This window comes from Microtus oregoni, unplaced genomic scaffold (assembly GCF_018167655.1).
Source record: "Microtus oregoni isolate MIOR12 unplaced genomic scaffold, Mior012 000067F_002, whole genome shotgun sequence".
NCBI lineage: Eukaryota > Metazoa > Chordata > Mammalia > Rodentia > Cricetidae > Microtus > Microtus oregoni.
Genome location: NW_024543955.1, coordinates 947,461 through 1,019,549, shown reverse-complemented (window position 1 = coordinate 1,019,549; position 72,089 = coordinate 947,461).

Below are 72,089 nucleotides of genomic sequence, written 5' to 3'. Positions count from 1 at the left end.
ACTTAGAACTCAAGAACAATGGCAGTGGGTTTTTGATCCTACTGCATGTACTGGCTTTGTGGGAGCCTAGGCAGTTTGGATGCTCACCTTACTAGACCTGGATAGAGGTGGTTGGTCCTTGGGCTTCCCACAGGTCAGGGAACCCTGATTGCTCTTCAAGCTGATGAGGGAGGGGGACTTGATCGGGGGAGGGGGAGGGAAATGGGAGGCAGTGGCGGGGAGGAGGCAGAAATCCTTAAATAAATTAATTAATTAAAAAAAACTGTATGCCACAAAATTGGAAAATGAAAAAGAAATTGACATTATTAGATAGATACCATGTACCAAATTAAATCAATACCAGGTGAACAATTTAAATAGACCTATAAGTCACGAGGAAATAGAAGTTGTCATCAAAAACCTCCCATTAAAAAAAAGCCCAGGACCAGTTGGTTTTTGTGCAGAATTCTATCAGAAATTCCAAGAATAGCTAACACCTCCTCAAAGTGTTCCACATAATAGAAACAGGGAAGTCATTGCCAAACTCTTTTTATATAGCTACAGTCACCCTGATACCAAAACCACACAAAGACTCAACCAAGAAAAAGAATTACAGACCAATCTCACTCATGAACATTGATGCAAAAATTCTCAATAAGATACTGGCAAATTGAAGCCAAGAACACATAAAAAAATATCATCCATTATGATCAAGTAGGCTTCATCCCAGAGATTCAGCATTGGTTCAACAGATGGAAAGCTATTTATGTAATCTATCATATGAATAAACTGAAAGAAAAAAATATTATCATTTCATTAGATGCTGGAAAAACATTTGACAAAATTCAACACCTCTTTATATTGAAGGTCTTGGAGAGATTAGGGATACAAGGATCATATCTATAATAAAAGCAATATACAGCAAGCCGACAGCCAACATCAAATTAAATGAAGAGAAACCCAAATCGATAAAACCAAAAGCAGGAACAGGACAAGGCTGTCCACTCCCTCCATATCTCTTCAATATAGTGCTTGAAGGTCTAGCAATAAGACAACATTAGGGATCAAGGGGATTTGAATTGGAAAGGAAGAAGTCATACTTTCACTATTTGCAAATGATATGATATTGTACATTAGTGACCCCAAAAACTCTGCCAGAGAACTCCTATAACTGATAAATACCTTCAGTGATGTGGCAGGATACAAGATCAATTCAAGAAATTCAGTTGCCCTCCTATATAAAAAGGATAAAGAAGCTGAGAGGGAAATCAGAAAAACATCACATTTCATGATTGTCACAAATAGCATAAAGTATCTTGGGGTAAAACTAACCAAGGAAGTGAAAGATCTTTTTGACAAGAACTTTAAAGCTTTGAAGAACGAAATTGAAGAGGATACCAGAAAATGGAAAGATCTCCCTGCTTTTGGATTGGTAGGATCAACATAGTAAAAAATGGCAATTCTACCAAAGGCAATCTATAGATTCAGTGCAATCCCCATCAAAATCCCAACACAATTCTTCACAGATCTTGAGAAAACAGTCATCAACTTTACATGGAAAAATCAAAAACAAAAACAGGATATCCAAAACAATCCTATACAATAAATGAACTTCTGGAGGCATTACCATCCCTCACTTCAAACTCTCTTACAGAGCCACAGTAATGAAAACAGCTTGATATTGGCATAAAAACAGGGACATTGACAAATGAAATAGAATTGAAGACCTGGATATCAATCTACAAACCTATAAACCTAAATTTTATTTATCTAAAAATTTTCAATTTCTTTTACAGTTTTTAATTTTGTGGAGTATAGGTTTTTGGAATAAGACCTAATGGTTCTCTAAATTTTCTCAGTGTCCATTGTTATGTCCTCCTTTTAATTTCTGATTTTGTTAAGTTGGATGTTCTCTCTCTGTATTTTGATTAGTTTGAATAAGACTTTGTCAGTCTTGTTGATTTTCTCAAAGAACCAGCTCTTTGTTTCATTGATTCTTTTATTGTTTTCTGTGTTTTTAATTTGTTGATTTCAGCACTCATTTTAATTATTTCCTGCCTTCCAATCCTCCTTGGTAAGTCTGCTTCTTTTTTTTCTAGAGCTTTCAGGTGTGCTGTTAGGTTGCTAATGTAACATTTTATGTGAACACTTAGTGCTATGAACTCTCCTCTTAGCACTGCTTTCATAGTGTCCCATAGGTTTGAATATGTTGTGCCTTCATTTTCATTGAATTCAATGAAGATTTTAATTACTCTTTTTATTTCATCCTTGATTTAGATGTGGTTCAGTATTTGGCTGTTCATTTTCCATGAGTTTGTAGGCTTTCTAGGAATAGTATTGCCGTGGAATTTTTACTTTACTCCGTGGTGATCTGATAAGATGTAGTGGGTTACTCCAATTTTTTTTTATCTGTGGATTTTTTTTTACCAAGTATGTGATCAATTTTAGAGTAGTTTTCATGAGGTGCTGAGTAGAAGGTATATTCTTTGTTTGGGTGGAATGTTCCCTAGATGGATATTAAGTCCATTTGATTCATTCCATATGTTATTTCTCTTATTTCACTGTTATGTCTCTGTCTGGTTGAACTGTCCATTGGTGAGAGAGGATTGTTGAAATCTCTACTATTAGTGTGTGGGTTTTGATGTGTGATTTAAGTTTTAGTAACATTTCTTGTACATATGTGGGTACTCTTGTATTAGGGGCATAGATATTCAGGATTGAGACTTCATCTTGATGAATTGTTCCTGTTAGGAGAATAGAGTGTTTTTCTCCATCTCTTTTGATTGATTTTAGTTTGAAATCAATTTGGTGGGATATTAGGATAGTCATACCCACTTGTTTCTTAGGTCTATTTGATTGGAAAACCTTTTCCAAACCCTTTACTCTGAGTTAGTGTCAGTCTTTGTGGTTGAGGTATGTTTCTTGTAAACAGAAGGATGCTGGATCCTGTTTTCTATCCATTCTCTTAGCTTGTGTGTGTGTGTGTGTTTTTTTTTTAGGTGAATTGAGTACATTGATATTAAATGATATTAATGACCAGTGTTTGTTAACTCTGGTGATTTTTCAGTAGTAGTATTTCTGTGTTTCCCTTCTTTGTGTTAGGCTGGTGGGGGGTTATTAGATGTGTGTTTTATTGTGGGTGTTGTTAGCTTCCTTGGGTTGAGGTTTTCTTTCTAGTATTTTCTGTAAGGCTGGGTTTGTGGATACGTATTGTTTAAATCTGTTTTTGTCATTGTATATCTTGTTTTCTCCATCAATGGTGAATAAAAGCTTTGCTGGGTATAGTAGTCTGGGCTTACATCCATGGTCTCTGATTGTCTGCAGCACATATATGTAGGACCTTTTGCTTTCATACTTTCCATTGAGAACTCAGGTGTAATTCTGTTAGGTTTACCTTTATATGTTATTTGACCTTCTCCTTTGTAGCTCTTAATATTCTTTTTTTTATTCTGTATGTTTTGTGTTCTGATTACTATATAGCACAAGAATGTTTTTATATAATCGAGTCTATTTGGTGTTCTGTAAGCTTCTTGTACCTCCATCGGGATATCCTTTTTTAGGTTGGGAATTGTTTTTCTATAATTTTGTTGACTATATTTTCTGTGCCTTTGAGCTGGAGTTTTTCTCCTTCTACCCCTATTATTATTATGTTTGGTCTTTTCATGGTATCCCAGCTTTCCTGAATGTTTTGGGTTAAGAATTTGTTGGATTTAATGTTTTCTTTGATCAATAAGTCTATTTTCTCTATAGTATCTTTAGCACCTGAGATTTTTCTTCTATCTTTTGTATTCTGTTGGTTATACTTGTCTCTGTAGATCCTGTTCTTTTACCCCATTTTTCTATTTCTAGAAATCCCTTGTTTTGTGTTTTCTTTATTGTTTCTATTTTAGTCTTCAATTCTTGAACTGTTTCCTTCACCTCTTTGATTACTTTTTCTTGGTTTTCTTTGAGAGATTTATTACTTTCTCCCAGCTGTTTTTGTTGTTGCCTTCTCTACCATTTCTTTAAGGGAGTTTTTCACTTACTCTTACAGGTCTCCACTATTTTCATAAAGAAATGTTTAAAGTCATTTTCTTCTACTTCTTCTGGGTTAAGATGATCAAGTCTTCTTGTGTGTCTGCTGGGTTTTGGCATTTACATGTTGTATTTTAGGATGTTGGAGGAATTCTTGCATTGGTGCCTACCCATCTCTTTCTTCAAATGAGGCCAGCAGTGTCTTGGTATGTTGCAAGGAAAGCCAGGTTGTTTGTTCATCCTGACTGTCCAGCTAACTTACCTCAGAAATAACCACACAGAAACTGTATTAATTAGATCACTTCTTGGCCCATTAGCTCTAGCTTCTTTTTGGCCAACTCTTATTAATTCAACCAATTTCTATTAATCTGTATATCACCATGTGGCAGTGGTTTACCAAGTAAAATTACCAACATTTGTCTCTGGCAGTTCCATAGCATCTCTTTGACTCTTTCCTTCTCCCAGCATTCAATTATGACTTCCCTGCCTAGCTACATTCTGTTCTATCAACAGGCCAAGGTTATTTCTTTATTCATTAACTAAGAAAAGCAACACACAGAGAGGACTCCCACATCATTTGCATCTTGGTCCAATCCTTGCTGTGGCTGTCTCTTAAGTCCCCTCACTATTGGAGCATGCTGTGTTGCCAGGTTCTATGGAGCTCACAGGGAACGGTGGGTTTGGGAGTGGGGTGAGGTGGGGGATAGCAGGGAAACTCTCTGCTGGCTGGCTATAAAAGACAAAGGAGTTGGGGGGGGTTTGTCCACACCCCCAGGAGTGGTCCTAGAGACTGGGACATCTGGCAGTCTGTGGCCACTTATCTCCGAGATCCCCTCAGTATTGGAGCAGGCTGTATTGCAGGGTTCCATGGAGCTTGCAGGGAACAGATGGGTATGCTGGTGGGGTGGGTTGAGGGATAGTAAGAAAACTCTCTCTTGGCAACTAAAAATTCCTAGGGAGCCATTGAGGGACCCCTTGGTTTTGTCCCAGGGGGAGGTTGTAGAGAGTGGGTTTTCGGCTGTCTGGCCCTGTGGCAACTGCTGACTCTCCTCTTAAATCCACTCAGTATTGGAGCAGGCTATCTTGCAGGGTTACACAGAACTTTCAGGGGTAGTTTTTGTCACATTTAAATGAATGTTTAGATTATTTTTCTATTTTCTTTTAGAATTATACTGTAATTTTTATAAGGATTTTATTGAATTTGTGGATTACTTTAGATAGTTTGGCTATTTTCATAATGTAACTCCTACTAATCATTAAAAATAGACATTCTTTCCATTTAATCAGTTCTTCGGTTAATTTCTTCAGTGTCTTAAAGTTTTCATTGCACAAGTCTTCCACATTTTGTTACACTTTTTCTAAAGTAAATATTTTTGAAGCAGTTGTTATTGATGCTTTTTTCATGATTTCATTCTCTGTGCTTCATTTTCTATAGGAAAACTATCGATGTTTCCATGCTAATTCTGTGCTCAGCATTTAATAAAGATTGGGGAATTAACTCACAATTTTAGAATATGAAAATCCAAAATTGAACATCCTTATCAAGTTAGCTCATGGTGAGAGCCTCATGTCATGGCTGATGCCTTATTATAGCAGTGCATTTAATATAAGATATCACAGTGAGGGAAGAAATTAATTCTGGTGTGTAGAAGGACCTGTGGGCCTGCTCTTTGTCCTGCCCGGCTCCCACAGGGCTAGCTTGACACCTGAAATAACAACACACAAATTGTATTCATTTAAACACTGCTTGGCCCATTAGCTCTAGTCTCTTACTGGCTAACCTTCACATCTTGATTAACCCATTTCTATTAATGTGTGTAACACCACAAGGTGGGCTTACCGGGAAGATTCTAGCCTACATCCATCTTTGGTCGGAGTTCCATCTCATCTGGCTCAGAGAGGAGAGCTATGGCATCTGGCTCACTTCCCTTCTTCCCAGCATTCTGTTCTGTCTACTCCACCCACCTAAGGGGTGGACTATCAAATGGGCCAAGGCAGTTTCTTTATTAACCAATGACCTTCCTCCATTACTGGTGTTTTTTCATTTTTAATATTATAACAGTTATAACAATTCTCCCTCTCTTTCCCTTTCAATCAAATATGTTTGAATATATTTTTCCATCTTGTTCTCAAATTCATGGCTTCTTTTGTAATTATGTGATATTATTAATTCCTAAAGATAAAAGTTACTAAACATATCCAGAAAACCCTATACAATGTCACTTGTACATATTATTCAGAACAAACTCTTCTGAGGAATAACATTCGTTTCTTTCTTAAGAGTTCTCGTTTTCTCTAAATTCTTTGTGTGTGTTTAAGCCTGGGGATTTTTTGAGGTCAACTCACTATTATAGGAAATAACTCTATTCTCTAAAAAACTATCAAAATTTCTTTCCATTTTAGCATCCTTAAAGACATATAACTTCTAATACCACCTAAACACCTTCAAATTTCTTCTTTGCCTTAATGCCAACACAATATTAAACTGGGGAACAAGATTGCAAATTTGTAAATATCAGAGGACAAATTTATCCAAACTATATTGAAATGCAAGTTGGCTGTGTTACAAAGTTATCTGAAGCTTTATTATACTTACTTGTTAAAATTTAACATATGTGAACCAGGTATTAAATGAAGTTCTTACAAAAGTCTAAGTAACTACGGAACATCTTGGTTCGAGTATATGTAGATGAAGTCAGTGATAATTTATATGAACTCTGCATATGTGCCATGGAGTGTTTGTAATATAGTAGTTTCTAAAACACATCACCATGCAAATTTTGCTGGTTTGTTTCGTATCACAGTTTTCAAAGTAAACAGAGACAAATAGAAGCCATGACCTTAATACTTGCTATGGTAATGAATAAAAATAATAGTTTGCCACAGGTATGGGTAAGAGATAGTTGTAGTCCTCAGAAATCTGTAGAATTTACAGTTGTGGGTAGCCCTCATACCTGACTCCAATCATGAAAGGAGCTAAAACTCATTTGCTATCACATGGAGGAAGTAAAATATATATTTAGAGCTTCATCTACATCACTTTATTTTTCACACTTGTCTTTCTTTTCTCTAAAGAGATCGGGAAGTTCTTGATATCCTGAACAGAGTAAACTTATTTCTATAATAGTGACATAATACTGATTGGGAAAAAGGAAGAATCCTTTGTAATCCAGATATAACCCACTGTCTTGAACTTTAGTGGAGATGATAATGACATTATAGATGTCTCTATTGGTTTATGGAACTCCTTAACCAGTAATTTTTTTTCCTTTGTATAGCCTCTATTGCTTGGACAAGGGCTAGAGATATCATGAATCTTAGAAAATGATATAATACTTTCACTTTACTAGAAGAACACAATTCCTTTGTACATTTTATATTTTTTCTATACTCACAAATAACTGAAGTTGCTACACATCATCAAAGATATTTCTCATTACAGTATGGATTCTATCACAGATAATCACAACTGAACACAATTCAAAGATCATCACATTCTGGGTAATCAGACATAATAGATATACCACCAACTCAGTTCTCACATAGATTGCTCCTGGAAGATCATTAAAGAGGGATTGAAAAGACTGATGAGGCAGAAAACCAGAAAGTTTGCTATGAACTGATGTTTCCAAGAAATGTTTGCATGACCTGGAAGATAACAGTGATAATTACAACAGGCATGTTAATGGAAAAGGAAAATTTTATATGTGGTCACCTCCCTAGATAAAGAAATGTGGGCAACTAATTACTTTCATGAAAGGCAGAAAGAGCCTCTGCCATGTTTGAGGCCTGTTATTAGTTGTCCAATGTAAATTTGTACAACCTAAAACCATATACAATCAAACACTGAAAAACAGTCTCAGCAATTTGCAGATATATATGCATATATATATATATAATTTTATGCAAAATTAGTGTGTAACAATAATAGTGAAAGAAAAAGAAGGTAAATCATGAGAATGGTTATCCATCTGAAAGGTTCAAAAGAGAATAGCTGGAACGAGATACAAAAATAAAAGCAATAAGGAAAAGAAACACAATTCTTTTAATATTTTGCTTCAATTTCTCCTTAATTTCTTTTTTATTGGATTTTTTGTAAAAAAAAAATACCAATCCAAATTCCCCTACCCTCCCCTAATTCCATTCCCTACACACAACCTCCTACCATACCCCTCTCTAATACTAAGAGAATGTAAGGCATTTTGCTTTGTGGAAGCCCAAGGCCTTCCCTACTACATCTAGGCTGAGCAGGGTATACATTCAAAGAGAATAGGATCCCTCCCCCAAAAAACAGTACATGCAATAGTGATAAATCCCAGTGCCACTGCCAATGGCCACTCAGTATGCCACAGCCATACAATTGTCATCCATAACATGAAGAACTAGTTTGGTCCTATGCATGTTCCTCCCCAGTCCAGGTGGAGTTGGTGAGCTCCAATTAGCTCAGGTAAACTGTTTCAGTGGATAAAACCTTCATGATCTTTAACTCTTTGCTCTTATTCTCATTCCTTCTACTCTTCAACTGGACCTTGGGAGCTCAGTCCCATGCTCCAATGTGGGACTCTGCCTCTGTTTCCATCTGTTGTTAGATGAAGTTTCTATGGTATTATTTAAGATAAACATCAATCTGAATACAGGGCAAAGTCAATTCAGGCACCCTCTCCTCTTATGCTTAGGGTCTTAACTGGGATCATCCTTGAAGATTCCTGGGAATCTTTCTAGAGTCAGGTTTCTTGCTAAACCCATAATGGCTCCCTCATCAAGGTATCTGTTTCTTTGCCCGCATATCTGTCCTTCCTCCATCTCGACTAACCCATTCCTTCAAGTTCTCTTCAATTCTCCCCTTCTACACTCCTCTTCCACTTCTCCCCTTCCATCTACCCCCCCCATCCCCATGCTCCATTTTTGCCAGGAGATCTTGTCTCTTTCCAATTTCTAGGTGAGTCTATATAAGTTTTTCTTTCACTTCACCTTATTATTTAGCTTCTCTGGGATCAATGTCCTTTGTTTATGGCTAGTATCCAATTATGAGTGAGTACATACCACATTCATTTCTGGGGGTCTGAGTTATCTCACGCAGCATAGTGTTTTCTAATTCCATCCATTTGCATGCAAAATTCATGATTTCATTTTTTTTCTATCACCGAGTAGTATTCTAATTTGAAATGTGCCACACTTTCTGTATCCATTATTCATTTGAAGGGCATCTAGGTTGTTTCCAGGATCTGGCTATTACAAATAATGTTGCTATGAACATAGTTGAACAAATGCCTTTGTAGTATTAATGAGCATCTTTTGGGTATTGCTGAATCCTGAGGTAGGTTGATTCCCAATTTTCTGAGAAACTGCCATACTGCTTTCCAAAGTCATTGAAGAAGTTTGCATTCCCACCAGGAATGGATGAATATCCCCCTTAGTCCACATCTTTTCCAGCATAAGCTATCATAAGTGTTTCTGATCTGAGCCATTCTGACAAGTATAAGATGGTATCTCAGAGTCATTTTGATTTGCATTTTTCCGATAACTAAGGAACTTGAACATGTTCTTAAATATCTTTTAGCCATTTGACATTTAGTTCAGTACACCATTTTTAATTGGATTATTTAGAATTTTAGTGTCTAATTTCTTGAATTCTTTATATATTTTGAAGGTCAGTCTTTTGTTTGATTTGGGGATGGTGAAGACCTTTTCCCATTTAGTAGGCTGCCATTTTGTCTTATTGATTGTGCCCTTTGCTTTGCAGAAGCTTCTCAGTTTCAGGAGGTCCTATTTATTTTTTGTTGCTTGTAGTGTCTGTGCTATTGGGGATATATTTAGAAAGTGGTCTTCTGTGCCCATGCATTGAAGGCTACTTCCCACTTTCTCTTATATCAGGTTCAGTGTGGTCAGATTTATATTGAAGTTTTTAATCCATTTGGACTTGAGTTTTGTGCATGACTAGAGATATGTATCTATTTCCATTCTTCTGCAGGTTGACATCCAGTTATGCGAGCACCATCTCTTAAAGATGCTTTCCTGTTTTCGTTGTATAATTTTAGCTTCTTTGTCAAAAATCAGGTGTTCATAGGTGTGTGGATTAATATCCAGGTCTTTAATTAGATTCCCTTGCTCAATGTTTCTGTTTTCATCCCAATATGAAGCTGTTTTCATTACTGTAGTTATGTAATAGAGCTTGATGCCAGGAATGGTAATGCCTCCAGCAATTCCGTTATTGTACAGTGTTGCGGGAGGTCCTTCTGCTCCTCCAGCCTATAGCTGCTGAGATACCAGCCCATTGGGGCGTGGTCTCTCTCCCTTTAAAAAAGCGGCCACTTCCCTCTCCTCTCTCTCTTCACTTCCTGCTCCGCCGGTGACTAGACTCCTTTCCTGATTGCATAGAGGGCTGTTGCCTGGGAATTGTTTGTGACTTACGCTTTCAGTTGGCGCCCAATGTTTGGTTTTAGAACCTCTCCTTTCCCCACTCGGCTGCTGGCCGTGAGTTCGGATTGGCGGGAGCCCTCCCTTCCTCAGCCGCCGCCTGTGCCTTGCAGTGGAAGCCTTGGCCTCCCCAGGTGGATTTAAACTCCACAGGCCCGCGTAGTCTCTGCCCGCGTGGTTTGCTCTTTTCTGAGTCATTTTTAAATCTCCCTTGCAAGCACAGCTCTTAAGTGGCACGAACCAGAGCACGTGGTTGCTGAAAGCGGCAACCCCTCAGGGTGATTCTGTCACATGGAGACATAAGCGGCTCCCAGTTTGCTCTTCTCTACCCCTGGATTCTGGGTTTCTGGTTCCGTCTCTGGAATTGATTTAATTACATTTACTTTGTTGAGAAACTTACATTTTCCAGTTTTTAATATCTACTAAGGCACTGAAACAGGACCCCGTTTTCATCGCGACTCGGCAACAGCGCCACCTGCTGGATAATAGGTAATATGGCAGTTTTAGTTTCTAATGCAAATTTTACTGCATTGTTTTCACTAATACAATGGATTAATAAATTTATATTTACTAATACAATGGATTACGTCATACAAGGTTTATATGATTATGGGGATACCTTAATTTGCTTGTTACTAGGTTTCAGTTTTCTTTTCCATTTTCTATCATTAAGGAAGAATATGGCACTCCTAAGAACGATAGAATCTTTACGAACTAATAATGAAAAACTAATTGACAGGATTAAAATTATTGAAAATCAGAGGTTATCTGAACAAGTGGATACTATGACAGACAAAATTGACTCCATATCCAAGGGTATTAGAAAGTTACCTGAAAGGGTTCAGGCTGTTGAATTTGACCTTCAGACTTTATCACAAAGTTTTGATAAGGTAACAGACAGAATGTACCTCCAAGATGGGAATCTACATGATATACAAGAAAAGTTTAAGGAGGACATGGTATCTTTGAAGGAAAAAATTAAACTTTGGAATCACGGGTGCAGAATGGGGACCAAAAAATTGATGCCTCAGTGAAATCACTAGAAATATATATAGGACAGGAGATTCAGGATTTAAGAGAGACAATGATAAAAAGATTTGAAAAGATTGGAGAAATTATTGCAGCTGGTGAACAGAGAAAGGAGGCACAAGGACAGGATACAATGCCCCCACCAGCTATTAGAACTGGCTTACCGAGGGTTCTAGCAACATACCCTATACTTAATTCTGACAAAGCATCAACTTAAAGGCTCAATGGGAGTCAGAGAAGCTAGATGGACACCAATAGCAATGATTGATCTGAAAGAAATTAAGCAAGCTATTGTAAATTTTGGCTTGCACAATGCATATGTAAAGGAAATGATAAGGACTTGGGCTTCTTATGCTAGAGCTACCTCCCATGATTTCCATCAGTTAGTGTCTGGAGTTTTAGATAATGGACCTTCCTTGATGTTTGGAATTTATTTCAGAGAAGAATCTAAACATATGGAACAGCAAGGAAGAGCAAAAGGTGTTGAGGTTTCCCAAGATCAAATTCTTGGTGTAGGAGAATATGCTGATCCACAGGTCCAAGTTCTTTATGACGATGAAGTACTGTGTCTATGTCACCAAGCAGCTTTAAATGCTTGGAATAGGATACAAGATCCAGAAAAAATGGTTGAATCATATATCAGAATTAGGCAGGGACAGAGAGAACCATTTATTGACTTTTTGCAAATATTAATTAAGGCTCTGGACATAGGGGTAACAGACCCAGAAGCTAGACGAATACTTCTTGAATCTCTAGCTTTTGAGAATGCAAACATAGAATGCAAAAAGATAATTGGGCCTATTAAGTCTAGATCAGCACCTATGGATGAATGGATTCAGCATATGATGAATGTTGAGACGTTTAGGTATAATGATGAATCTTGGGTAGGAGAAGCGATTTCCAAAGCAATGAGGAGACATCAAACTGCCAGGTGTTTTAATTGTGGTAAATTAGGACATTTGCAAAGGGATTGCAGGCAAAGAATTTCTAGGAATAAAATCTCTTCTGGGAATGACAAAAATAGGAGATCTCGGCCTTCAGGTATATGTAGGAGATGCGGGAAAGGCCGGCATTGGTCCAAGGAATGCAGGTAAACAACAGACAGACGGGGCAATCCGATATTATCGGGAAACTCCTTGGGGGGCCTCTCCCAGGCCACAAAGCCAACAGTGGTCCAGTCATTCCCAGTCACAGTGGAGAACATGCCTCACCAAGAAAATTAAAAGCTCCAATTTCTGCTGTAAAAAGTAATAATGGTCTAAATGATGAATTGCGTGTGGAGGATGAGTCAAAAAACCCAGTAGGACAGAGTAAACATATATTATGGCAGACTTCTATTAATGATCAAAGACCAAAGCTAAGAGTCTGTATAAATGGCATTTTATTGAAGGCTTGTTAGACACAGGTGCGGATGAAAGTATCATTACTCCAGAATCTTGGCATCCGAATTGGCCTCTTCAAGAGGTAGATGTTCAGTTCCTGGGAATTGGAACCCTATCTCATGTAAAACAAAACACAAGATGGGTTGAATGCATAGGGCCCGAAGGGCAAATAGGAAGACTAAGGCCATATATAGTCAATATTGCCATAAAATAATGTGGCCATGACCTGCTACAGCAATGGAATACCCAGATTAACATTCCTGTAGTTCCAGGAACTCATAATTCTGGGAAGGATATGATGAGGTATTATGGAAAAAGGTCACAAGCCATTCAGGCTGTACAAGAACATACAGCAAATACCAAACATTTGGAGGTACCAACAGCCTAACCTTTAAAATGGCTAACTGAGAAGCCAATATGGATCAAACAGTGGCCTCTAGCTGAAGATAAACTACAGGCATTGGAACAGCTGGTGCAAGAGCAACTAGATGCTCACCACATTGAAGAATCAACCAGCCCTTGGAATTCTCCTCTGTTTGTTGTAAAAAAAGAAATCTGGTAAATGGAGAATGGTGACAGATCTAAGAGCTGTCAACAAAGTAGTTCAACCTATGGGCCAACTACAATCTGGAATTCCTTTGCCTTCTCTATTACCAAAAGAATGGCCTCTTATAATTATTGATTTGAAAGATTGTTTTTTCACTATACTGTTACAAGAAAAGGATAGAGAAAAAATTGCCTACACAGTGCCTACATATAATAATTCTCAGCCTAATAGGAGATATCAATGGACTGTCCTCCCACAGGGTATGCTCAATAGTTCCACATTGTGCCAATATTTTGTAAGTAAGCCATTGGAAATAATTCGTAAACAATTCCCCAAGTCCATAATTTATCATTACATGGATGACATCTTGTTATCTGATTCAAATAAAGATACTTTAGAAAGGAGGTTTGAAGAAGGAAAGAGAGTCTTGCCTATTTAGGGATTACAAATTGCCGCTGAAAAGATTCAAACAGGAAATTCTATTAATTACCTAGGTTACTGAATACGGTTAGAGAAAATTAAAACGCAAAAGGCACAAATTAGGAGAGACTGGTCAAAGACTCTTAGTGACTTTCAAAGATTGTTAGGAGACATTTCCAGTCTACGACCAGCTGTTGGGATAACACCTGATCTAATAGTTCATTTAAACAAAACCTTAGATGGTGATAAAGATTTGAACAGTCCAAGAAAATTGACAGCTGATGCAGAAAAGGAACTGACAACGATTGAGGAATAATTACAGGAGGCACATGTGGATAGGGTGAATCCAAATCTTAGCTGTATCCTAGTAATATTGCCTTCCAGAATTTCTCCTACAGGGATTCTAATGCAGAGGGTAGATATTATTTTAGAGTGGATATTTATACCTAATAAATCAAGTAAAAAATTAAAAACTTATGTGGAAAAAGTCTCTGAATTAATTATAAAATGTAAGCTGAGACTTCATCATCTAGCAGTTATAGACCCAGCAGAAATTATAGTGCCTTTTACTACTGAAGAAATAAAAAAGTTATGAGAAGACAATGAACCGTGGCAAAGAGCTTGTGCTAATTTTTTGGAAGAAATTAATAGCAACTATCCCGAAAGTGGTAGACTTAACATCATAAAAAGAACTTCTTAGATTCTTCCTAGAATTGTATGTGATGTTCCAATAACTGGAGTTTGTTCATTCTATACTGATGCAAATAAATCAGGGAAAGCAGGTTACAAGTCAGATGAATTGAGTAAGGTGGAACAAAGCCCTTATTATTCTGTCCAGAAGGCAGAATTATATGCCATTCTTGTGGTGCTAAGGGATTTTAAAGAACATCTTAATATAGTTACAGATTCATAATATGCAGAAAGAGTTATCTTGCATATTGAAACCACTGAATTTATACCAGATGACACAGAGTTAACTTCACTGTTTATCCAGGTACAAGACATAATCAGGAACAGGCTTTGTCCGATGTACAAAACACACATCCAGTCCCATATAGGTCTGCCTGGCCGTCTAGCCCAAGGCAACGCTGAGATTGATCAATTATTGATTGGAAGTGTGTTGCAGCTCTCAGAATTTCATAAGAAGCGTCATGTCAATAGTAAAGGCCTAAAGAAAGAATTTTCCATTACTTGGCAACAAGCTAAGGACATTATATAGAGATGTCCTACTTGTTCTTTCTATAACCAAACACTGTTGCCTGCAGGGAGTAACCCAAAGCGTACTAAGAGAAATGAAATCTGGCAGATGGATGTGTTCCACTTTATGGAATTTGGTAAATTAAAATATGTACACCACACCATAGACAAGTATTCAGGTTTTAATGGGCTACTGCCCTGAGCTCAGAAAAGGCTGATTCAATAATCACACATTTATTGGAAGTCATGGCCATCATGGGTATTCCTGCACAAATAAAGACAGATAATGGTCCAGCATATGTATCTAAGAAAATGAAATGCTTTTTTGATTATTACAATATAAAACACATTACAGGTATACCAAATAATCCTACAGGTCAGGCAGTTATAGAAAGATCAAATTGTACTATAAAGGATATGCTGAACAAACAGAAAGGAACCGAAAATACCTCCAGAAATAGATTACATAATTCTTTATTAACCTTGAATTTTCTTAACGCTAATGAGAAAGAAATGACAGCAGCAGAAAGACATTGGATAATGGAAAAGTCTGCTGGACTAAATCAGCCAATTTATTTCAAAGATGTGCTGACCTCTCAATGGAAGCCAGTAGATGTGCTACGTTGGGGAAGGGGTTTTGCTCTTGTTTCCACAGGAGATGAAAAATTGTGGCTACCATCAATATTAATAAAGTTTCGATTTGAAGAGGAGAAACCTCTTGGAAAGGAGAAATGACAACTCATCCACAATGATGATATTCATACAGGTGGTAAGAAAAACATATAGAATGGAGGGGGCAGGGTTCTGTTCTTATCTCCACAGGAAAACACTCATCTTTGAGAAATAAAGGGGCCCTGGATGTTTGGATGAAGTAATAAGGGCGGCAGGGCTGCGTTCTCAGCACCCCCCGGCAGCCTGCCCGGCTAGCTTATGCCCAAAATAATTACACAGACACTGTATTCTTTTAAGCATTGCTTGGCCCATTCTCTTCTAGGCTAATTCTCACATATTAATTTAGCCCATTTCTAATCATCTGTGTGTAGCACCCCAAGGTGCGCTTACCGGGGAGATTCTAGCCTATGTCCATCCTGGGTCGGAGCTTCATAGTGTGCGTCTGCCTGGGAGCTGGGGCATGGCGTCTCTCTCAGGCGTCTGCTCCCGAGAGGAAAGCGGTCGAGTCTCTGAGCTCACTTCCTCTTCCTCCCAGTATCCTGTTCTGTTTTCTCCTCCCGCCTATCCTCTAACCAATAAAATGGGCCAAGGCAGTGCCTTTATTAGCCAATGACCTTCCTCCATCATTTGGATACTGACAGTTGGGAAAATACCTGCCCAATACGAAATATCAAGAAAACTGAATGGGTTGTGTAAGTAATATTAAACCATATTTCTAAATTTATAAAGCTGGTTTTGAAGTTGGACTCTGGCTCAGTCCCTCCCCAATTCCAATTCCAAGCCTGTTAGTAAGAGAAAAACTCAGAGTTTCTGGAGTTTCTGTCTCATGTCAAGAGCCATGATATGGGACAGAAAGAAATATGAGTTTAGAAAACATCTTTGCTTTTCTTCATATCAATCATACATTTCATTGAATATACCTATCATGCCTTTCATTGAATATATATATATATATATATATATATATATATGTGTGTGTGTGTGTGTGTGTGTGTGTGTGTGTTTGTGTGTGTGTGTGTGTGTATGTCTATATGATTAATGTTTAAGTTTTTCACAATGAACAATGAGTTTTTCCTGAAGTGGCATTTGAAGTTTCCAGGAAGAAGATGGGGCCCCATGACAACAACTCCACCTGGTTGATATGACGTCATGATACTGATAGCGCTACTACAAGACCTGTTTTGGGTACCAGATGCACAAGACAGTTCCAACTTGATTAGCTGAAATGTTGCACATCTTATACAACATTTTGGCCAGAACTGCACAAAATCCTCAGAGACTATTTGCAATTTTAAAAGACATTGATCTTGAAATTTAACCATCATTTTACTTTCACAGGATCCCCCAGAAAGAACGTCGCCCCCATGAGAGCTTTAAGTAATTCTAGAGAACGACGTTCCCTCTCCCAGTAAAGTTTGCCCTTGGGTTTAGGGACATCATTTAGGGGTTGATTATAATTAGTATATGATTGAGGGTTGGGGGAGGAATTTTATAAGCTCAGGGATCATTTTGAAAAAAAAAAGCTGGATGATGAGATAATAGATTTATAATTGTGAGTTACTGTTTTTAGACAAATCTATTGGTATTGATACTTGTATATTGATACAAAGTTTAATTATGTTGACTATTGTATGCATGCATGTTTCTACCTCTGTTTAAAACATTTTTTTATGTATTGACATATATTGTATTGATATATATTGTATATATTTACCATATTGCAGTGTACATTTCTACCTCTGATTAAGATATGTATATAATGTATGTGTATCGATATTTATATATTTACATATTGCAAGGTATATTTGTACATTGTTTATATTTGGAGGTAATTGTCCTCATTTGTTTCACAGTCGTTTATTTTCTTAGTCTTTAAGTTAGGTAGATATTGAGAATTATATAGATTAATATTCATATAAGTTTGTCATTTATAATTAGACTAATCTGGTTCTTTAGATATATAGAAAATATACTCAGTATACATAGATAATCTTCAACTTCTTCAAAGAGCTGTAGAAAATGGCCTTTAATCTAACTCAGAGTTTTGTGGTAGTGAGATCCAATTGCTCCTGGCAACACCACTCTATTCCCGAGAGAATGTTGAGCACCAAAGACACTCCACCTGGAGCCTTTCTTTTTGGCAGAACTGGCCTTTGGGCAAAGAAATGCCCATACCTCAACCACTGACAGAGATACAGAGCATGCATCGATGGATAAAACAGGACTGTCCTATCCTGCCAGGGCAGGGTAAGATAGTTTTGAAAAGTTGCTTGCCTTAGAAAATGGTATGTCAGTTATGTTAGGCCTTAGCCAAAGTTGGTTGCTTCAACACTGCTAACGTGACTTTGGGTGATTGCCCAGGTAGCTAGTTGTCTCTGTGATTTGTTGCATGTTTTGGAAGTTGTTTTACTGAACTTCCTAATTACCCAGGTAACATTATTTCCCTCCTAAGATCTTTGATGGGGTTGAAGACTATATAAATGTAGTTCCTTTCTCTCATGACTTGGCCAAGTTATTTATTATACAAGACCTAAGCTAGTTAGAATAGTATATTTGTACTTATTGTATATAATTTCATAGTAGATTTAGAACTCTCTTATTTAAACAAAAGGGGGAGGTGTTGCAGGAGGTCCTCCAGCTCCTCCAGCCTATAGCTGCTGAGATACCAGCTCATTGGGGCGTGGTCTCTCTCCCTTTAAAAAAGCGGCCACTTCCCTCTCCTCTCTCTCTTCACTTCCTGCTCCGCTGGTGACTAGACTCTCTTCCTGGTTGCGTAGAGGGCTGTGTCCTGGGACAGTGATCTGTAAGTTTTTCCCCATTAAATAAATACCAACCTATTAATCATAATTCCAAACTGGTGTGGCATTGTTCGTGACTTACGCCTTCAGTACAGTATTCTTTTGGATATCCTGGATTTTTTTGTTTTTCCATATGAAGTTGATTATTGTTCTTTCAAGGTCTGTGAAGAATTTTGTTGGGATTTTGATGGGGAATGCATTAAATCTATAGATTGCTTTTGATTGGATTGACATTTTTACTATGTTGATCTTTCCTACCTAAGAGCATGAGAGATCTGTCCATTTTCTGGTATCTTTTTCAATTTAATTTTGGAAAGACGTAAAGTTCTTGTCAAATAGTTCTTTTACTTCCTTGGTTAGTGTTACCTCAGGATATTTTATGTTATTTTTTGTCTATTGTAAATGGTGATTTTTTTTCTGATTCCCCTCTTAGCTACTTTATCATTTGTGCATAGAAGGGGTGCTTTTTTGAGATTATCTTGTATCCTGCCTCATCATTGAAGGGATTTATCAGTTCTATGAGTGCATTGGTAGAGTTTTCTAGGTAACTTATGTATACTATCATATCATGTACAAATAACGAAAGTTTGACTTCCTTTCCAATTTGAATCCCCTTGTCTCCTTTTTTTGTCTTATTTTATTTCTAAAGCTTGAAGAGCTTTTTTTGAAGGGGTATGGAGTGAGTGGACAGCCTTGCCTTGTTCCTGATTTTAGTGGAATTACTTTGAATTTCTCTCCATTTAATTTGAACCACCCCTTGGTTCATGGAAGAAACAAAGAAAGTAATTAAAGTAATCCTTGAATTCAATTAAAATGAAGGCAAAACATATCCAAACCTATGTGATACTATGAAAACAGTGCAAAGAGGAAAGTTCATAGCACTAAGTGGCCACATAAAGAAAATGGAGAAATGTCACATTAGTGACTTAACAGCACAACTTAAAACTCTAGAACAAAATGAAGCTCACCCAGGAGTAGTAGAAGACAGGAAATAATCAGAATGAGAGCTGAAAACAACAAAATAGAAATAAAGAAAACAATATAAAGAATCAATGAAACAAAGAGCTGCTTCATTGAGAAAATCAACAGGATGGACAAGCCCTTATCCAAAGCAATCAAAAGGCAGAGAAAGAACATCCAAATTAACAAAATCAGAAATTAAAAGGAACACATGACAACAAACACTAAGAAAATTCAAAAAATCATTAGGCCTTACTACAAAAACCTGTATTCTACAAAATTGGAATATGTAAAAGAAATGGACAAATTTTTAGATATATACCATATACCAAAATTAATTCAATACCAGGGAAGCAATTTAAATAGACCTGCAAGGAAATAGAAGCTGTCATCAAAAACCTCCCAACCAAAAAAAGCTCTGTACCAGATAGTTTTAGGGCAGAATTATATCAGAACTTCCAAGAAAAGCTAATACCTACACTACTCAAAGTGTTACACATAATAGAAACAGAAGGGTCAGTTGCCAAACTCTTTCTTATGTGGCTACAATTACGTTGATACCAAAACCACACAAAGACTCAACCAAGAAAGAGAATTACAGACCAAACTCTCTCATGAACATGAATACAAAAATTCTCAATAAAATACTGACAAACCAAGTCCAAGAATACATAAAAAATCATTGATCATGATCAAGTGGGCTTCATTCCAGAGATGCAGGGTAGTTCAACATATGAAAATGTATCAATGTAATCCATCATATAAATAAACTTAAAGAAAAAAAAGCATATGAACATTTTTTTTAGATGCTGGAAAAGGATTTGACAAAATCCAACACCCCTTCATGATAAAGGTCTTGGAGAGATCAGGGATCCAATTACCATATAAATATAATAAAAGCAACATACAGGAAGCTGACAGCTAACATCACATTAAATGGAAAAAAAACTTTTAAATTTAAAAGACATAAGTATATAAACATTAGTGTGCTGGCTAGTTTTAAGTCAGTTTGATAAAAGCTAGAGTCATCAGAGAAATGGAAAATATAATAAATATAGACTTCAGGTAAGCCTGTAGAGCATAATATTAATTTGTTAATGCTGTGGAAGGCCCAATCCACTGTAGCTGGGTCCACACTTGGGATAAGAATCCTGGGTTCTATAATAAAGAGAGTCATGAACATATATCATAGACATGCAGGAAAGAGTCAAAAAGATGTCGATATAACTAATGAACAGCATAACCATCATATTCTCCTTTATTTTACCCTACCAGTTCCTGATCATTTAGGCTATCCCACAGATTCTTGACATTATCATCCCCTGATTATTAACACTTAACCATATCACTGTTCAGAGTTATCAATTTTAGGAAAATGAGAGGAATGTTCCACATAATCATGCATAATTTTAATAATGTTTTAATTTACAAAATTAATATCTGTTCCAGAAAATAGTATAAGTAAATGGGTCTGGAGGAGTTATTTCTGCCTCTTCCTGCTTAGGTCTGCAGAGTTCTAAGTGGTTCTCTTTGGTTGCGCCATGCACCCAGACCATGATGATGATGGAATGCTGACTGAGGAAATGGAAGAGAATGAGGTAAAAAGTTTCATGTGCTGGGGATAGAGGTATAACTGAAGAGGTGAGAAAGGTGAGGAACTTAATGATAAATATAACTTACTTGTCACCTGGTCCAATTAGTGGGGACATCTGCCATGGGCTACTGCCAATGGTCTTGTCTTTGTCTGTAGCACTGATGTCCCTGGGGGGGAGTCTGTTTTGATGTCTATGGCTCCTCCTTCCAACAAGATCCCTACCATAATCTGTGCCACTGCCTGTGACTATGTTTATTTATGAGGAATATATCCCAATATTTGCCATTTTGATCTAAGAGGACTGTGATGACTGTCCTGTCACCTGGAACTATGGGTTCATGCTGATTCAGGAGGTCTGCACTGCTACCCAGGACTGCTTCCCAAGGCCATGTCTTTTTCTGTGGTTCTCCTGTGGCCAGACTATGAATGGATGTCTGTAGCTCTTTTGGCATTAAGGGCCAAGCAGAGAAATATGATCTGGGCTGTTACCTGAGGCCCTGTATTTCTCTGAGAGTCAAGTTGCCACTTGGGAAGCTTGACCTTCCACCAAATGTCATGGTTTCTTTAGGACCAAAATTGTGGTCGATGGTCATATCTGGGTCCATGGCCCTACTGTAGGTCAGTGACAGTGCTGTCTTCTGTGAATCAGGTTACCATCAAATACTGAGCAGATTCCCAGGGTCTGGGGTGCCTGCTGTGGTAATGTTGACATTTGAGGGGCATGCCACAACCAGACTTTTGCTGGTCTGGGCAGTCTGCAATGACCACTACAGCCAAGATGACATCATTGACTGTGTTGCCATCAAGGACCTTATCTGGTTCCATGTTCTTACTGTGACCTGAGTTTATGTTTATGTCCTTTATCTGTATTGGCACCAAAGATCACACAGAGGATGTGACATGCAGTCATTGTCTTGTTAGAAGGCTGAACCACTACTGAGCCCATACAGACCCTGAGTGACTTCTGCTGGCACCTGGGCTCTTGGCAGCTTAATGACTGAGCTGCAGCCAAAGCCATGTCTGTTTCTGTGGTCTTTCTATAGCAAGAATCTATATTGATAGCTGAGATTCCTGTTGCCATTGAAGGTTGTGTGGATGCCCTGTGTTGAACTGCCATTTGGGCCAGCTGGATTTTTGATAGCTACACTGCCACTGCATCCATGCTAGTCTGAGTGATTGATATGCATTGCCAAGCAGGGCCATGGTGATATCTGGGCTCAGGCTTCTGCAAATTAACATATATGGGTCTATGGTCTAACTGTAGTTGGTATCTCTGTGGATATTCATGTCCCTTATTGCCATCAAAGGTAATGCAGATTTCAAGAGTCTTCATTGCCATCTAAAGCCATATTAGTGCCCAAGGGCTGTGACTCTTTAGGACCATACAGATATGAATAGTGAGTGCTGCAACCCAGAACAATATTGCTAGACAGGCATAGGTTACTGTAAGAGACCATGTTTTGGTTTGCAACCCTGCCATAGACAAGGTCTATGGTAAGGTCCTTGGCTCCTGTTTTTATGTAAAAATGTGAGAAGAGGGTTGCACAGAGTTGGTCCCACCCCTCACTGGCAGCAGCAGTAGAGAGAACTGGCATTACCCATCACCAATTGTAGCATTTGGGAAAGTTGGCACTGCAACTTGCCTGAGCAACACAGTAGAGTTGAATCTCATTTCTTGTATACAAGTGAGCTCGTCATGAAGGTATGAGGGTGAGAAAGCTAGCCCCATTTTATGCCATGTGATAACATGAGTGAGGGAAAGATACCTTTTCCTCCCTCATCCCTCATTCCTTTCTGTCTATGTAAGGCAGGAAAACCTGGCCCTGGGGTTATGAGCTTGAGAGAGTTTACCCTGCTGCTCACTGACTGCAATACGCAGGAAAGTGGGCCCTGCACATAAACCATGCAGCACAGTAGATTTGGCACTGTTGAATGGAGTCTTTTGTTCCAAAGAAAGTACTATGAATATATTGCTCCACCCCTCATTGTCATATGGTTGTATGAGGTATAGAAAACATCCTCTGTCACCTGCCTCTTGCTACCTGGGGAGTGTTGTAGAGCTGGTCCTGGGTTCATGAGTGTGAGAAAATTGAGACTGCACCTCTCCTGTGCAGTACAGTTGTCTGACCCACTTGACAGAGCCACAAGTGAGACTGCGCAGAGGAGTGAGAGCAGAATTGGGCCTTCTCCTTGCTGACTTCATTATTGGGTGAGAATACTAGGGCAGTACTGGAGAACTCATCCTGGTGATGATGGTGAGGGAGGAATCCACAGGTTCTTCTGTGGAAACAAAAGCAGAACCTCTTATATAAAGCAACATGTACTTAGACCCAAATTTTGAAATCATAGTATCTTTATGTAGATTTAACTTAGCATCCCCCCAAAATCAAATGTCCCTCTGCAGTCAAAAATTCAAAGAATACATGATAATATACATAATAAAGACTCTTTTTATATTTTATCTTTTTATGGCTTATTTTTCTTTATTCCTTTAATCTATAACTGTCTGTAAAACTATTTATCTCTTCGTTATAATTGTCTGTGTTATTTTTGTTTTGTCTCCCAAGCCTAAATACTTTTTTAAACATTCTGTGACTCATTCAGAGGTTTATTTTGGTCTTTATTGCATACCTGTAATCATTTTCTGATGAGGAAAACCTTTTTTAATAACTGCTGGATAGGACCATCTCCACAGTCCTACCTGTTGGCTTTGCCCCATCCAACAGGGGGAGGTATGTTACACATCTGCAATTCATTCTCACCATCCCAACTGAAAGGTAAAAGCTGGTTTATGTCACCATTAAGCAACTAGTAGTGTACTGCTCCAAAACCTCATTTAAGTGCCCCATAACAAAACCTCCCAAAAGATCCAGAGCCACTTGTGCCACTAACACAAACCACAAACCTGTGTCTTCACAGAGACACACAGTTTTGCTGTTAAGACAGAGTCAGGAAGCCTTGTCTTAAAAGAATCATGCCTCTGCTTGCCTCTAGCAAGAATTCCTACCCGAGAAAATGCTGCTACCAAGAAGCTATGCTTAACTCTGTTCTTTTGTGTCTAGAATTCCTTCCCAAATTCTCAGGTTTTATGTGAATCTAGTTGGCCCCATGTGGTGCACCATTATGTAAATGGAGACTGCTCATTTGTTCCCTGGCCATACAAACCCAAATAATCACTCAGAATGAAAATAATGACAACACAGTTTAAACCAAAGCTTAGGCTTATTCCTAGTTATCTCTTACATATTAAATTAACCCATGTCCATTAATCTGTGTATCATCATGAGTCTCTGACCTACCAGTAAGGTTCTGGCATCAGTCTCCTTTGGCAGGAAAGGACATCTCCTTGATTCCACTTACTTTCTCTTTATTTCTCTATTCAGATTTTCTGCCTGGCTTTATCCTGTCCTGCAATAGATAAAAGCAGTTTCTTTAGAAACCAATAGTAATGAAACATATTCACAGCATACAGAGGATAATCTCACATTATGAATTCTTGAAATTTGCAGTGAACTAAATAGAACTAGAAAATTGACTGAGGATCCTCAGACCCAGAAAGAGATATGATATATATTCACCTGTATGTGAATATTAGCTGTTAAGTAAATGATAGGCAAGCAACAATCCATAGAAACAATGAGATTGTATATAGGTTTTGATACATATCTATAACTATCAAAGTAGGTATATCTCACTAGGAAGATATAGAGATATATTCCCCCAATGAAGGGGAAATAGAAAATATAGCTACACCCTGATGAGGTAAGTATGGAAAAATCAAGCTGGAATTGAGAAAGAAGAAGGGAATAATAAGGACCATTTGAGTGGTAATATGGAAACCTAGGACAGTGGAAGTTTATATACGTGTACACACACACACACACACACACACACACACACACACACATATATATATGGTGGTGGTCTGAATGAAATCACCAAATGCATTGGAGACAGACAGAAATCCGTCTGAACATTTCTATTCACCAAATATAATTCCCAGTACTGAGAATATATTATTCTAATTATTGTCCATTAAAGCCTCTTGCAAATACCAAACAACCCAGGTTATTTTTAAGGCTATTTGTTGCTTTCTACAAACAGAGCCCAAGTTCCTATTGTTTACTGTAACATGCACACCTTTCTTTGAACGCAGGGAAATTGAACTGCTGTCTGCCTTATATTTTTACCCCATGTGCTAGTGTTCTTGTTGTTGTAAGGTATTTCACATGACACCAAAAGAGGAAGACAATCATCAACCCAGCTAAAAATCCTTCAATAATTGAATAAGTCTTCAGTTATTTAAATATGGCCATATCCAGAGATGAGTACCTTGCTCAGACATTCTCAGATGAACTTCTTCCTATAGTATATGGGAACAAACTCAGAGACCCACAGCCAGATAATTAATATATTGAGACTTTGAAACCTTTGAAAACTCAATTCTAAATGTGATCTCTCCATGAAATCCCACCCTCAGGGATCAGAGAACCCTGAGGAAAAGGAGGTAGATCTTATCTAAGGGTCAGTATTTTGAAGAAATCCAACAAAAAAAGGCTTTCTAAACACATCAGAACTCACATAACTCACATAACTCACAAAGACTAAGAGAATATCCACAGAGCATGCACAAGTCTCTACCAGAAGGAATTTAAGATTTGAAAGAAGAGGATGCATGCCCAAATCACTAATGCAGAAGCAATCTCCAACTAATAATCATTTGTAATTGAAAATTTAGTAATTTGTTTCTCTTCAAGATAGTCTCATTGGGTACAAAAATTACAAATCACTGATATTAGATGGCCAAAAGGGAACAAACCCATAGGTATCTTTAGAGGTTTTTTCTCCTTATATTCTGACAAGACATTTTTTTTAAAATTGATTTAATTAATATTTTTACCTAATGGGTCCTTTTTATATATAGTATGATTTCTCATATACTGGTTTATGGGATCCTTAAGTATGGAATGAAATCTGTCTCTCCATATTTACTTGATTACTTCTTAGGCTCTTTTCCTTTTCGTGTGTTTTGCTTTGTCATATTCTGATCATTTTTTATTACTATGTTTTGCTTTTTCTTTATTATTATCCCTTAGAAGTCTGATTATTTTTAATCAGAGGTAGAAAGTGGGTGAATCCCAATTAGAGAGAAGGTGGAGAGAAACTTAGAGGAGTAGGGAAATAAACAAATATAATCACAATAAATTGCATGAAAAAAAATCTATTTACAGAAAAAGAAACAAAAAGAATTTTAACATCAAAATTTACAGTATATAAAATTAAAATTTAGTAGAATACAATGTATTTGTTGAATCCTTTGAAACTTCCATTATAGGAAAGACTTTATTTTAACAGCATTCAACTTATATCAATGTCTTTTGTGTTCTATTCTATTTGCAATTTAATAGTTCATTTTGGTTCTAAGGATGAATTTAAGTTCTTGTAGTCAACCAAGTACTTGTGATAAACTAATTTTTCTCATCATCATTTTTATAAAAACATGATAGTTTTATTAGTACTTTTGAGTGAAAAATAAGAGATTATAAGAGAACAAAGTAGTTTATAGAAACAAAAGTTGACTCATTCTCAGTTTAATGGTTAAGAAATACAAAATCAGTATGTCATCAGGCATAACTCCTTGTGAAACATCCGAGAAAGAATTAATCATTTGCTTTTCTATAGATCAAGATATTTTCAGTGATGCTAGAATGTAGGAGGAGGGTCTGCTTGTTCGTCCTGGATGCCTGGCTAGCTTAGCCCCGAAATAACCACACAGAAACTATTAAATCACTACTTGGCACATTAGCTCTAACTTCTTATTCACTAACTCTCACATCTTAATTTAACCCATTTCTATTAATCTTTATATTACCATGAGGTTGGGTTCCACGAGCAAAGTTCCAGCATATCTACCTCTGTTGGCAGATCCGTGGTCACTCTCTGCCTCTTCTTCTCAACATTCCATTTTGTTTTATCAGTTTTGTAAGGAGAGGGCCTGCTTGTTCTTCCCAGGTACACAGCTAGCTTATCCCCAAAATAACCACATAGAAATTGTATTAGTTAAATCACTTCTTGGCCCATTAGTTCTAGCCTCTTATTGGCTAACTCTCACATCTTGATTTAACCCATTTCTATTCATCTGTATAGTGCCACATGGCTGTGGCTTACCGGGAAAAATTCAGCATGTCTGACTCTGGTGGCTCCATGGCAGCTCTCTCACTTTGCTTTTTTCTTCCCAGCATTTAGTATTGTTTTCCCCACTTACCAAAGTTCTGCCCTATCAAAAAGACAAAGCAGTTTCTTTATTCATTAACCGATGAAAGAAACACATAAATAGAAGGATCTCCAACACCATTTCCCCTTTTCTGTTTAAACAAAAATGAAGGGTTTAACATAGTAAAATTGTATATAACAAAACAGTTATCAAGCAAGAATTACAGGTACAATATTTATATATATTTTATCTTTTATCATAACTAAGGAAAATAATATCTATAAAGACTTCAACTCCATCAAAGACTTCAAAGGATATAATATTACCTTTGTAAACTTTAAGTAAATTATGAACAACTTCTAAAACTCTAGAATTGACAGACATCTCGCTACTTGGGCAGTCACCCAAAATTATTTTGTACCTTTGGGGCATCCATCTACAGCCTACAGGCTCATAGTATCCAGCAGACTTCCATGAAGCAGGAAATTGCAAAGACAGTTCTATCTATATTGACACTTTTCCATTATGTTATTTTGTTTCCTGCTGAATATCTGGCATACTCTTTCATGAAGCAAGAACTCTGAGGATGATCTTACCTTTAGGCAAGTTCAGCAGTCATTGCTCTGTGGGTCCTGCATGCCCAGTTTATGCAACAATCCAGACAAGAGCAATTTCTTGCCCAAATGACTAACCAACTCCATAAGGAGTATCTTCAATGCTCATCTTCCACTTGAAGTAGATTGGTGCTGCCAGAAGCACATGTGTCTCATTGTCATGAAAAGTCCTGAATTCTTAAACATTTTAAATGCCATATTCTGAAAGTCTCTAAATTGTTTTTAAGAATCCCTATACATCAGAAATATATCTCTGTACATCTAGAAAATCTAACTAACATGACTATAAACTTGACTATTATAGATTACTATCTATTAACCTATATTTCTTAATTATACATTACATTTTTAAATGAACTATACAAGCACAATACCTTTATCAAGAGCAGAAACATAAATACATAACAAATTTTACTATAAATTTGTATCAATAAATCAAGATCCATACTAATTCAAATTATTGATATTTATATCATATATGCCTTTAAATATAAATAAACATTTATAGACAATATTTGGGAATGTGGGCACATTTCTTTCCATAATGCTTTCTGCTGACTTAGGGCACTGTTAATCAGGTTTTTTATGGTGTATCCTGTGTGCTAGGTTCATCTCAGTCAGCAGTTGGGCAAAGTAATTTTTTGAGGGTATTTATGGCGATATTTCAGGAGGCCTTGGTCCATAAAACCATATTTGCCTGGAGGCAATACACAGGTTCTCATCTTTTATGAAAACAAAAGAAGAACCTCTTTTCCAAAGCAACTTATCCTTAGACTCAAATTTGGAAATCATTATACCTTTATAATATACATGCTCATTTAGCTTAGCAGCCCATACAATGAAATGTCTCTCTGTCCTTAGCTCTTTCACAATCAAAAAATTCAAAGAAAACACAATATTCATAATCCAGATTCTCTGTGAATTTTCCATTTTTTCATGGCTTATTGTTTTTACTCCTTTTAATCTATGAATATCTGTACTTTGTCTCTTTAAAGACTTTACCCATTTTTATTTAAAGCATTAACTTTTCTTTATGACTCTCCTATTCCTCTCTCTTCCAAGCCTACATACATTAATCCAACACTGTGAGCCATTTAGAGGTCTTTTATGTCTGAATCTGTCGTATTGTGAATCCATAATTCTTTATTGTCCAGGAAGACTTTTGCTTTGTACTTTTAAAATACTAAGTGTTTAAGAATCTAAGCTGCAACCTTACTAAATGTCAAATGCAATACTGCCTATTTGCTTGCATAGTCTAAAACTTAAGCTGTGCTATTATGATAAATACTGTAGTTTCTGCTTGCACTCTACACAGTTCAGCATGGCAGAGCCACTTGTGCCTCTGTGCATTGCCCCAATTCCAGGTACACAGAAAGTCGATGTTTTCATTAAGCAAGCCGTAGCTCTTTACTCACAAACCCCATTGAAATGCTCTGTCTCCTGCAAGAGCCAGAGGTATGTGTGTGTGTGTGTGTGTGTGTGTGTGTGTGTGTGTGTGTGTGTGTGTATATATATACATATATATATGTATATATATATATATATATATATATATATATATATATATATTCTAGAATTTCTTTTTAAGTCCTTTCAGGTCTTACATGGAGTTAGTTGACCATGTCGGAGTGCCAATTGTAAGGAGAGAGGAGAGGTTCCACATGTTCTTCTTGGATGCATGGCTAGCTTATCTCTGAAATAACCACACAAAAAATGTATTAATTAAATCACTGCTTGACCCATTAGTTCTAACTTCTTATTGGCTAACTCTCACATCTTGATTTAATCCATTTCTATTAATCTGTATAGTACCATGTGACAGTGGCTTACCTGGAAAGATTCAGCATGTCTGATTCTGGGTGCTCCATGGTGGCTCTCTCTCAGTCTGCTTTCTTCTGCTCCCTCCTACTTAAGTTCTGCCCTATCAGCTAGGCCAAGACAGTTTCTTTATTCCTTAACCAATGAAAGCAACACATAAACAGAAGGACCTCCTATACCTTCCCTGCCTAGCGCTGTTCCCCTATAGCTCTTCTATAGACCTAAAGGAGTTCCTCTATTAACCAATGAAAGCAAAAGATAAAGAAAAGGACATCACTAGTATATAGTTATTGGCTTACAGATTCATAGTTCTGCATGCCAGACATTTTCCTGAGATTATACTTCATTTCTTTAATTCTTTTCTGCTTCAAATGCTCTAATCATATACAAGACACAGAAAGGTAAGAAATGCTGAAAACAGAAGAAATAGTGTTTTTCAGGAAAAATCACAAAGATTGGTTTTCCAAAATCAAGTAATAAGACTTGTTATCACTTAGTCTTAATTATTATAATCTTACTCATCAAATTTTCATTTTAATAATTTATTATATGATATATAACACTGAATAAATTCTCCCTTCTTATCCATTACCTTGAAAACTATGTATATGTTATTTAAAGGCAGTGTCCTCTTGTTTTGCATCATTTTCTTTTTGGTATTATTTGATAGCATATGTTTTTATGCTAGATAGGTATTTTGAAAAATTTATATTGTAAATGTATTATTTCTTCTCACCAAAGTTTTATTTTAAGTCATATGCATGTCAGGTAGTATGAGGATATATTCCTTTATTCAACATAAAATTTTACTAAAGCCAGTGATTGAATCCTTCTCATAAAAAGTGGAAATAAATTTGAATTCCTGTTATTTTTCCATAAGAACACCTTTCTTCTGATGTTTAAAATGCATTTATCTCTGAAAAATAAATTCATTCACCACTTTTTAAAATTTGTTCATGAATGGAAAACAAAATCAAGAGTTTTTTTCCACAAATAAATGTTATTTTTTAAGTATTCTTTTATATGAAATATTTTTCAAACTTTATTTTCATATTAACTGACATCATTGAACTCCAGTTTTGTTTCATTAACCCTGTGAATATGCAATAATCTATGGAGTGCAGCATTTTATCATATCTTATGCCTTAATTGGGAAAATATAAATATGTCAAGGAGAAAAAAAAGAACATGAGTGTGTTTCTATGCATCCCTAGAGCTCTGGCTGCCCTCTACTATTTGAAGAATTTATTTTTTTAAGTCTCTCCAATTTGGTCCATTATATTTAGTACAAAATTTTAAATATTGCTGATTCTAATGACTCTATCAAGTTTACAAAAGAAAAATCTCCAGTATTAGCTAAAATATTTGCAAAATGTGTGTTTATCAAAGGACATCCAAAAACATAAAAAAGAACTCTTTTTAATCTGTAATGAAGTGAACCAACCAATAGCTAATTAAGAATTGCTCAAAATTTAATGATGAGTTGGGTCAGAGAAGAAAAGTGCTTGCTGATAAGTATCAGCATCAAAGTCAATTTCCAGGTTAGCAAAGTGAAAAGAGTAAATTGATTCCTACAAGTTGTCTTCTGGTTTCTGCATGAGCCCTGTGGTACACAGTATACTTGTATATTTGCCTGTGCACTTGAACATCCACAAATAAAAAATAAACACATAATGCACTTTTGCAGAAAATGTGAATAAGAGAAGGCTTGATTTTTCAAAGAATATATACAAATAGCTAACATGCTTGTCTTAGATAGGGTTTTATTGCTGTGAAGAGACACCATAATCAGAAACTTTTTCTACAGAAAAATGTTTAATTAGGACTGTTTGAAATGTTTAGAGTTTTAATCTATTATCTTCATAGTAAGAAGCATGAAGCACTCAGGGAGATATGGAGTTGGAGGAGGAGCTGAGAGTTCTCCCTCTGAATCATCAGGCAGAAGAAATAGAGAGCAACAATGGGCCTGTCTTAAGAACTTGAAACCTCAAAGTCTACCCACAATTACATACTTCATCCAAAAAGTTCACACCTACTCTAACAATGCCACACCTCCTAATAGTGCCATACCCTATGAGACTGTGGTATCACTTTCATTCAAACCACCTCATTCTACTTCCTGGCCCAAACATACTTGTAGCTCTATTTAAAAGGAAAAAGGTAGAATTAAAATGGAGATTACTGAATCACCTTTAAACTAAAAAGCAATTATTATCTCAAATATTTTGCACTGCTTACACTGTTATACTGTATATTTGTTCCTACTCTTGGATAAGGTTTTATACTTTTGTAGCTTATTTAACCATAAAATATCTATTTCATTTCTTGAAAGTTATTATTTAAAATATTTACGACAATCAAGAAATACAGGCCAATAGGCATCTAACTATCTCATTTATGTCCAAGTTAGGTATGTGTTCAAGGTTAAATAAAGATATATTTTAAATGGATAGATAGTCTTCAAATACTTCACAAACCTACATAACATGTCATTTAAGATGTCTTAAAAACCTAAGGCTTTCCAAGACATTGGGACACAACTACACATGACACCAACAATCTAATTCAACAAAAGAGGATAAGCATCAAATTACCTCCATATGGGGTTTGCTCTTTTGTAGCAAATTTAGCCACTGGGGAAAATGCAACCATGCCAAAAGCCATTCATTTTTTTTTTTTGGCATTTTATTTTATTTTATTTTCCTTTCTTTTTTTAAATTTATTTATTTATTAAAGATTTCTGTCTCTTCCCAGCCACCGCCTCCCATTTCCCTCCCCCTCCCCCAATTAAGTCCCCCCCCCAGCCCGAAAAGCAATCAGGTGTAAGTTCGAGACCAGCCTGGTCTACAGAGCTAGTTCCAGGACAGGCTCCAAAGCCACAGAGAAACCCTATCTCGAAAAACCAAAAAAAAAAAAAAAAAAAAAAAAAAAAAAGCCATTCTTAGAATGTTTTGCTACATTGGAACTACTACAACTGGTCAAGACCAACAAGGGCCCCTGGTCTATAAATAAATCATTAAAAGAATTCTTCCAGAGATGGAATATACCCCATACCACTGGGATTCCATATGATGCCCAGGGTCAAGTGATTGTCAAAATACATCACCAATATCTCAAAGAGGTCCTTATAAAACAAAAATGGGTAGAAGTATCCCCCTATCTACAACTTCAAAAGGCGTTCTTAACAAACAATATTTTAAATTTTAAAAAATCAGATGAACAAAATAGAGTCCAGAACCATTGGGGATCCCTACCCATGAGACCCTGCCTAAAGTTTAGGTGGAAAGATCTTTTCATTAATCAATTGAGGGTCCAAGATCCCTTGTTGTAAGGATATGGATGTGCCTACACAAACAGAGAGGAAACATATATAAGGCTACCTTCTCATAATTTAAAATTTCTCCCGTCCCCTCAGGACAATGAGAAAGCCCAGATGACCAATAAAGAAAGAAAGAGATTATGGTGGACAACCCTTTAATTCAAACACAAAAAAAGAAAAATAGCCACTGCACAAGGTAAATTAACCCTTGAGGAAAGTGTTGCCTGTTTATCTATTTAAGATGGCCTTTACAGCAACAATCATGCTAATTCTTCTCATGGGGACCAAGGTGCAGGCATCCAACCCCTTCCAACAAGAGAAGGTGTCATGGATCCTGTTGAGCACTGGCACTGGAGGGATCCTAAAGCAGAATTCTCAGACAATGATATCCTAGACATGGTGGCATATCCTGATGTTTGATCTCTGCCATCTGGTGTACAGGAACTGGGATGTGGGACACTTGATTCTGGGGATCAACGGGAGACCTGAATGTGGAGGCTCTCAGGGGTGCACCCTATCCAAGGCATCTTGTCCTAATGAGCCTGTGTGTTCTCATGTCTTTAGGAGTCATGCCCTCCTGAAGACATCCATGTATGTATGTCTAGGAAGCAACCAGACTGCCTCCACTATTAGAAACTGTGGGGGCAAGGGATCATGATTACTATTGTTCTTCCTGGGGATATGTGCTAGACACAATTAGAAAAGACAGAGACTACATTACATTATTTACAAAGGTCTTTGGATTCCTTAGCAAGGGTAACCTTACAAAATAGGAAAGCCTTGGACTTGCTCTTTATGGAACAGGGAGAAATCTGCAGGGTAACTGGGGAAGAATGTTGCTTCTGTACAGACCATTCCAAGATAGTTACAAGAAGCCTAGCCAAGTTAAGAAAAATATTGCTTCATTTAAATCAAGGATCCCCTAGGAGACCTGGTTTAATTGGTCTCTGTGGTTTACCATGCCATTTCTTCCCTAATAAAACTGATTGCTATTTGTTTATTGATCTGTCTTTTTGGCCCATGCATTTTCCAAAGGTTAAAACAAGCATTCCAAAAACAGATACTATAGTTACATGACCCTTTGACTGCATTATGATAGGCTTGATACATCTCGCCCCACAGATGAACTATTAATTTGAGGGTGATCCAGGCCAAAACTTCGGATAGTGGTAGCCTTGACCTGTACTCTCTCCCCAGTGAGCTATTCTGGCCTGGTGACTGGGTTACAGGGTGGAATATAAAACAAAGGGGAGATGTTGGACCAAAATTAATTTAGAGCCTGTACCTTGAGATCTATAGGAGAGGGAAAAGCCTGGCTTGATTTCAGTGTCTATACTTCAAGGCCTGTAGGACAGAGAAAAGCCTGGCTCAAATTTGAGTAAGGATGAGAGAGAAGAAACTAGGCAGATGCCCTCCCAGCCAGAGAGAGGTTTTGGCTGTCTCTCATTGGCTAGAGGTACCCCCACATCACAGTATTTCACTTAACATTTATAAGCTGACGCTCACAGTAATAAACTGAGTTCTTAAAGTTCTAGCAATAGCAATAGGACAACATAAGGAGATCAAGGGGATTAGAATTGGAAAGGAAGAAGTCAAACTTTCATTATCTGCAGATGATATGATAGTGTACATTAGTGACCCCAAAAACTCTACCAAAGATCTCCTAAAGCTGATAAATACCTTCAGTGATATCTCAGGTTACAAGATAAACTAAAAAAAAAAAAATCAGTAGCCCTCCTATATACAAAGGATAAAGAAGCAGAGACGGAAATCAGAGAAACTTCACCTTTTAAGAAAGCCACAAATAGCATAAAGTATCTTGGGGTAATGCTAACCAAGGAAGTGAAAGATCTATTTGACAAGAACTTTAAGGCATTGAAGAAAAAAATTGAAGAAGACACTAGAAAATGGAAGGATCTCCCATGCTCTTGGATGGGTAGGATCAACATAGTAAAAATGGCAATTCTACGAAAGGCAACCTATAAATTCAATGCAATCCCAATTAAAATCCCAACAAAATTCTTCACAGAACTTGAGAAAACAATAATCAACTTTATATGGCAAAACAAAAAAAACCCACAATAGCCAAAACAATCTTATAAAATAAAGGCTTCTGGAGGCTACCATCCCTGACTTCACACTCTATTACAGAGCTCCAGTAATGAAAACAGTTTGGTATTGGCAAAAAAATAAAGAAGTCTACCAATGGAATCAAAGACCCAAATATTAACCCACAAACCTATGAACACCTGATTTTCGACAAAGGAGATAAAAGTATACAATGGAAGAAAAAAAGCATCTTCAATAAATGATTCTGGCATAACTGGATGTCAACCTGTAGAAGAATGAAAATAAATCCATATCTATCAGCATGCACAAAACTCAAGTCCAAATGGATTAAAGACCTCAATATTAATCTGAACACACTGAACCTGATAGAAGAGAAAGTGGTAAGTAGTTTACAACACATGGGCACAGGAGACCACTTCCTATGTATAACCCCAGTAGCACTGACAAGAAGGGTAACATTGAATAAATGGGACCTCCTGAAACTGAGAAGCTTATGAAAAGCAAAGGACACTGTCATTAAGACAAAATGGCAGCCTACTGATTGGGAGAAGATCTTCACCAACCCCGCATCAGACAAAGGTCTGATCTCCAAAATATGTAAAGGACTAAGAAACTAGACTTTAAAATGCTATTTAACCCCATTAAAAAATGGGGTACTGAAATGAACAGAGAATTCTCAACAGAAGAAGTTCAGATGGCCAAAAGACACTTAAGGTCATGCTCAACCTCCTTAGCAATCAGGGAAATGCAAATCCAAACAACTTTGAGATACCATCTTACACTTGTTAGAATGGCTAAAATCAAAAGCACAAATGATAGCTTTTGCTGGAGAGGATGTGGAGTAAGGGGAACAAGCATCCATTGATGGTGGGAATGAAAACTTGTGCGACCACTTTGGAAATCAGTGTGGTTGTTTATCAGGAAATTCAGGATCAACCTACCCCAGGATCCAGCAATACCATTCTTGGGAATATACCCAAGAGATGCCCTATCATACTACAAAAACATTTGTTCAACTATGTTCATAGCAGAATTATTTGTAGTAGCCAGAACCTGGAAACAACCTAGATGCCACTCAAGGGAAGAATGGATGAAGAAAATGTAGAATATATACTCATTAGTGTACTACTCAGCCATAAAAAAAATGACATCTTGAATTTTGCATGTAAATGGATGGAAATAGAAACACCATCCTGATTGAGGTAACCCAGATCCAAAAAGATGAATATGGTATATACTTACTCATTATTGTATTCTAGCCATAAATAAAGGACATTGAGCACATAGTTCAGGATCCTAGAGAAGGTGAATCCAAAGCAAAACATATAGTTATCCTCCTGGATATTGGAAGTAGAGAAGATTGCCTGACAAAAATTGGGAACTTGGGGGTGGTGTGGGGGTAAGGTGAGAGGGGGAGAGAGAAGGGAGAAGGGGAAGAGGGGGAGAGCTTGGGGGAATGGGATGGTTGGGAAGGAGGAAAGGTGGTTATAGGAGCAGGGAAGTATATATGTTAATTAAGGGAGCCATTTTAGGGTTGGCAAGAGACTTGACTCTAGATAGGTTCCCAGGTGCCCAAGGAGATGTCCCCAGCTTGTTCCTTGGGCAGCAGAGGAGAGGGTGCCTGAACTGGTTTTATCCCATAGCCACACTGATGAGTATCTTGCATATCACCATAGAACCTTCATCTGGCGATGAATGGAGATAGAGACAGAGACCCACACTGGAGCACTGGACTGGGCTCCCAAGGTCCAAATGACGAGCAGAAGGAGGGAGAACATGAGCAAGGAAGTTAGGATGGCATGGGGTGTGCCCAGCCACTGAGACGTTTGGGCTGATCTAATGGAAGCTTACCAAGGCCAGCTGGACTGGGACTGATGGAGCATGTGATCAAACCGGACTAGAAGACATAACTGTGTGGGTGTCATAGAAAGGAGCCAGATCACATATTTTCTTTTTCTCTATAGCTTGTAAGAATGAATTCTTGGTCCCTAAATATCAAGTTCAGGCCATTCCTTATGGTAACAAGATCACAGAAAAGGGGAAAAAAAAGATAATGTGTGAGAATTTTTCAATAATGTCTTTTTTTTCTAGAATTTAAAATAGATTGGTTAGTGCACAGTTAAGTATAAAGAGATTCCTTTTCTCAGCAGTGCCATTGCTTGCTTAGATTGTAAAGTTAGTTTTTTATAGATTTGATTAATTACACGCCAAAATGTTGAGAGAATTCAGGATAGATTGACTATCAGATTTTTCAACACATGCTTCAGTGTCATTTGACTATTCAGCAAGGGAGCTGAGAAGACCGTCACACACATAAGTAGTGAAATATTTTCTATTTTGGCCTCAGAGGGAAAACTTCTTTCCTTGACTCTTTTACCAGTTTTGAGGTTTGGTCATCCATGTTATAGTCATTCAAGGAATTATCCATCTCTTTATCATGATTAATATCCTTCTTATGTTCTTAATGTAATTTACAAAAAAGTTTGAATCAAATGTCTAAGTGACCCAAAATTTAACATGCATCTCTTGCCCTTGTTTATTTGTCTGTTCAATATTCTTTCATACTGTTTAATACTTCTGCATCTAAAGATACTTATATTGTAAACCAGGGATTATAATCACCAGCAACTAGTAAGACTTTAATAGGTTGAGTTCAATACTTTTGCTTCTCCCTTCTTTAAGAATTTTTTATAAGCTCAAAATAAGCAAAAGCCTTATTTGTTTTCTTTCCCATCGTGCTCAACTTCTTCCTGTGAGGGTACCCATTTTCTTCTCTGATAGCAAACTTTAGGTATATGATTGTTGGTGCAAGTTGTATAATGTTTTAGTTAATGGCCTGAACTTGGGAAAGCAGGGCCTAAAATTAGGTGGACAAAATGTCTCATGCAATATCCAACTTTAAAGATACAGAAAATTTATACTCTGAAAGCTATGAAGAGTCACCTGAGTAAAATGTGCAATCAGAAGGAAAATACACACAGGTAAAACCCGTTTTCCTGTACAGCTATATGAATAAAAACAGCTGAAGAAAACACACTCCTATCTAATATATAGGAGGAGCACGAAACTCATTTTAAGAACAACTCTGTGTTATAGAGAAACAGAGATTATAAGACTCTTGTCTTGTTTACTTGGAGTTTTCTCCCACGGTCTCACAAATTTTCTCACACATTTTCATTTATGGACTATATTCTGATGGTGACTCAGTGGGTTATGCATTTGTCAACATTACCAATAATATGAGTTCTATTACTGAGGTGGGAAAATATCCATTACTGCAAATAGTCTTTTGACATCCATATCTATGCTGCAAGATTCATGAACCACTCACAGCAGATAAAATTTAATAAGAAAATAAAAACTCTTTTGAATAAGTTAATAGCATTTAATAATGATTGAGTTTTGAGGTGGTCAATATTGATATGGGTTTACAAACTGGTAAATATTATGAACCACTAATTAGCTTGAAATACTTGTTAGAGTATTTTAGAATTAGTTTCTGGTTAGTGGTTGTCTGCATATATCTTTTTCAGTTTGTAAAAAAGGAAACATTTAGTACTCAGGGCCAACTCCAATGACATACCTCTTCCAACAGTCTCCCATCTGGAAAGAAAGCATCCAAATGAAAAATGCATTCATTCTAACTTCAAAACTCTCCCAATCCTTTCCATCTAAAAAATGCTTAAAATTACAAAGCCTCTTCTTAGATAGACCTAAGGCAATCACTTAAATAGCAAACTCCTCATAAAATCAAAAAGCAAAGTATATGCTTCCAAAGCACAATAGCACAGTGTAGACTTTAAAAATTCAAAAGGGAGGAAAAGGAACAATGTGAGGAAATTCCCAACCCAAACATGACTGAAACCCTGCAAGGCAAACTCCAAATTTTGTATCACTATGTCTGATGTCAAAGTTTTCAAGTGGTTGTCCCCCTCCAGTTTTGCAAACTAAAACACACTTTGACCTTTTGGGCTTCATTCACTTACTATCTGCAGCTCTTTTTGGCAGGTAGTCCAATTGTCTGGAGTCTCTAATATCCTGTGGTTTCCAAGGCATCTAAGCTTCAACTTCATAGCATAATACAATGACCTTTCCTGGCCTCCAAACAAGAATTCTCTTAATACATGCCTTGTCTCTCTGGGCCTCCATGCAGACATTCTCATGCCATAAACTTTCATATTGGCTTTCCTTAACCTCAGTGTAAAAAAACTGTATCATCAATGATAAAGCCAGAAGAAAACAGCTGAATCTACTAAATTTTTCTGTGTACAAACACACAAACTTGGTCCCCTCCTTGAAGATTATTTGCATAAAATTTGACTCATTGATGGTTTTCCTTGTTCTTAAGCTTTGATTTTTCATAGATTGGAAGCTAAAGTGGATATGACTTTGTACTAAAGTCAACACAAACATCAAAATATAAGAACCTATGGGTGCCAGTCTCATTAAAACTATCACAAGCAGATAATATGATACATTTGACACTTTTCCCATAATCATGAGCTATTGTGTTATTATTATAGCTTCAATACTGAGTAGGATCTAATGATCATATACGCAATCTGTGTAGGAATTTTAAGTGTCTTAATCTTGCATGGCTATAGATTAGGTGCCCTAGCTGCTCTAATTTTATGATTGCAAGAACATGTAAGTTCCAGAAGACAACTTCTCCTGACACAGTCTCTTACATTCTATCCATATTTTCTTTCTTGATATTCCCTGAGTGATGTAGGATGCCCCTCTTATGCTGTGAATACCATTTGGTTAATCAAGGACTATCTGGGGCCTGCACAGGGCAAAATAGAGGTAGGTGAGGGGAAAACTAAACTGAATGCTTGGAGAAATAAGCCGTGGTCAGTGAGATGCCATGTAGCTCTGCCGGAGTCAGGCACTGGTTGGAAACTTGCCGGTATTCCACAGCGACCTGGTGAAACACAGATTAATAGAAATGGGTTAAATGAATGTGTTAGAGCTAGCCAATAAGAAGCTTCAGCTAATAGGCCAAGCAGTGATTTAATTAATATAGTTCCTGTGTGATTATTTCAGGAGTCTGGGCAGCCAGGAAACAAGCAAGAGGCTTCTAACAAAACCTGAACCTTGGTAATAAAGGGTTAATACAAATATAGCAGTTATGACTGATATTAGGCCTCCATTTCCCGTGCATTTACCAGTTATGTAAATCTCCATTTACTGATGTCTACTTTTCAAAAGAAGCTTCTTTTAGCAAGCTTGGGAGCTTTCCGTGTTTATGGAAGCATGCATACAAGGGAGAAGGGGAGAATTGGGGAGAGCTTGGTGGAATGGTATGGTTGGGATGAAGGAAAGGTAGATATAAGAGCAGGGAAGTATATATCTTAATAAAGGGAGCCATTTTAGAGTTGACAAGAGATTGACTCTAGAAAGGTTCCCAGGTGCCCAAGGGGATGTCCCCAGCTTGTTCCTTGGGCAGCAGAGGAGAGGGTGCCTGAACTGGCCTTATCCCATAGCCACACTGATGAGTATCTTGCATATCACCATAGAACCTTCATCTGGCGATGGATGGAGATAGAGACAGAGACCCACACTGGAGCACTGGACTGGGCTCCCAAGGTCCAAATAAGGAGCAGAAGGAGTGAGAGCATGAGCAAGGAAGTTAGGACCATGAGACGGTGGGACTGATCCCCCCATGGAGTCCGCCCACAGAGACGGTGGGATTGAGTTAATGGGAGCTCACCAAGGCCAGCTGGACTGGGACAGATGGAGCATGTGATTAAACTGGACTCTCTGAATGTGGCTCACAATGAGGGCTGACTGAGAATCCAAGGACAATGGCACTGGGGTTTGATTCTACTGCATGGATTGGCTTTGTGGGAGCCTAGTCGGTTTGGATGCTCACGTTCCTAGACCTGGATGGAGGGGTGGGACCCTGGACTTCCCACAGGGCAGGGTACCCTGACTGCTCTTTGGATTGGAGAGGGAGGGCGAGGGGGAGTGGGGGAGTTGGAGGGAAATGGGAGGAGGTGGAAATATTTAATAAATTAAAAAAAAGAAAATTTGACATCAAAACCATTTATGAAAATAACATTGACAAATTCTATCCTAAAATTCTGACTTTTCCAGCCATGGAATTTGAACAATGATTACAATCATCCTAAAATTCAGGGTTCAAATATATAAGAAACCTGTGATTTACCATATTAGAGATATATCACTCTTATACTAGTATACTATGGATTAATCCTTCTATACACTGTGGCAATGGGTTGATCACATTGCTAATAAAAAAGCTGATTGGCCCATAGGTAAGCAGGATTTGGAAGGCAAAGAAAATGATGGAGAGAATGGCTGAGTCTGTGGAGATATCGTGAGATGCAGAGTAAGCAGGGTAGTAAATATGTAAATGAGATAAGTAATTATAAGATTATGTAGATTATAAGAAAAGGGTTGATTTATTACAGCTAGCTAAAGATGAGCCTAATATATCAGCAATATATTTATCATTAACCTTAAGTCTCTGTGTAGTTCTTTGAGAACTGCTGGTGGAACACAGTAAAGCTCCAGCTACACTAGTACATATACTGGTACTCAGTATATGTATTTGAAAACTCAGTGTTTCCAAGAGCAAGATTGAGTTCTAGATTAGTTCATCGATGTCTTTTTCTCTTCAAAAGTTTGCATATGATCTTTCAGGATTATAAACTATATAGAATACAGGGGTTTTCTGGTTCATTTAAGATTGATTTCTCTGTGTCCAGTGGAATATATATGTACTATTTTTTGCAATAAAATATTATCATTTAATTATAGTGCACAGCCAACGACATCAACAATAACTGGTGTTGTTCTGGAGAATTATGGAGCCTCTCAGATCAGTCACAGATAGAGAAGTATTCCATAACTTATACTGAAATGTTTTTGTAATAACTCATGTTTTCTAAAAGCCTCATTGTCTACCTATGGATGGTAGTTCTTTATAAACACTTTTTTGACTTGTATTTGAAATTATCCATACTGATCAGTAGGTTTCCATAAGGCTTTATTGTGCATCCTTAGTTTTTGTTAACCAGCATACTACCTCATATCTACCATACACATCTATCAATCTCTGCATAGCCTTTTAAACCTCATTATTTCACCCCTACTTTGTTTACACATGTTCTAATATCCCTTATCTTACTTGTTTAAAATATGGATTTAAATCTGGGTTTTAAATTTGTGTGATCATAGACATCAGTATGGCTTTTCTTATTCCCTTTCTTTAGGTAAACCCTCTCATTTAATGCTTGATTTCCCCCATATTCCCACACTCTCTTAAGCCTTTCTGTCTCCAGTATTAAACATCCTTGCTTAATGGTTTGTATTTGTTATAGTGTGTCTTTTATTTATAAATAGAATATATCCACAGAAATTTCATTAACAGTTTTAACAAAATGACTAATATTACCTATCCCTAAATTAAATATATGATAGATAAATGCACACTGTCCTCTAATAACATATGGTAATTCTTTTTTTTTCTATTTGAAATTCTATTACTTCTAGAGAAGATTGGTACATTATGGAAGTGTGACACAATTACTACATAAATTAAGAAAGATGTAGAAAATTGTCATCAAATTTTGTAAGCTAACAAATTGCATTTACAATAGGCTCCTATTTTTGAAGGGTCAACAGTGCAGCATTGGCTAATAGATTTGAAAGAGGTAAACCATTCCTGATATTTGGCTTTTTATTTTTGTATCATGTGATGTCTTGTTTCCCACATTATACTAAACTATAAATTGAAACTCTTTATGTGTGTGATGGGGAGCCTTCTTCAGCCAATGACCTTTAAGAGGCTGGACCAGGTTAGGGTACCTTTTGGGTAACCAGAGAAAAACAGCCAGCCCTCTCAGGCTTGCTTTCTCTCTGGTTTCTGCATTGGATACCTGAGTTTGGGCTTCTGGTTCCTGTTCCATGAGTTTGTCCCTTTTAATAAAGAATTATAACTGGAATATTTTGGAGTTATTTTGGGATTATTTGACTCACATCCCCACCCCCCTTTTTAGTAACATCTGTATATTTTAGTAAGTGTCTAAAATATTAGGTCTCCACATGTTTTTGTCCCAAAGACTTTTAGTATTAGCTTTCCTCTTATTCCTTCTTCTAACATGCTGTCTAAGTCTCCATTTCATTTTTCTTTTATTAATCCCTTTATAATATTTTATCCTATTTACCATTACTTGGAATGGTACCATATCCCATGGTACCTTACTAGCTATCTAACAACTATGAATCTTCAAAATGAAATGAAACATGCTTAAAATCTTTGATATCTAACATTATACACACACACACATATGTGTTTGTGTTTGTGCATGTGTGTCTTTATACATATGGACATAACAATAAAATAACTCCTAATGGCATATTTTTATACCTATAGATCAGAGAGTAATCCTCAGCAAAAAAAAAATTTCTTTCAACCAATGGCAATGAACACAAAATCCCATAAATGGTCATTGTGTGGATTATTGGCTCTGGAGCATGTACTTCTAAATGGGATGCCTTTATCACATTATGCCATCAAGGCTAAGCTATCTGTGAAGAAGTAGGGGGCATACTGTTTTAACTGCCAAAGCTTGGGGATGACATCAAGATGCTGTATGTTACAGACACAACAGGACAGGTACACATTTGAATTCACAGAACCTGTGACAGCATGCACAACACCAGTGCAAGCTCAAGCCAAACAATATTCTAGCATGGAGAAGGAAGATGAGCACATAACCCACTACTAGTTAAATGGCTATTGACATTTGCTTGTGGCTTTTTGATTGAAAGTTTATATACTCACCCACTAAAGAGTAGTTGACATGCACAAACTGTAGTCAATGTATTTCTTAAAAGAAAGCATGGAGTTGGGTTGATAGGGCTCTTAAGGAGGATCAGCGAAAAGTGTTAGTGGATACAATAAATATGATCCAAATATATTGTATATAATTCCCAAAGAATATATAGAAACATTGTTACAAAAATGCAAATGATGCTGGAAGGTATTTCTGAGTGGTGGTGCAGTGAGCTTACCTTGCTGTAAAAAGTTCAATTCTCAGCACAACTTAAAAAAAAAAAGTCAAAGAAATTTTAGAAAAAGAAAGAGATGATAACAGTCTCACTGTGCTAGGAATTCTTAAGGATAAGTTCCAAAATTTAGAATGTCTTAGGGAAAACACTCTAGAGTTCTTATTTCATGATTGAAAAGATATAACATTCACTTGGTATACAGCTCGCTCAAATATTTGCAAGAAAATATGTTTAACTTTCCAGGTTCAAATTGGAGAAGCCTATGGTTTTCAATCAATGAAACAGAGAGGGAGAAAGAATCAAAGGTGTGTTTTGGCATCACAGTGGGTTCTAATTGTTCCAGAAAGAATTGCATGGGGTAAGCAGGTTTCCCAATCCATAGTATTTAGACAGGAACCTTTTAGCAGCATGTGACCTGTTTGAGCATTTTATCCACACACTGGGAAAGATTTCTTTTAGCAGTGCTGCATTAATCCAAAGAAAGAAGAATTTTTAACTTCACCAAAAAAGTAATATTCAGTTATCTGTTTTCCTTCACGCATGAGCAAAGATTATTTTTTAAAAAAATGAAGAATTTTGGCCAAGAAAAGTAGAATCAATGAAAAAAAAAACCTAGAAAGGAAATGGCTTTTCGCAAGTTCATAAATCTGGAAAGGGCCTTAAAAAGTCAACTGAACTGTCCATTTTAACCACATGTAACCATGTGGATAAAGGATATTCAACACAGACAAATGACATCTAAAATTCTTTGGAAAGAAAAACTCAATGAACTCTACAGTTTTTCCAACAATAATCTTTACATTTGAGCAAGATGTATAATATTCTTTTTGTGAAAATGGTGAAAATGCACATATGTGAAAAATTTTTTTCAAGTTGACAACAATGAAAATATTGCTTTTTCTTGAAGCAACATATGCTAGGTATGAATTATTCTTAAAGGTTTTAGGTGGAATAATAAAAATATGAGAGTTTTTAGTATCTTTCTTAGATTTATTTATTACTGTATCATGCTATTTTACTTTGTAAATGCAAAATTTTTATTGTGGCTCTTGGGATGATACTGAATTTTTATTAATTGTTGCAATAACACCATTATTTTATCCACATAACATACATATACACATATATTTCATGTTATATTGGAAGAAGGGTGCTTATCCATCCTGGCTGTGCAGAACCAAAATAAACACACAGAAACTATATTAATTAAATAACTGCTTGGCCCATTAGCTCTAGCTTCTTATTGACTAACTCTTACATATTAACTTATTCCATTTCTATTAATCTGTGTATCTATAGCCACATGGCAGTGGCTTACTGGGTAATGTTCCCAGCATCTGTCTCAGGTGACAGATCCATGGCATTTCTAACTCCACCTTCTTCCTCCCATGCTACAAACCAACCCAGTTTTCTTTATTCATTAACCAATAAAGTCAACACACAGACAGAAGCACCTCCCACACCAATGTTATCATTTCCTATCTTTCAAAATGTTTTATTATTTTGACAACTTCCTATGTTATCTACCTTTCTTCCACCTATTCCCCTTCAAAAGTTTTGGGTGCCCCTTTACTAGATTAAAAATTCTTCTTCATCATTCTTCTATATACGTACTCTTTATAAACATTTGAATCCATTCAACTATTCTTGGATGTGTAATTTTTTAGGGAGAACCACTTGGGATGTGTTACCCTATATACAATTTTGTTCTTAGGTTAAACTGATTATCCTTCTCTCAGCAGCCACTGACTATCAGTAGCTTTTTATCTAGTGGTGAAAACATAAGCATATCAACTGACATTATCATTACTCCAGTCTTTCTCAGACTTCTATACTGTGGATATTTTATTGGCACATTTTTCTTACAATATGTAAGGCACATTTTTTGACAGCAGACATCCTAGTTTTCCCATTCTTATGTTCTTCCTCACCCATTCTTACACAATTTCCCTGGTCTTTGTAAGGAGAGATTGCCCTGAATTTGAGATTTTGAACTCTACAGTAGCATATTCTGCATTTTGACCATTTGGGGAGTTCTATAAAAGTTTCCATTTGTTGCAAAAATAAGATTCCCTGTTAAGTGATGAAAAATAAACTAATATGTGAGTTTAAGGATAACTATTAAAAACAGTTTTAAATGATACTGATTTAGAGATTTGGTAATAATAGGCTCTCCTCCATGGTCTACGATCTTTCCAGAAATGTGTATTTTTGTAGGTGAGGTATTAACTTTATTATTTTTTTGATAAGACACCATGACAAAAAAAAGGAAGCGTTTAATTGGGTTTATGTTTCCACAGGGTAAGAGTACTTGATAGCAGAGAAAATCTATGGCAGCCTAAACAGCTCATACCTTGAATCTCAAGCTTTACACAGAAGAAAGATTGAATCTTCAAAAGCTAATCCATGTGACATACCTCCTTTATCAAAGCCATACCTCCAAATTATTACCAAAGAGTCTCACAAACAGGGGACCAAGTTTTCAAACACATGAATCTAAAGAGACCATTCTTATTCAAGCTATCCTATTAGGCTCCTGCCAGTATCATAATGCAAAATTCATTCAGTTCAACATCAAACTTCCCCATAGTCTTTCACAGTCACAACACTCTATGAAATCCCAAAGTAAAAATCATTTCTGAGAACCAAGGTAGTCTTTTAAGTATAATCCCAAAAAGCAAGTTACATACTTTAAATACAGTGGTACAGAATACACTGCTGTAGAGAGGAAACAAGAAAAACAAGTTTGAAGCCCAGAACAGCAAACTCAATTATCTAGCTACATGTCTTATTCCTTGGCTCTTCTCTTCCAACTTTTCTTTTACAAAAATACTTTTCTCTTTGGCCCTGTTCTACTCCCTGTGTGCATTTCTCTTTGGTATATTTCTCATGGCTCTAGGATTTCCAGCATCTTGTTTCTTGAGGTCTCTAACAAAACCATGCCTTTACATTGAGAGCTTCACACAATTACATCTCACAGTTTCCATGCAGAGAATCCCTTGCTATACTCTAACATCAGCAGCACTCTATAACTACAGAATAGGATTCCATAATCCCACTATTCATGCATTCTTCATGAGTCAAAAGTTACCACTCTGTGGAACACACTGCCAAGTCTGGTTCTCAGCTTTGGATGAACTCTTACCCTTTGGAAACATACCTGCAGCAGTAGAATTTGGATCGTATTTGTAACGGTTTAATTTCTTTCTGCAATTTCAAAAATTCCTTATTGTTTTTCTCAGTTTGGAAACTTATCTGGGAGAGGTTTCATACTGAGGGCATCTTTTCCCTTTTATTCACTGCAGATTAGCCTTTTCCTTATTTGTTTAAGAAAAAATCTCATCTGTGAAATTCTTTCTTTTCAAATTGTACATTTTTTTCATTTTTATATAACTTTCAATTTTTTTTAATATAGAACTACCTAAGAGTGACTACAACTAATACTGTAATAGATTCAAAATCAGATTGTTTTGATTTCTAATTTACCAAGGAATTAGTTCATTATTTCTAAATTTAGCCTCACACAAATTCTTAGGACAATGGAAGAAAGCAGCCACATTCTCTATAAAAATATCACAAGAAAAGTCTCTAGTATGGGTGCAAATATCGTTCCCCCCTCAAACCTCTTGACCCAGTCCTCCACAGTTCCTACTGATCTCAGCACTGGGTTCCATGCTTCTAATAGGATCTCCCTATAATCTCTGTGCTTAATGATTTTTCTATTTCTAATTCCTCAGATCTTCCACATTTCTTCAAACAGAAGCATGTTCAGCAACATCACAACAAATGCGCACTTCTTGTTTGAAAATTACTTATTAGTTACTTTTCTATTTCTGTGATGAAATGCAATGCTAAGTCAGCCTATTTAAAAAAGATATAATTGAAGTTATCAATACAGAGGTTTAGCATCCATGATGGCAGAACAAAGACATTCTGGCAAAAACAGGTGCAAGCTCACATCTCAAACTATAAGCAATAGGCAGAAAGAGAACTGGGGATGGCAAGAGATTTCTGAAAACTATAAGTCTGTCCTCTGTGACAACCTTCCTTCACAAGGTCTTACATCTTCATCTATCCCATAAAGATTCACAAACTGGGAATTAAGTATTCAAACATGAGACAATAAAAAAACATTGTTTTTCAAAAAAAAAAAAAAAACAGCTTTAGGCTTACAGTACCAAGAATGAATTGCCTTCTATTGATCAATCCTTGAGTTCAGTTAAACAGCTATTGGTTATCCCCAAGTTAAAAGTTCCACTATTGTACCTTTAGGATATCTACTTGGTTCAAATATTGTGTTGTTTCGTAGATTTTCCATCTGGATATGTCTATAAAATTTCTTCTCACTTGGCATCTTGCACAGCAACTTCTGATAGTATGATAGCCATTCCTTAGAACTGAGACTTCTAGGTCAACTAGAGCTTAATTTATCTAAATACTTGTCTGAAGTATATTGTTATTGCAGTATTGATGTTTGTATTTCTAAGAAATACAGATCACATTTTCTATATATCTTTAAAAATTGTGACTTTTCACTCAATCACAGGAAGCAGATCAGAGAAGATTTCTCCTGTAGCAGATGAAAACAAATAAAGAGATGCACAGCCATACATTATACAGAATGTGAGGGTCATTGGAATACTCAACCATAGACAGAATGTCTCCATCAAAACTATTCCCTTGTGGCTCAAGGAATCCCACAGTAAAGGAGGCAGAAAGAATGTAAGACCCAGAGGGATAGAGGATACCAAGGATATAAGGCCCTCTAAATTAAAATGATTGAAGCACATATAAACTCAGAGAGACTGTGTGTGACAGCATGCACAGGGCCTACATATATCTGAAACAGTCATATATTATTACATAAATTTAGTGTTTCTGTAGGATGCCTAAGTGTTTGAATTCTTATTCTTGGGAAGATTTCTCTTCTGGGCTTCTTTTCAAACTTCAACATGTTAATCTCTTTCTTTTTAAGTTGGTAGTGATGAATTACACTATTTTTTCCTCCAAATAAGCTTTCTTTAAAGAACTTAAAAATAATAATCTCTCAGATTTTTACAATCTGACTTTATTTTTCGCTAAACCATACATAGTTATTTTCTTTAAAAATATGATTTTTCAGGAAAACAGTCTGAATTTCCAATGAGAATGTCACAATTTAGATTAAAAATTTTCTAAGCATTACCTTTTACTGTGCTATTCTAGAGTCGCCAGAGGAAGGAACTTTAGTTGCAGAAATGCCTCCTTGAGATCCAGATGTAAGTCATTTTCTCATTTAGTGGTAAATGACGGAGGGCCTAGTCCATGGTGGGTGTTGTCACTTCTGGGTTGTTGGTCCGAGGTTCAATAATATGGTGAACTGAGCAAGCAATGGGAAGTAAGCCAATAAACAGCTCCATTCCATGGACTCTGCATCAGATCCTGCCTTGTTTAACTCCCTTCAGTGACAAACAGTAATGCTGAAATGAAAGCCAAATAAACCCTTTCTTCCACAACTTGTTTTATTGTCATAGTGTTTCATTGTCATAGCTATAGAAACCTAACCTAAGACATACCTCCACTCATTTTTATATGCCATAGTTATATTAGGTAGTATGACATGTGTCATAATTTTCCTTGAATACAATGTGCAGAATGGAAGAGTAAGTTGTTCTTATACCTAACTGAGCATTTCATTCCAGACAAGGATTTTATGGGCACTTCTTACTATATTATATTATTTTAAGAGTGAAAACACTGTTAACAGCAAGCAGATGTCTGCCATTACTTTTGCACCCAGAAAAATATTTCAAAAATTGCTAATTTTATGTTGATGCCACCTTTTAAAAATTTTATTCGAAATAACATTTAAAGCAAAAGCACTCATGTTTTAAAACTGAATGCAGTACCTAATCATATTACTCAATTTTTACATAAGAGTTTGTGTTCTAATTAGTAATTGGTCTAGGAAATTAATAATTGTTCTTTATTCATAAATAAATACAAATTTTAAACTGCAAGTCAAAATATATTTTACATGGAAATCTTATTACACACAAATCCTAAACAATTTAAGTTAAAATGAACTTATTTTTTAAGAAAGAAGCACTCAAGAGAAACAAATCCCATTTTCACATTTCCAGGTGTCTATTTGTAGTAGATGTCTTACATACATATATAAACAGCAATCATAGGGACTTGATTCTGTAAAAATCACAGACAAGTGAAATCAAAAGGCTAAATTGCAGGTTTGCATTAACCTACATTAACCCCAATTTCCTCACATTTGAAATTTCACTATTAATTTCAAATAAGAGTACTCACAACTGAAAACATCGAAGGCTGTTTTCACTAGGTTATTTGTCAAATTATAAATGAAAGAAACACACAAATGATGAAAACAAGTGTGACAATTAGTTTATAAATGTAAGTGTAACCCCAGTGAATGTTGTTTCAAAGGTTGCTTTTTATCTTTTTAAATGTTAACTTTGTCAAGTATTGTTAAGCTACATGTCTGAGATTATACTGTTTATAAGTAAATGAGCACTTTATAAGAGACTTGTCAGATAATATTTTTGTATAACATATTGGTTCGAAAAATACATGCTAAGTGATGTACTAAATCTAAAGCACGAAACAATCCCACATCAGTTTGAATTCAAAGGGTTATTTATTTATTTTTTTATTGAGAAAAAGAAAAAAAACAAGTTTCCGCCTCCTCCCAGCCTCCCATTCCCCTCCCCCTCCTCCCACCCTTCCCCCTTCTCCCCCTCCCCCTACTCCTCTCCCCCTCCCTCTCCAGTCCAAAGCACAGTCAGAGATCCCTGCCCTGTGGAAAGTCCAAGGTCCCCCCCCCCCCTCCGTTCATATCTAGGAATGTGAACATGCAAACTGGCTAGGCTCCCACAAAGACAGCACATTAAGTAGGATCAAAACCCCATGCCATTGTTCTTGGCGTCTCATCAGCCGTCATTGTTCGCCATGTTCAGAGAGTCCGGTTTTATCCCATGCTTTTTCAGTTATAGTCCAGTTGGCCTTGGTGAGCTCCCCATAGATCAGCTCCACTGTCTCAGTGGGTGGGTGCACCTCTCGTGGTCCTGACTTCTTTGCTCATGTTCTCCCTCCTTCTGCTCCTCATTGGGACCTTGGGAGCTCAGTCCAGTGCTCCAGTGTGGGTCTCTGTCTCTATCTCCATCTATCACCAGATGGAGGTTCTATGATGATATGCAAGATATTCGTCAGTATTGCTATAGAATAGGGTCATTTCAGATTCCCTATCCTCAGCTGCCCAAGGAACTAACTGGGGACATCGCATTGGGCTCCTGGGAGCCACTCTAGGTTCAAGTCTCTTGCCAACCCAAAGGTGGCTCCCTTCACTAAGAATTGTGCTTCTGTGCTCCCCTATCCAACCTTCCTTTATCCCAATCATCCTTTTTCCCCAAGTTCCCCCATCCTCCCCTTCTCCCTTTTCTCTCCCCATCTCCCCTTACCCCATCCCACCCCACCCCCAAGATCCCACTTTTCTCCCCGGCAATTTTGTCTACTTCCCATAGCCAAGAGGATAACTATATGTTTTTCCTTGGGTTCACCTTCTTATTTAGCTTCTTTAGGTTCACCAATTGTAGACTCCGTGACCCTTATTTATGTCTAGAAACCAACTATGAGTGAGTACATCCCATGTACATCTTTTTGGGTCTGGGTTACCTCACTCAGTATAGTGTTTTCTATTTCCATCCATTTGCATGCAAAATTCTAGAAGTCATTGTTTTTTACCACAGCGTAGTACTCTAATGTGTATATGTTCCATACTTTCTTCATCCATTCTTCCATTGAAGGGCATCTAGGTTGTTTGCAGGTTCAAAGCCATCCCACTAAACTCAGGAACACGACAAGGCTGTCCATCCACTCTCTCCATACCTCTGCAATATAGTGCTTGAAGTTCTAGCAATAGCAATAAGACAACATAAGGGGATCAAGGGGATTCGAATTGGAAAGGAAGAAGTGACGCTTTCGTTATTTGCAGATGATATGATAGTTTACATAAGCAACCCCCAAAACTCCACCAAAGAACTTTTACAGCTGATAAACACCTTTAGTAATGTGGCAGGATACAAGATCAACGCCAAAAAGTCAGTCACCCTCTAATTCACAAATGATATGGAAGCAGAGAGGGAAATCAGAGAAGCTTCACCTTTCACGATAGCCACAAACAGCATAAAATATCTTGGGGTAACTCTAACCAAGAAAGTGAAAGATCTATTTGACAAGAACTTTAAGGCATTGAAGAAAGAAATTGAGGATGATACCAGAAAATGGAAGGACCTCCCTTGCTCTTGGATTGGGATGATCAACATAGTAAAAATGGCAATTCTACCAAAGGCAATTTATAGATTCAATGCAATCCCCATCAAGGTCCCATCAAAATTCTTCACAGATCTTGAGAGGACAATAATCAACTTTATATGGAAAAACAAAAAACCCAGGATAGCCAAAACAATCCTATACAATAAAGGATCTGCTGGAGGCATTACCATCCCTGACTTCAAACTCTATTTCAATGGGTTATTTATTTGAGGGGGAAAAACTTACAGAACACCATTCTACATGATAGACTGGAAAGGAGTCTAGTCGTTAGAGCAAGAGAGAACAGAGGGCTGTTGCTGCTGGTATCTCACTGACTATTGGCTGAAGGAATGGGAAGAGCTCCTGTAGCACCTCCCCCTTTTGTTTAAGTAAGAGATTTCTAAACCTGCTACAAAATTATATACAATAAGAACAAATATCCTATTCTAACTAGCTTAAGTCGTATATAATAAATATCTTGGCCAAGTCATAAAAGTGACTACATTTATCTAGTCTTCAACCGCTTCAAAGATCTGAGAAGGGAAATAATGTTATCTGAGGAATTACGAAGTGCAATCAAACAACTTCCAAAACATGCAACAAATCATGGAGACAGCTGGCTTCCTGGGCAATCACCCAAAATCACATTTTCAGCAATCAACTTTGGCTAAAGCCTAGAATAACTGACAGATTATTTTTAAAGGCAAGAATATTTTTCAAAACCGTATTACCCTGTCTTGGCAAGATTTGACAGTTCTGCTTATCCATTTCCGGATACTACATGTTTTGTCAGTAGTTGAGATATGGGCAGTTCCTTGCCCAGAGGCCGGTTTTGCCAAGAAGACAAGCTCCAAGTGGAGTGTCTTTGGTGCTCAACAATCTCTTAGGAACAGATCAGTGTTGCCAGGAGCAATTGTGTCTCACTATCACAGAACTCTAAGTTAGATTAAATGTCATTTTCTATAGCTCTTTGAAGAGGTTGAAGATTATTTATACAGAATATAATCTCTATGTATCTAAAGAACCTGATTAGTCTAACTATAAATATGACAAACATATATGACTAATGATCTACAATTCTTAATACCTATCTATATTAAAGACTAAGAGAATAAACAACTGTGCAATAAATGAGGACAATGACCTCCAAATGTAAACAATGTACAAGTATACATTGCAATATGATATATATATATATATATATATACACACACACACACACATACAAAAATATTTAGGTATCTTAATCAGAGGTAGAAATGTACACTGCAATATTATATATATATATATATATTAAACAGAAGTAGAAACATGCATGTGTACAATATTCAATATAATTTAACTTTGTATCCATATACAAGAATCTATGCCAATGTAATTATCTATAAACAATAACTCACAAATACCAATCTATTGTCCCATCATCCAATTTTCCCCTTTTTTTCAAAAAGATCCTGAGCTTATAAAATTCTTCCCCCAACCCTCAACCATATACTAATTATAATCAACCCCTCTATGTTGTCCCTAAATCCGAGGACAAACTTTGCTGGGAGAGGGGACATTGTCCTCTAGAATTGCTTCCAGCTGTCATGGGGTTGACAGTCTTTCTGGGGGATCCTGTGAAAGTAAAATGATGATTAAATTTCAAGATTAATGTCTGGTAAGAGTGCAAATCATCTCTGAGTATTTTATCTTATTTTACTGTGTTAAAGTGAAAGCCTTTCTTTTTTGATTAAACAGAAAAGGGGGAATGGTGTAGGGGGTTCTTCTGTTTTTGTGTTGTTTTCATTGTTCGAATAAAGAGATTGCCTTGACCTTTTAATAGGGCAGACTTAGGTAGGTGGAATAGCCGGACCTGGATTCTGGAAAGAGGGACAGACAGGCAGATGCCATGATTCTCCTGCCCGAGATGGACGCTGGTTAGACTCATGCTGGTAAGTCACAGTCAAGTGGCGATACACATTAATAAAGATGGGTTAAATGAATATGCAAGAGTTAGCCAATAAGGGGTTAGAGCTAATGGTCCAGGCAGTAATTTAATTAATACAATTTCTGTGTGGTTATTTGGGGGGTTAAGCTATCTGGGTGGCAGGACATAGCCCGCTTCTCCTTACAACATAGATCAATGAGAAATGCTAAACAGTCATACCAGTAATAAAATTTGAATTTGATCATCAAGTATATCAAAGATTTTAAAAATATCAAATTAGACTTCTGATATAGTTATACTGTGTTCTGTTTTTAAAACTAAAATGTATTCTTGGGGTCATTTAGAAAGTCTACTTGGAAATTACACCTCAATTAAGAAGAAAATAAAATTAACAGCCTCAAAATACTTATTACTTCCTTATAAATGATCAATGGAAATATATATTCCCAACACACAATATTTTTCATATTCAAAATGTTTTATTCCTTTTTTCTACAAGGCATGCTTATCATTTTTCATAGTTTAAGAATAAGACAACATTGTACTATTCAAGGTGTTTTTTCATGTTTTCTGTATATGATCTATAGAATGTAAGTCGTTTTTTTTTTCTTTTTTTCTTCCTGATTTGTTGAGACAGTGTTTCTCTTTGTAATAGCTCTGACTTTACTGTAACTTTCTTTGTAGATAAGGCTTGCCTTGGACTCAGAGAGATCAACCTGCCTCTGCTTTCCAAATGATGAGATTAAAGGCATTAACCACCTCAACCCATGTAAAAAGTAGATATTTCTATTTTACCTCAATATGGATTATTTTGTTCAATTTAATAAGTCTTTGTTGCCAGAAGTAAAATAGTTCATGTATTTTGACATGAACAAATAATACAAATTATCATTGCACCAAAAGCATGATTAATTCCAAGATCAAATTGAATATACTATCTAGCTCTGGATGTTCATAAGGTACTAACAGAGAGCTAATAATTAGTATCAATCTAGAATTATTCAGTCAGTAGCCAATCTTGATATTTGGGATACACATTATTCAAATTTTCATGATAAATTATTTCACCTGATAATCAAGGACTTATAAAATAAGGCTTACCTTAGAATTTTATAAAGCAATTATCTAACTCAGACATAAGTCCTAAAACTTGATGCTGATCCCATAAAGGTAGTTTTTATTAAATATTTTAATAACCTGTGATGATAATTTCCATACAAGCAACTTTTAGAAATTACAAATCAAATTATACACATTATTTAACTAAGTCAATGAGACTAATCTAAATTTAAATAATTCAAGTCCCTTGGGGATAATTTTATGTTTTAATAGCAAAGATAGTGCAAAACATGAGTGATGAGAATGTGGTAGTTTTAATAAAAATGTACCTACATAAGCCCATAAGATGTGACACTAGTAAAAGTTGTGGCCTTGTTGGAGTGTGGTCTCATTGGAGGAGGTGTGGTACTAGGGGTGGGCTTTGAGGTCTCAGGAGCTCAATTCAGGCTTAGCATATCTCAGTCTCTTCCTGTTGCTTCTGGATGTAGATGTAGAATTCACATTCTCAAGCACCATATCTGCCTGACCACTTCCATGTGTATAATTTTCTAAACCTCTGAAACTATAAGCTAGTCCAAATTAAATGTTTTTCTTTATTTCAGTTACCATGATCATAGTGACTCTTTGTAGGAACAGAAATCCGTACTAATACAAAGTTTTATTTTAATTATTCATCCTATACAGAAAAATGTGTTTGCTGGAAATACAGATTATTTTAAAACAAAAGCTAGTGCCTAAGAAAAACAAACAACCAAACAAATATAACAAAACAACAAGAACAAAAAACTTCTTAAATTTTGCAAAATCCTTCTCTTTTTATTCTGCATTTAGAAGCCAAAACCCTACCTCTGATCATATAGCTTCTCTCTAACTCAATTTGTTTGCTACATTCTGATATAGGTGCTCAGAGGTAAAATATTAACAAATGAAGCTAGATAAATATGAAGAGCACAAATCCAGTATTTAGTAGAACCTATAAATAGACTTAGTATGACAATGAAATGGGCTTCTTGATGATCAAGTAAACTGACAAGTAGAAAAATTTGTAGATGAAGTATTCCAAACTGCTTTATGTTATCATTATCATTCACTCTGTTTATTTTAGTGTTAGAACAAACCCATAAGCCTTGCTGATTTAAACCCACATGTTCACACAAATACCTCTTATTTTGTACACATAACTCCAAGAATACAAAAGAAATTATACAAATATGAAGTCAGTAAATAGTTCAGCTAAACTAAATAGAAGGAAAGCAATAGATTAAAAAAAACACATAAGCTCCATATTCAAGGGTTATATAATAAATTAAAATAAGTATCAATATGTACAAATTTTAGATGTTTTGAATTAAAAATAAAATTATATACTTTCAAAAAAGATTTGTAATCTAAAGATTTGGATAAAGAAATATTCAAAAACAAAATCAAATAATATATAAAACAGGATTTGTGTATGAATTTAATGATAAATTCAATGGAAAAACATACTAGTGAATAAGAACAAAAATAAACAAAAACTACGAAGATTAGCACAGTAAGAATCAGTCATGGGCTGGAGAGATGGCTCAGTGGTTAAGAGCTTTACCTACTCTTCCTAAAGGTCCTGAGTTCAATTCTCAGCAACCACATGTGCTCATAACCATCTGTAATGAGATTTGGTGCCCTCTTCCGGCCTTCAGGGATACATGTAGGCAGAACACTGAATACATAATAAATAAATCTTTAAAAAAAAGAATCAGTCATAATGGAAAGGAACACAAAGGAGCACAGTAGTCTAGAAGGACATGTTATCTCACTTGGAATGCATATTTGGAGCTATAGGGGCAATAATTGTCAATGTTCACAGTGAGATACTAATAAAAATCCATCATTCAAGAGTAGACATGTGCCATTGTCATAAAAAAAGCCTATGATTTTAAAACATCGCAAATGCCATATTCTGTAGGTCTCTGATGTGTTTGAAGATTATATGTCCATATAAACTAAAACAGCCACACTCTTCAACTTTACAAAACAGACAGCGATAACACACACTTTTAACCCTAGTAGCACACTATCTTGCCGTAGAAACCAGGCAGAAGTGGTGCACACACTTAATCCCAACACTAGAGAGGATTATAAAGCCAAGAACTAGAGAGGATTATAAAATGGAAGGAGATAGCTCTCAGTCTCATTCTTAGGTTTTCTGAAGGAAGACTCACCAATTTCAGACTTAAGTAAAGATAAGGGCCAGTGGCTGGCTGTTTTGCTTTTCTACTCTTCAGGTAGAACCCCTATATTTGACTCTGAATTTTTATGAATTGTGTTTCATTTTGGCACTGAACTTTTGGGGTACAAATACACAAAAAAAGCCATTTGTAGAAGCATTTTAGTCACATGGACAGGCCTGAGCTCTACTCAATCCTAGCCACCTAGGTTGAGAAGAAAAAGTAGCACTTCCACCTCCCATCTGCCTTGGCTTAACTTCCATGTTAAGATGGAAAATGCACAGAGAATCTGAGCACTCTATAGTTTGATGTCTTTGAATTGTATGACTGATAAGGAAGGAGGAACAGTTGCTAAAAGAAATTTGATTGTAAATGTTGCTGAATTAATACAATCTATAGATTTTTAAATGCTTTGACTTCGAAATTTAAGTCAAAATATATGCTACTTTGGAGAAGAGGTTTTTCTTTTGTTTCCACAGGAAGTAAGAGGCTGCAGATTCATTCTGGTTTAAGAAAAATAAGGCTTGATGAAGGAAGATCACCTGAAAAATCTCTCATAAGAGTGGAGGGCCCAGTTTTATAGGCCTCTATTGCAGTTTTCTCTAAAGTCTACATCCAGGATAGCTTCAGACTTTTTGGCGGAGAAGATCCAGACTCAGAGAATATTCCACTTATGACTTGACTATAATTAAATTTTCACTTGGTCGCAATACCCACTATCAGCAGGAAGTATCCTAGAAACTATGCCCACATTACCCCCAAATTGATTATGAATATTTGTCATTGTTTAGGTGTGTTGGTTACAAGATTTCATTGGTAATGATTAGGAAAAAAAAAGTTGAACAAAGGAAATTAGGTTCAAGGTACTTGATTTGAAAAGAAAAAGGAGGTATAGAGATATGATCTTATTTTGAAAAGAAAAAAGGGAGGATATAGCTATAATAAGATAAAAAGGTAGATTATGCAATCTACCTTTAAACAGCAACTACTGGTTTTAGATGCTTTACATTGGATTGGACTTTTGTGTATTGTATACAAATTTTGCATGTTGATAAAAATTTGAGATTAATTTTATTAAAATATACTGTATATACATTACTAATATTTTTCAAGGTATTGTACCTATACAGCTCATTTAACAATGTAATACAAATCTCAAGTCATTGCAAATTAGTATTAACAACTCTTTAGGATTATAAGGAAATACTGATTATTAATTAGTCACCAGCTATAATTGAACTTGTCACATTAGGCATGTTTTCAAGTCAAACAAAGATAAAATTAAGAAAAAAACATCTCTCACTGATATAGCCAGAAGCTTGGTTTTCAGTTAATTCCAAACAAAGTCAAATTGACAACTAAGAAGAGAATTCTCTTCAATATTAGTGGTTAATCAATCAGAAACATATGGTTAACAATAAAAATTAGAGATATCCTAATTACAGATAGTCTACCTTAATTGGACTGGAAAGAATTATTTGCTTGAGTAGTTTCTAAAAGTACTTAAAAACTACTTTCCTCAGTAGTAGAAACTACTTTCCATGTGTAGCCTGAGGAAAGTGGGATTATATTTGTACCAAGATATTTTAATAAGGCATTTTTATTCTTAATTTTTTTCTGTATCTTCAAAAAGTATAAATAGATATTAGAAACAAAAATATTGTCACTGCAAATGACAGCAAATAATTCAAAGTACAAATATTTATGTATTTTTCAGTCTTATTGTGCTTATTTCAGAACTTTTAAAGAGCATGACTTTTCTAAAAGTGGTCTCATTAATTAATACTATACATGTCATAAGACATTAAAATACTAGCACAACATTTGGAAAAATTTAAGAAAGGTAGAAAAATATAGAAACTCATGAAACCCCAAAATACCAAACATCTGAGGGGTAACAAACTCATAAAATCTAAAATGTAAAGTTATAATAAGTATTAAATGTTTTTATGAAAACATTTACAATTATGAAAGTGGTAAGGAAAGAAAATTATAAAAACCAAACATTCAAATTTTCAGAGAAATTTCATGTCAGAAATAATACTGTCTTAGATATATTGTTCTACTGTTTTCTCCACTAGACCTTGACATATTTATCTCAAGATCATTGTTTACCTATCTAATACTCTAAATTACTTAGATTATACTGTGATGATTAATTTTATTTTATTTTTTCAAGTTTTTTTTAAAAAAATATTTTTACATATTTATAAAAGGAACAACAAAAATTGTAAAGTAAGTGTTTAGAAGTGTCAGAATACTTTATCAATAAGCAGATGGGGTGATAATAATTATAAATGTTTTATATTTTATGATTTCTAATTACCCATTAATTAGGGAACAACTCAATTGTATGATATTCCAATGTTGTATACTGCTTGCTCATAAAATTAAAGAGTATAGCTATGACTAATTATCATAAAACTACAATCATAAACAGAAATAAACATTATAAAAGGACAATCTTTACTATTGGTTGAGTGTAATTCAAATTTGATAGCCATGAAGAAGAAAACACACTCTCTGTGTTTGTATAACCCGAACAACAGGAGCAATATTGTGGTTGCTAGAAGCTCATGTTGCTAACCTTGAACCTAATTTCCTTTATTCAGCTTTTTTTATTATAGTTTGTATTTAAAAATAACTAGAAATGAGAATATTAAATGTTTTTAGCCTATCATCAAGAAGGTTAAATACAAAAGCTTCAGATAGTGGATGACTGCTGTGAAGCACTATTTTCTGTCTATGAAAAAAAAAAAACATTCTACACCTGAACTCAATCTGTGACTGTTGAATGAATACATAAGATCATGCCAGACAAATGTCCAGTGTGCATGATGAATGGGCTCACAGATTCCCATAGCTAATTGAGAAAGTTTTGGAAATTTATGGATGCTAGATGAGATAGCATGTCAGTTTTCTTTTCAGGTGTGAAATCCACCAACAGCCCTTCCAGCACTTCTTGTTTTCAACATTTGTTAAAAGTTAAGTTTCTTTGGGGACCCCAGCTAATATAAGGGCTGTAATCCCATGTAAATTAAAAAACAAATTATGCACTTCAAAAAAATGGAAATGAATATACATTATCATTCCAAAGTGAAAGAAGGAGACCATAATAATGAAATAATTGGCAAAAGTAAGGTGCCAGCAGGGCAAACATAGAATTTTATATATCTATGTCTCATGTCAAAGCACTTAGATTGTTTTGTCCCTTCTTTTTTGCTGACTACATCATCCATCTTTCTCTGTGGCTGCTTTTACTCTCTTTACACTTCTTTTCTTGACTGGGATACATCTTTGTTTTCTCTAACTTTGCCATCTTTCTCCATCATTGATATCTTCAACATCTTTTAGTAACCATAGCAACCCAAGCTTTAACTTCACAGCTTCATAAATGGCTTCACAGGCCTCCTACCATCTCAGTGTTTTCACATCCTATCTGAGCTCATCAATTCTCTAAAATTGCAGAAGAAAAATTCACAACACTTTCAGCTTTGTTTTTTTAGGTATTCCATAGTCATAAAAATTTGAATAGCACTCCCAAGTGCTGTGGGACATTGGTTTGTATCCTGTCAATCTTATTTTTTTTTTAAATGCTGATTGGCAAGTAGCCAGGCAAGAAGTATAGGTGGGAAAAACAGGCAGTAAGTAGAGGAGAGGAAACAAGAATGCTGGGAAGTGGGAACCACAGTCTGCATTCATGACCCAGCCACAGAGGAAGCAAGATGTGACTGCCTCACCAAAAAGGTACTGAGCCACGTGACTAACTCAGATAAGAATTGTGGGAAAATGTAAATCATAAGAATTAGTTAATGAGAAGCCTGAGCTAATGGGCCAATCAGTTTATAACTATTGTAGACCTCTGTGTGATTTCTTTGGGACTTATCAGCTGCAGGACCTGGCAGGACATAAACCATAACAATAGAATGGCACCCAATGTGTGGACAACTGCATCCACAGAAAATCTGAGAGAGCTTGGGAAATAATTCTAGACACAAAACAACAGCATTAAGCATGGCTTCTTGGTATCAGCAATTTTTCAGCTATTCTCTGCTTCCTAGAGGCAATCAAGTGCTCTCATTTAAAAGAGGCTTCCTGAATCAGCTTTAACTGCAAAACATTGCTGTTCTTTTAAAGAGGTCCTGCCAAGAAATACTTAAATGGTGTTGATGAAAATCTGATCACATGTTTTTGGGGGGTGGCAGGGACCTTGGAATACTATAGAATTGTGGCAATAAACATAGGTCTGGCAGGTACCTCCATGATGAGGCTAGAATCTCAGAAAGCTACAGGATGGGCTGGATCCAGGTGTCTAAGCCACAGCTTTAATCCTAGCTACATCACTTTGTAAATTAAAGATTCACGTGGTCAGAAAAAGAGAGATATAAAATAAAGAGTGATTCAAAGATGAAAAAAAAACTCTAAATGGTTTACAGTGTGTGTTAAAAAATATATGGAGGCTTGGGAGAGAAAAGAAAAATGGAAAACCTCCTAAAATAAAAAAGAAAGAGAGTGCTTGGCTGTGGTGGCACATACGTTTAATCCCAAAACATGAGAGGCAGAGGTAAACAGATCTCTGTGAGTTCAAGGTGTGGTGGCACACACCTTTAATCCTAGCATTTGGGAGGCAGAGGCAGGCAGATCTATGAGAATTCAAGGACTGACTGGTCTACAATGGGAGTTTCAGGGCAGTCAAAGATACACAGAGAAACCATGTCTCAAAAAGCCAAAAATTAAAAATAAAAATAAAAAAAATAGAGGTTAAAATAAAGTCATGAAAGATGAAAAATACATAGACAGTCTGGATACTGTATATTATTATGTTGTCTTTAAGTTGCTTGACAGCTGTGGAAAGAGCAATAGCTGCTAAAATGTGTTTGAATATAAATGCCGCTGGATTAATAAAACCTAAATATTTTGTAAATGCCTTGACTTCAAAATTGAAGTCAAAAGATATGTTACTTAGGAGAAAAACTTTTTTTTTGTTTCCACAAAAAAAAAGAGGCTATGTATTAATTCTGGGTTATGAAAAATCAGGTTGAATAAAGAAAGACCACTTGAGAAATCTCCTATAGGAGTGGATGGCCCAGATGTTTGAGTTCTATATCCAGAACAGATTTAGGAATGCTGAATGAAGCCGGGCGGTGGTGGCACACGCCTTTAATCATAGCACTCGGGGGGGGGGGGGGGCAGAGACAGGCATATCTTTGTGAGTTCGAGGCCAGCCTGGTCTACAAGAGCTAGTTCCAGGACAGGCTCCAAAGCTACAGAGAAACCCTGTCTTGAAAAAAAAAAAAAGAAATGCTGAATGAAATGTTCAAGCCTCACATGATATTCCAGTCATGACTTGATGATAATTCTAAATTGTCTTTAGGTCCACATAAAATTATCAGTGCCTCCAATCAGCAGAAAGTAGCCTAGAAAACTATGCCCATAATCTGCCCCCTCCAATGGACTATGAATATTTTCTTTTGTTTAGAATGTTGGTTACAAGTTCTTATGGATAATGGTCAGAAAAAAGGCTAAACAAAAGATATTAGATTCAGAGTTACTGTTATAAAAAATGTTGGGAAGTGCTGTGGGACAATGGTTTGTATCTTGTCAATCATATTTTAATAAAACGCTCATTGGCCAGAGGCCAGGTAGGGAGTATAGGCAGGAAAAACAGGCAGTAAGTAGACATGAGGCAATGAGAATTCTGGGAAGAGGAAAGCACAGTGTGCAGTAATGACCCAGCCACAGAGGAAGCAAGATGTAACTGCCTCTCCAAATAAGGTACTAAGCCACATGGCTAACTCAGACAAGAATTATGGGCTAATGTACTTTATAAGAATTAGTTAATGAGAAGCCTGAGCTAAGGGGCCAATCAGTTTATCACTAATATAGACCTCTGTGTGATTAATTTGGATATAGCAGCTGTAGGACTGGGCAAGACAGAAACATTGACAACAACCAAGCTTCTCTTTTAGCTTGAGATGTACCCTAATCCTCTTTATTCACATTTCATTGATAGTTTTACTGAGTTGTTTACTTTAATATTCACAATAAATTAAAATACATCTTTCTGCTGCAATATTGTATATTATACAATGTTTTTTTTACTGCACTAAATTGTGTTGGCAATGGCTGCTAGCTTGTTTTCTGACTTCTCTGACCCAAAATAATCACACAGAAATATGTATTAATTACAATACTGTTTGGCCAATTGCTTAAATGTATTTCTGGCTGACTCTTATATCTTAAATTTTACCATTTCTATTAATCTGTATATCACAAAGTGTTTGTGGCTTATAGGCAAAATTCTGGTGTGTCTATCACTGGCAATAGCTACATGGATTTTCCCATGACTCTGCCTATTCTCTTTCTGCATCTCAGTTTGAATTTCCTGCCTGGCATTATGCTGTTAAGCCATTGCTCAAAAGCAGCTTTATTCATTAATCAATAAAAGTAACATATATACATAAGTACTTCCCACACCATTTCCTTTTTTTCTGTTTAAATAAAAAGGAAGGTTTTAACTTTAGCATAGTAAAATTACAAATAAACAATTATCAAGCAAGAATTACAGTTACAATAGTTATATAGACTTTATCTTTTATCATAACTAAAACAATAAAATTATAAGTACCTATTCTTCAACTCCATCAAAGACTTTAGAAGAATATAATGTAAACAGGAAGTGCATTGTAAGCAACTTCCAAAACTCTAGAATTGACAAAGACATCTTGCTGCCTGTGCAGTCACCCAAAGATCTGTAACATTGGGGTGCCCATCTTTGTCCTGCAGGCTCATAGTATCTGGCAGACTCTCCCATGAAGCAAGAAATTTCAAAGACAGTTCTGCCTATATTGGCAATTTATCAAGTCACTTTCTTCTGTATCCTGAAGAATGTCTGGCAGACACTTTCATGATGAAGGAACCAAAAAGAATCATCTCACCTTTAGGCATGTTCAGCAGTTATTTTTCTGTAGGTCCAGCTAGTCAACTCTAGCGGTTCAGGCAAGAGCAGTTTCTTGCCCAAATGGCTAAAAACTCCTTTTTCTTCTGTTTTTAAACTGAATTTATTAATGTGAAAATGAAGTATCAAAATATACAAAAATCCTAATTCCTGAAGTTGCATATTCTATATCCCAATTTTGAGCTTCTGTTAGTTGAATCCAAGATCTATCACATATAATGACTAAATTTAATATCCTTAATTTAATTTTAAAAAATCTCACATATTAGAACAAAAGTAATAGAAAAAATAAGAAAGCATTATAAATTGATAAAATCTAAATGGGATGTGTAAATCCACATAATGAAAGATACTAGCATTTCATTTTAATAAGAGTATATCAAATAATACAGACATTTTACATAGGATACAAGTATCACTCTTGTATCAATTTTAATCTGAAATAATTTAAATGAAAAATACATATTTAGTATTTTAACAATAATAAATATATCTTTTCATCAAAATTATTGTCTCCATTTCCATTCCCATTAACTGTTTAATAAGCATATTAGCTGTCTCATATTTGTTTCTAAAATCCAAAGTAGAATTCTTTAAAATGCTTACCAGTAGTAAAACTGAAAATTTTCTTTATTCTCTAAAAAAGAAGCTAAAAGATGTTCTATTAATCAACTGTTTGTTTCTGAATCACTTTCTTCCAATTTTTCCTTTTTATTGCCCATCTAATAGTATGAGAAATTGATATTATATTTGATAACATGATTATTATTTGAATCTAAGTTAAGTGACAAGTCACAGTTGCATTTTATTGCACTTCTATGCAACCTTGTACTTTATCACATGTGCACACTGACCTTGTTTATTCTTCCTGTGTCTTTCCCTGGGGAGTAATTTAATGAGAATGTACAGAAACCAGAACAATAGCAAGTGTCTGTACTCCAAATCCTCATTACATTCTTAGGAAAATGGACCATGGTCCTTAGGTTGTGTGTTCATAGACTTTGTAACTGGAGAATTATGCCTCCTTTCATCCTAAGTACGCAAAGGGATAGAGATCAGAATTGTGTTTGCCCCAAAATGATGAGGTACAAACACAATTTCTTTGTTGGGGGTGAGGTGGCATGGGGCTAAGGGGAATTGGGGTGAGAAACGTGAGAAGGGAGGATTGGGGGAGCTTGGGAGAATGAAATGGGATGGGGGAATGGGATGGTTGGGACACGGGAGCAGAGAAATATATATCCTAATTAAGGGAGCCACCTTAGGGTTGGCAAGAGACTTGACTCTAGAGGGGCTCACAGGTGTCCAGGGAGATGTCCCCAGATAGTACCTTGGGCAATTGAGGAGAGGGAAACTGAAATGACCCTATGCAACTGTGACTCGTCACTTAAGTTAGATTCAAATAATAATCATGTTATCAAATATAATATCTTGAATATCACCTTAGAACCTTCATCTGGTGATGAATCGAGATAGAGACAGAGACCTAAATAGAAGCACCGGACTGAGCTCTTAAGATCCAAATGAGGAGCAGAAAAGGGAGAACATGAGCAAGGAAGTCAGGACCAAGAGGGGTGCACCCACCCACTGAGACAGTGGAACTGATCTATTGGGAGCTCACCAAGGCTAGCGGGACTGTGACTGAATAAGCATGGGATGAAACCGAACTTTCTGAATATGGCAGACAATGAAGGCTGATAAGAAGCCAAGGACAATGGCACTATGTTTTGATCCTAATACATGAACTGGCTTTGTGAGAGCCTAGCCTGCTTGGATCCCTTGCGATCCTGACTTCCTTGCTCATGTTCTTCCTCTTTCTGCTCCTCATTTGGACATTGGGATCTCAGTCCGGTGCTCCAATGTGGGCTTCTGTCTCTATCTCCATCCATCACCAGATGAAGGTTCATATCCAGGCGGATGACTATATGTTTTTCTTTGGGTACACCGTCTTATTTAGCTTCTCTAGGATCACAAATTATAGGCTTAATGTCCTTTATTTATGGCTAAAAACCAATTATGAGTGAGTACATCTCATGTTCATCTTTTTGGGTCTGGGATACCTCACTCAGGATAGTGTTTTCTATTTCCATCCATTTGCATGCAAAATTAACGATGTCATTGTTTTTACCACTGAGTAGTACTCTAATATGTATATATTACACACTTTTTTCATCCATTCTTCAATTGAAGGGCATCTAGGTTGTTTCCAAGTTCTGGCTATTACAAATAATGCTGCTATGAACATAGTGAACAAATGCTTTTGTCATATGATAGGGCATCTTTTGGGTATATTCCCAAGAATGGTATTACATGGTCTTGGGGTAGGTTGATACCGGAGTTTCCTGAGAAATCGCCACACTGATTTCCAAAGTGGTTGCACAAGTTTGCATTCCCACCAACAAAGGTTATCATTGGTGTTTTTGATTTTAGCCATTCTGACAGGTATAAGATGGTATCTCAAAGTTGTTTGGATTTGCATTTCCCTGATCACTAAGGACGGTGAGCATGACCTTAAGTTTCTTTTGGCCATTTGAACTTCTTTTGAGAATTCTCTGTTCAGTTCAGTGCCCCATTTTTAGTTGGGTTAATTAGCATTTTAAAGTCTAGTTTCTTGAGATCTTTATATATTTTGGAGATCAGACCTTTGTCTGTTGCAGGGTTGGTGAAGACCTTCTACCAGTCAGTAGGCTGCCTTTTTTTTAGTGCCAGTGTCCCTCGCTTTACAGAAGCTTCTCAGTTTCAGGAGGTCCCATTTACTCAATGTTGCCCTTAATGTCTATGCTGCTGGGATTATACATAGGAAGTTATCTCCTGTGCCCATATGTTGTAGAGTACTTCCCACTTTCGCTTCTATCAGGTTCAGTGTGTTCAGATTGATATTGAGGTCTTTGATACACTTGGACTTGAGTTTTGTGCATGGTGATAGATATGGACCTATTTTCATTCTTCTACAGGTTGACATCAGTTATGCCAGCACCATTTGTTGAAGATGTTTTCTTTTTTCCATTGTAAACTTTTAGCTCCTTTATCGAATATCAGGTGTTCATAGGACTGAGGGTTAAAATCTGGGTCTTCTATTCAATTCCATTGGTTGACTTCTCTGTTTTTATGCCAATACCAAGCTGTTTTCAATAATGTAGCTCTGTAATAGAGTTTGAAGTCAGGGATGGTAATGCCTCCAGAAGTTCCGTTATTGTATAAGATTGTTTTGCCTATCCTGTGTTTTTTGTTTTTCCATATAAGTTGATTATTTTCCTTTCAATATTTGTGAAAAATTTTGATGTGACCTTGATGGGGATTGCATTGAATCTATAGATTGCTTTTGGTAAAATTGCCATTTTTACTATGTTGATCCTCCCAATCTAAGAGCAAGGGAGATTCTTCCATTTTCTGGTATCCTCCTCAATTTCTTTCTTCAAAGACTTAAAGTTCTTGTCAAATAGATCCTTCACTTCATTGGTTACAGTTACCCCAAGATATTTTATGCTGTTTGTGGCTATCGTGAAAGGTGATGCTTTTCTGATTTCCCTCTCTGCTTCCTTATCCTTTGTGTATAGCAGGGAAACTGATTTTTTGAAGTTGATCTTGTATCCTGCCATGCTACTAAAGGAGTTTATTAGCTTTAGGAGTTCTTTGGTGGAGTTTTTGGGGTTGCTTATTTATACTATCTTATCATCTGCAAATGACGAAAGTTTAACTTCTTCCTTTCCAATTCAAATCCTTTTGATCCCCTTATGTTTTCTTATTTCTATTGCTAGAACTTCAAACACTATATTGAAGAGTTATGGAGAGAGTGGGCAACCTTGTCATGTTCCTGATTTTAGTGAGATGGCTTTGAGTTTCTCTCCATTTAATTTGATGTTAGCTGTCGGCTTGCTGTAAATAGCTTTTATTATATTTAGGTATGACCTGTAGTGAGGAACAGCGGGCTACATTCCCTCAGCCCAGTTCAGGCATGGCTAGCTTTACCGGAAATAACAACACACAAATTGTATTCCTTTAAACAGTGCCTGACCCATTATATGTAGCCTCTTCTTAGATAATTCTCACATAATAATTTAGCCCATTTCGAAGAATCTCTGTAGCACCATGAGGTGCTCTTTCCAGGAAAGATTAAGCATATCTGACCTGGTGGCTGGCTGAATCACTTCTGCCTAACTTCCCTTCTTCCCAGCATTCTGTTCGGTTTACTCCACCCAACTATGTTCTAACTCATCAGGGCCAAGTCAGTTTTTTTACTAACCAATGAAATCACCTACATCAATGATCCTTGTATCCCTAATCTGTACAAGATCTTTATCATAAAGGGATATTGAATTTTGTCAAATCCTTTTTCAGCATCTAATGAAATGATCATGTGTTTTTTTTTTCTTTCGGTTTATTTATATGATGGATTACATTGATAGATTTCCGTATGTTGAACCAGCCCTACATCTCTGGGATGAAGCTTACTTGATCATAATGGAAAATTTTTCTAAAGTGTTCTTGGATTGGTTTGCCAATATTTTATTGAGGATTTTCACATAGATGTTCATGAGTGAGATTGGCCTGTAATTGTCTTTCTTGGTTGAGTCTTTGTGTGGTTTTGGTATCAGGATAATTGTAGCTTCATAAAAGGAATTTGGCAACGACTCTTCTATTTCTATATTGCAAAATACATTAAGGAATATAGGTATTAGGTCTTCTTGGAAGTTCTGGTAGAATTCTGCATTGAAACCGTCTGGACCTGGGCTTTTTTTGGTAGGGAGGTTTTTTATAAGAACTTCTAATTCTTTGCAACTAACAGGTCTATTTAGATTGTTCATCTGGTCTTGGTTTAACTTTGGAATATGATCCTTATCTAAAAAAAATTTTTCCATTTCGTTTACATTTCCCAATTTTGTGGCATAAAGGATTTTGTAGTAACATCTAATAATTCTCTGAATTTCCTGTTTCTGTGGTTGTGTCCCCCTTTTCATTTCTGATCTTGTTAATTTGCATATTCTCTCTCTGCCGTTTGAATAGTTTGGATAGCGGTTTATCAATGTTGTTGATTTTCTCCAAGAACCAGCTTTTTGTTTCATTGATTCTTTGGATTGTTTTCTGTGTTTCTATTTTGTTGATTTCAGCCCTCATTTTGATTATTTCCAGTCTTCTACTCCTCCTATGTGAGTCTGCTTCTTCTTTTTTTTTTTCTAGAGCTTTCAGGTGGGCTGTTAAGTCTCCATTGTGTGCTTTCTCTGTTTTCTTTAAGTGGGCAGTGAGTGCTATGAACTTTCCTCTTAGCACTGCTTTCATAGTGTCCCATAGGTTTGAGTATGTTGATTCATTATTTTCAATGAATTCAAGAACGACTTTAATTTCTTTCTTTATTTCTTCCTTGATGCAGGTGTGGTTCAGCAGTTGACTGTCCAGTTTTTAGGCTTTCTGGGTGTAACATTGCTGTTGAATTCTAACTTTAACCCACGGTGATCCGAGAAGACACAGGTGGTTACAAATATTTTTTTTTGTAACTGTGGAAGTTTGCTTTGTTACTGAGTATGTGGTCAATTTTCTAGAAGGTTCCATGAGCTACAGAGAAGGTATATTCTTTCCTATTTGGGTGGAATGTTCTATAGATGTCTGTTAAGTCCATCTGATTTATTACCTCCCTTAATCCTCTTATTTTTCTGTTAGGTTTCTGTCTGATTGACCTGTCTGTTGCTGAGAGAGGAGTGGTGAAGTCTCCTACTATTAGTATGTGTGGTTTGATGACTGCCTTGAGGTGTAGAAGTGTTTCTCTTACATAAGTGGGTGCTTTTATATTAGGGCAATAGATATTCAGGATTGAGACTTGATCCTGATGAATTGTTCCTATTATGAGTATAAAATGTCCCTCTCCATCTCTTCTGATTCATCTAAGTTTGAAGTCAACTTTGTTAGAAATTAGTATGGCCACACCTGCTTGTTTCTTAGGTCCATTTGCTTGATAAGCCTTTTCCCAGCCCTTTACTCTGAGTAGATGCCTGTCTTTGTGGTTGAGGTGTGTTTCTTGTAAACAGCAGAATGTTGGATCCTGTTTTCATATCCAATCTTTCAAAGATTTGAAGAATACCTATCTAACTCACATCTCTCTCTCTCTCTTTCTCTCTCTCTCTCCATATATATATATATATATATATATATATATATATATATATATATATATATATAACTAATATGACTACAAGCTTGGCTATTATAGATGACTATCTATACTGTATCTTTTTAAAGACTTTGTTTTACTTTTTATGAACATTTACTTCTTTTTATAAGTGTCTATATTATTTTTCTTCGCTCTCTGAAGCCTATGTACATTCATCTAACACTGTGACCAATTTTGAGGTATTTTCCGTCTGTAATTGTTTTATTGCATGTGTATATTTATTTATTTTCTGACCAGAAGTCCCTTTAAAAAAATAATGCTACGTTGTCATGGCTAAGAACAACTTCAAAGTCCTGCCAGTTTTCTCTGCCAAGTCCAACATGATGGAGGCCCACTTAATGCCTCTGAGACTGCCAGATGAGAACCAGGAAACTACCTCAACTCTGGTAAGCAGTTGGCCCATGATGCCACCAATTAACTTGTACCTCACTATCTACAAACCCCATTCAAGTTCTTGGTCTCTTGAATAAGCCAGAGTTCATAAAGGGAAAATGGACCAGGAAGCAGACATTTTGAGAAAGTACGGCTTTTTTGTATTTATTTTGCTACTACTGAATCAGGGAGACCTCTTTTAAAAAAGACACAGTGCCCCTGCTCTCTGCTAGCAGACAGCCCCTTTGAAAATAATGGGGTCTAAACTTATTTTTGTGTTTGAGTGTGTAGAATTCCTTTCCAAGCTCTCTTAGGTTTTATGTGGATTAAGCTGCACACATTGGCACACCACTTGTTTGCAGATGCTGCTAGTTCATTTCCCAATTGTGCTCACTCCAAATAATCACACAGAAATCTGCACTAATTTCAATACTGTTTGGCTAATAGCTTAAGCATATTTCTGGCTAACTTATATTTTAAATTCTCCCATTTCTATTAGTCTGTGTATTGTCAAGTAGTTGTGGTTAACAACAAGGTTCTGGTGATTCTGTCTCCAGCACTGGCTACATGGCTTCTCCTCTGACTCTGCCTGCTATCTCTGTGTGGATTTATGCCTAGCTTTACTTTGTTAATTATTTGGCCAAAGGCAGTTATATTCATTAAACAATAATAGCAACGCATATACAGAATGAATTCACACACAACTAAATGTGAAAACATGCTATATTACATTGAAAATAAATGACCTAAATTCTAAGAAAATGGTTTCTGAAATTCACATACAGAAAATTGGCACATACTTCATTTTACTACATTTAAATTGGTTGTATTGTCAACAAGGTATTTTAAATGTTACTAAAATAAATTAGGTTAAACTGCAAATTTGTCAATAATAATTAACTAATTTAAAATTCTAAATAGAAATTGGTTATTTTCAATAAATTACTAAATATTTGATCATAATATTTAGTTTTTAACTTTTTTACAGTTGTACA